General features: G+C 36.4%; 3 protein-coding genes and 2 non-coding genes across 6 annotated transcripts; 1 reads left to right on the top strand and 4 right to left on the bottom strand.

Annotated features, from left to right (window-relative positions):
* Window positions 1-2,625: 2,625 nt before the first annotated feature.
* On the bottom strand, window positions 2,626-4,457 carry LOC145057212 (light-harvesting complex-like protein 3 isotype 2, chloroplastic). The gene is made up of 3 exons (XM_079004992.1): window positions 3,931-4,457; window positions 3,206-3,343; window positions 2,626-3,108 (listed from the first exon to the last, which is right to left on the bottom strand). Exons 1-3 carry the CDS (start codon window positions 4,289-4,291, stop codon window positions 2,873-2,875), a joined length of 735 nt encoding a protein of 244 aa, XP_078861118.1. The 5' UTR covers window positions 4,292-4,457; the 3' UTR covers window positions 2,626-2,872.
* Window positions 4,458-9,786: 5,329 nt separating this feature from the next.
* Window positions 9,787-9,892, bottom strand: LOC145060821 (small nucleolar RNA R71). The gene has a single exon (XR_013687004.1). It is a non-coding gene; the product is annotated as a small nucleolar RNA R71 (small nucleolar RNA).
* Window positions 9,893-25,874: 15,982 nt separating this feature from the next.
* On the bottom strand, window positions 25,875-25,980 carry LOC145060820 (small nucleolar RNA R71). Its single transcript, XR_013687003.1, has one exon. It is a non-coding gene; the product is annotated as a small nucleolar RNA R71 (small nucleolar RNA).
* Window positions 25,981-45,974: 19,994 nt separating this feature from the next.
* Window positions 45,975-48,260, top strand: CLPR4 (CLP protease R subunit 4). The gene is made up of 7 exons (XM_079004991.1): window positions 45,975-46,296; window positions 46,872-47,075; window positions 47,282-47,337; window positions 47,457-47,583; window positions 47,684-47,761; window positions 47,850-47,963; window positions 48,031-48,260. Exons 1-7 carry the CDS (start codon window positions 46,042-46,044, stop codon window positions 48,100-48,102), a joined length of 906 nt encoding a protein of 301 aa, XP_078861117.1. The 5' UTR covers window positions 45,975-46,041; the 3' UTR covers window positions 48,103-48,260.
* Window positions 48,261-48,587: 327 nt separating this feature from the next.
* On the bottom strand, window positions 48,588-52,647 carry LOC145057210 (uncharacterized). Of its 2 annotated transcripts, none has more exons than XM_079004989.1 (2): window positions 52,416-52,647; window positions 48,588-52,107 (listed from the first exon to the last, which is right to left on the bottom strand). In XM_079004989.1, exon 2 carries the CDS (start codon window positions 52,076-52,078, stop codon window positions 48,698-48,700), a length of 3,381 nt encoding a protein of 1,126 aa, XP_078861115.1. In that variant the 5' UTR covers window positions 52,079-52,107; window positions 52,416-52,647; the 3' UTR covers window positions 48,588-48,697. The 2 variants fall into 2 exon arrangements, with proteins under 2 accessions (XP_078861115.1, XP_078861116.1); XM_079004990.1 differs by having other exon boundaries at window positions 52,421-52,647.
* Window positions 52,648-72,089: the final 19,442 nt, after the last annotated feature.

Here is a 72,089-nt window from a genome sequence, read left to right as displayed (position 1 = left end):
CTATGGGGGTTTACGGCCGTAAACTCCTATTTCCTTGGTTTATTTTATGTTTAAAGCATTTACTTCAATGGGGTTGCTTCTAGACATTTTTCCAAGGCCATAGGAGGTGTTCGAGGGCATTTCTAACACTTGAATTTGAGTTTACTCCCCATGAAGGGGAGTTTACGGCCCAAGCATGTTCTTGGGCAGTAAACTCAAGCTTACTCCCCAAAAATTAAGTTCAAGGTGTTCTAAGCTCGAATGTGTAAGTCCACAAGTCATATCTAAGCCTTAGGGGTAATTTGGAGGGGTTTTGGGGCTTAAAAACCCCATTTAAGGGTGTTCACGGTCCAAGAGAGTTCTTGGGCCGTAAACACATGTATTGGCCCCTAATTGATGTTTTAAACACGAATTTGCATGCTAACTAAGCTATACAACAAATTAGGATAGATTTCTTACTCGTTTGGGGCTCGAAACGGGCGTTTTTGGCTCGAAAACAAGCTGTAGAGAGAGAAAGTAGAGAGAGAGTGAAAAAGTCTCAAATGGACTCCACTCACCCTTATATAGGGGCTTGAGTTGAGGCTCAGTGAAAATCTACCCGTTACTGCCGTTAAACGGGGCTTTTGGTCGCACCCGATTTAGTGGTAGTATTTTGACTTGGTTGAAACTAAAATTTTCCAAGGAATTAATGAGGGTGTTTCTAATTTGATTTAACCCTTACCAAGTCATTATAAAAGTCTCAAATTAATTAACCAGTCCAAAAGTTAACGGACAGTTAAATAAAACGAGGCTTATTAACGGAAAAGGGGTTAAAAATGGCGGAATAAATTTCGGGTTGTCACAAATTTCTTTGTTAACAATAAGAGTAATAAATGAAGGTTTTTTTTGCCACATGTCACACTTTCATTGAATTTGCAAAATGTCATTTTATGGTTATTTTGAATTATTTTTTTTTCCACATGTCATTTTATGGTTTTTTCTATTTTATTAAATTCCACATAATATTTTAATATAATAATTGCAATTAAAGCTCGTTAGTTTTTTTTTGTTTATTTATTTAAATTATTTGTTTAAATTTAAAAGATAAAAAACATTTCAATTATAATAATTCATTATTTTTCTTATTTTCTTCAAAATTTAAAGTTTTCAAATATTTTAACTTTTATATTTAATTTTTTTTAAATTAACACATATAATATATGGGTCTCACAACTAGTAACTATTAAAATCATCAACAGCAAAATTAGGTGAAAATTACAACTCTTAGAGTATAAGAGAGTGGAGAGAGAATAAAAATATTTCTTTAGATTAAAGGAAATCTCCATTAAATCTTATGTATCTATAGCTTTTTTATATAAATATCAATATTTGATCATTGTTACACAACAATCAAGATTGGTGAGGGAGTTAAGGAAGAGCATAGCTATGGTTATTCTTTCATTGTTCGTAATTGTAATTAACAAAAATGCTCAAAAATTAAAATATAAAATTACAATAAACAAATAAGCAAAACATTATTTGTATCTTAACACTTCACGATATCTCTTTTATTATGAATTTGACAATTACTTGCCATATATAACAAGCAAATAAACAATACATATCAAGATTTACGTGTAAAGACCAAACTTCCATTAATTTCAAATTTCCTCTTCTGATGTTGATGGATATTCAATGAAGTATTTAAGTAGAACTACCACAGCCAATGACTCCACATCCACATAAATTTTCATGTTACCCATTTCATGCCTAACCAGTACATCTCTACATCTAAAAACTATGCCACCAAATCAAGATTTGATTTTTCTCTCTTATATATTAAATGGTTGTACTTCCTGCTTTCATGCACAATCCATCAACATTAAGTGTCTCAAATAACATGTGATTCTTACAAATAATCCATCAACATTAAGTGTCTCAAATAACATGTGATTCTTACAAATAATCCATCAACATTAAGTGTCTCAAATAACATGTGATTCTTACAAATGGTATGGTTTTGCCCGGTAGATTCAGTAGTCCTTATAAATGGGTTCGACCCGATTAACCATTTGACCCATCCTAGGTTAAACAACAAAACCTAGAAATAAATTTAACCAATCTGCAAAAAGTTATTCTTCTAGCAACGAACATATTATTATTCTATAACATTATTTAAGATGTAAATCAGATACACAACTATATTATTATTCTATAACATTATTTAAGATGTAAATCAGATACACAACTGAACATTAGATTATTATTTTATAACATTATTTAAGATGTAAATCAGATATACAACAGTACATTCGATGATTCACAAAAAAAGCCCAATGTCCAGAAGAAGCTTAGTTCATATTGGAATCAAAACCCACATACAGTGATTGGCCTGCACTTCCCAAATATCATATGAAATATAAATCAGATACATAGTAGTCTGCTGGTGTGGCATAAAAACTTAGGCCTCGTTTGTTTTCCTACAAAAGTATTTTTTGAGCACTTTTCCCTTCTGGCGGGTAGATGTTTTGCAAGTGCCCGTCTTCTTCCGCAAACTTGGAAAAAGACAAAAGACATTTGACCACTTCCAAAACAAACAGCACCTTAGTGTCTAAAGGCAGCTCAATCCACATTGGAATTAAAACTCATATACTGCAACTCAACAACTAAGATTTAAACCGTTGACTATTTATGCAAATATACCACTCAATAGTCAACTTCAATCATGAATGACCTCATAGTACAAATGCGGCTATGATCTTATACCGATCCAAATTCAAGAAAAAGAAAAAAAAACACATTATAATATTAAAGAAACACGATTGAAGAACATAAAACCATAAGCTACAACAAAGATGATCTACAAGAAACATAAAAGATTCAAACTTTATCATTCATCAATCATCATGGATTCTTATTCTTTCTTCTCATCTTGCCAAGTTGCTTGCCATTGCTTGTCATAAAACGTTGTCTCATCAAACAATTTCTTTAAGGTATCTAAGTCCTCATTCTTTCGAATCAAAAGAACACCAGCCACTGCAACAAATAGAAGTGTTTTGCAGAAGAAATTTCCCATTTGGTCAACTAGACCAACCCCGGTCAAACTATCTACAAAGTAAGCCATGAAGAACCCCACCATTGCAGCTCGCCCTACACAACAATGGTTAATGCAGTTTTCAAGATTTTTTTTTTCCCATTCTAATTTTTATAAAAAAATTTCAATCTAAATCGTGTGAGATTAACTAACCATTGAGTAGTTCAGCTTCTGGAAGATGAAACCTCTTCATCCATGCCCACCATGGAATAATGGAAGTGTCAAAAACTACAGGGAAGTCATTGTTGGATGATTCTGGGTTGTCTTCAAGCCACTTTCTCCTTTTAACCTCTGGAATTAGTAAACAAGAAAATCAAGAGGGGCATTTAGGTCATTGTAAAAAGTAGACAAAATGGCTAAAAGAGCTACAATGTGGAAGATAGTGAACAAAGTTTTTTGTTTTCAGAAATTGATAAGATCATCTTCCAGGAGTTTAACAATCAGAAAAAGATATGATGAAACAACTGCCACACGCTTTACAAAATTAGCAATTTTAAGGAAACTGGTGATTTTTTAAGAACAATCAAGAAGAACCATGTTTGGCAAGTCCAGTTTTAGCAGTTGCTTTTTCACTTTTTGTAGTCGATCTAATATTAATTAGCATAAAATCGTAAGGTCAATCATTTTCAGAAAAATGAAAACTGTAAAATTCCACCCTGTTCGTCGATTTTCGGGCTTTGCTGCGCTTGAAATAGTAATTGAAGCTGGGTTTTTTAAACTTTGAAGTAAGATAACTGTTAAAGGAGCATGGAATCGAAGGTTTGAAGTTGCATAGAATTAGAGTTCCCAAATAAACCCTAAATTCGCCTCAATTCCATGTCTAAACCTCAAATACCAAGATCGACTTTTTATCAAACACGTGGTCGACAGAATCTTACCAGCATCGATAACTCCATCCCAGTCAGTAGCTCCACCTTTCTGAAACTGTTTCAAGTCCCAAGTCCCCGAAACCCATTTGGGATCTTCGAACTTCGGCATCGCTTCCTCCTCCTGTTCCGCCATCGGAGCTCCGTTCCCAAGAGACGCCTCCTCCGAAGCCTTCGGCTCAGAAGCTTTCTTCTCCTCCACAGCAATGACAGCTCCGGCCCCATTTTCAGTAGCTCTAACAGACACAAAAAGCAGGTGTCTTTGAGGCTTCAAAGAGAGAAATGGGTTAATTGGGAAGTGGGTTTTGAAGGAAGAGGATAAAGAAGGAAGATGTGGTGTCGTTGAAGAGAACAAGGCCATTGATGAAGACATAGTTTTGATGTTTACAGTTTCTTTTTTCAAAAAAAGGAAGTAAGATCAGAGAGTGGTATGTGATGGAGATAACCTAAGGCTGAGAGCATGTGAGCATGGGGGGAGATTGGGTTAAAGATATTGGGGAAACTTATTTAGAAGCTTGGCATGTTTGGTAAAAGAAGTGAATCAATGCCAACAAGAACTACTGGTGGGTGAAATAGGTTTCATTTCAACTACTTTCCCCAATTTAGTTACTCTATAATAAATACGGCCTTGAGAGCAGCTTCTCCGACAGTATGTTTATTTAACAAAATAATCCTTTTTCTTTTTATTTTATAAGATATTTATCTTTCATGTAATTTGTAGTCTACGAAATATATTAATTGTTTGAGAAATAACTTTTTTCTGTTATGAAAGTATTTCTTAATAGGATTGTACAATATTTTTTGTTGATGATTTTAGTAGTATAACAGACATTTTATGTAATTGGAATTAATATGTGAGGTAAGAGATTATAAGAGGGTCCGCCACTGGGAGTACATGCATATATAAAATCGAATTATCAGTCGGTACGAAAAATGACATATTTGTCAGGATCAAGGTGGCCGCACCACCCCCTTGTAGGGTCCTAGGGGCAACGTCACTAGCGAGGTACAAGGGACAGAGCCCATAACGGTGGCCCTCTCTTGAGTCGTATGACTCCCTTCTCTGCTCTTTCTCTTCTAAAAGATTTCAGAATTCCCGATCAATTTGACTTATGTTTTCACGCCCAAATTCGTAAGTGTTCTTTTGCATTATCCTACACTATATTTCTTGTAATTCGGACATATGGTAAAAATATCAATTTGGAAAGCGACCTTATGCGATCCATTAGTTTTTCGGTTTTCCACCATAACCCTCGTTAGCCTTAACATTTTAGGGTTGTGAATTATCTTTTCTAGACAACAAGCTGAATAATTCGATTAGGTTTTGTAAAAGTATACAAAATATCGAAAATGAGGAATCGTAGACTTTTGTTTGAGGTCATCCGACGGTGAGTGAAGGCTCCTGTAAGGCTAACTTGGCAAGCTCTTGACGCATGAGCACCAACCTAAATGGGCGTACTCATGGTGTGACATGATGCATGCTTGATGGAGGGGTAGAGAAGGGTTCCTTTCTTTCTCTCTTTTTCTTTCCCTCTTACTCTTTCTTTCTCTCTTACTCGCTCTCTTTCTCTCTCCCTCTCTCTATGGAACAAGTTATTCATAAAGACCACCCCAGAATAATGTAGTGTGTTGGTTGAGGGATGTTGTGTTGATATGGCTAACTCATATGTGTATACCTGATAGCCTAAAAATAGAGGTGAAGTTTCATAGCTAATTCATAAAACCTTACATTCCATTAATCTTTTATTTTAAATATCTTTATTTTTCAAACAAGTTATGCTGGTTCCCCCATTAATATCGGTAAAAGGTAAATGAGTTGCATGTTTATCCCATAGGTCCTAAATATCATTATGAAATCGAAAAGCCAGATACTTGGGTTTATAAGGCTATTATGAGTACTCCATATGGTATTTACTATCATCTCAACGCCGCATCAACTTCACTATATCCATACTAACCCTAGGAAATACCCATCACTGCATGTTATCATTTTTATATAAACAAAATCTAAGAGAGATAGAGGAATAAAATAAGGGAAGAGACAGAGAAAGAGAAAGTGAGGGGGAGGGGGGGACAAAAGACAGATTGTGAAGCTCCATGGAGCTCCTCACTTCACTCGACAACCACATTGTGCTTACTCGAGTTGAGGGTGGTTTTTGTCATGAGGTAACATTGCTACCTCATCATTACACCCATGGTCACACAAGCACTCCTGATAGCCTAATGGTATAGGCTTAATCTCAAATCATGCTTTTTTTATATCATGATCTCACTATTTTGATCATAATACATAATTACTATTAATGATAGTTGATTGGATGAAAGATATTACCAAAGGCTTTGTATCAAATAATCGAAGGAACGTCGGACAATACAAGAAGATTATTGTATGCAAGGAGAGTACCCAAAAACTACAATTAAACCCAAAACCCATCAACCCATGTGTAACATCCCAAAATTCAAGGCCAAAAATTTCATTTTTAAATAAGTTATTACATAAAACCATCAGTATAAAAACATTCATTATAATATCTCGCGACAAACCAAAGTGTCGGTAATCAAAACATATTATCGTAAAACCATATCAGAGTGTAATCCCAAAGATCTCATGTGCGGAAAACATAGTGTGATGCGCTGCGATCGAGTCGACTCCTTTTCTTGAAAACAAAATACCTTAAACCAAAACTGAAAACCATAAGCACGAAGCTTAGTGAGTTCCCCAGATACCACATACCATACAAACCAACTGATCCATACATGTCATACATAGTGATATTGCCATATTTATACTTATTTTTAGGCAATATTTAAGTACATTTTTATTAATAAATTGATAATATGTTTAGAATAATGATACTTATGACTTTAAATTGTTATTTTCAGTCAATATAAAGGATTTTCGAAGAGAGGGACCAAAAGTGCCAAAATGTGGAACATCGGAGGCTTGAAAGACAAGAAAATAATAAATTCACGATAAACACTCAATTCACGACGTGGCAATGAAGTTCACGACGTGGCACGGGTGTTCCAGAAGATAAACATCGCGACGCGGAGGATTTTCTTGAAGGATACGGATTGCTTGAAGCCCACGACGTGGCGCATCTGGCCACGACGTAAAAATTGCTTGTGTTTGATTTGTATAACCTAGCATGCTATTACTTGTTTATCTATTTGCTTGATTGCATGTTCTGTGTAGTTTAGTGACCATTAAACTGCATGAACCTGTTTACCTAATGATTTAGTGAACATTGAATTGTTAGAGCTGGGATTGACCAATCTTAGTTAGTAATTAGAATAAATAAAGCTTAGTTGTGCTAGAGAACGTGTATTGTGACCATAATTGCGTTTATACAACAAATCTTACATAGCATATTTACATTCATAATTAGTTCTGTGTTTAATTATGTGTGAACATACATGGTTTGACATGAATTAGTTAATTATTGGTAAGTTAGAACTAAATTACTAATACAACTAAAAACCAATTTATTAATCCGTAATCATTAGCTAGCCATTAGGGAGAAATGGATTCAAACTAAACAAGAGTGTGTTTTTATTTATTGAATTTGATTTAAGTTCATCTAATCTTGTAAAACCAGATAAAACCCCTTTTAAACTTGTTAATAAATTAGGTTAATTTAATAGTAAGTAAATTAATTAGAACACCGTTCCCTATGATCAGGGGCGGAACACAAGCCCTAACGTTAGGGGGGCCGAAATCAAAAACTTCAAAACAGAGTAAAGAAAATCCATTAGTTGATAACCAGTGCATATATATATATATATATATATATATATATATATATATATATATATATATATATATATATATATATATCAAAAACCTGTTAGTTTTTGTTTATGAATAAGTTTTTCTAACAATTTTTAACTAGGTTTATGCATGCTAAATTAACTAACAATTAGCAAGAAGGTTTGATCCAACTTATGTTTTGAACGCTTTCTTGTTGAAAAAACTTTTATTGTTTTTGTATTCCAAAATATGTTTTTAGCAACAAAATTATTTGTCTTTTTAAACCCTCATTTGACAACTAAACAATAAAGCAAGTATAATTACACAAATTAAAAAGAATAAAAAACATTTCTTTAGAACACAGAGATGGTCCAGGAAAAATAGAATAAACAATTTAATAACAAATATAACATTATTTGTTAATATAGGCATCTAGGAAAAAAAGTCAAAAGCTAGTATCTAAGCTTAATAGTGTAGTTTGTCCTTGTAGCCTGTGATTGTGTGCGATAGAAGTCCTTCATAGAAAAGTAAATAAAGACCCACAAGAGATCATAGTTTACTACACCCTTCTTTATTACACCATGTCTATATCATGAAAGATCAAGGCAAAAAAAGAAACAGTAAAATACACTAAAGAAGGAAGAAGATACAAAACAAGATGGATAAGAACAAGTATGGTATGGGATAAGAACAAGTACGATATGGACTTACAAGTAAGCAAGGCTTATGGTGAATCAAAGAAGAAAGGTGAGGACGAATGATTGTTAAGGGTTGAATGTTTCATTTTTATGTTTGAGACATTTTAATATATTTTTCTAATTTTTTTGTCATTAAATTGTTAGAAGTTTGAAAGTTCAAATTTTGGTGGATCTGTTTTCCTTCAAATTAGGAATTTTAGGTATCCTCATAAATACTGTTTGTATTTTCTATTGCTGTGTTTTTTGTTGATATCTAGTCTCTTCAATGGTGTTTTTTAATAACTTATAAATCATTCAATATATAAACAGCTATTACTAGAGTAGAAACCAGGGGAGCCATGGCCTCCCATGGCCCCTTAATGGATCCGCCCCTGCCTGTGATCGACTCCCGACTTACCCAAGCTATACTATAATCTGATTAGGTACGCTGCCTATAAGTGCATAGTTAGTTAAGTTTGTTAGGTTATAAATATTAAAATTAGTGAGTACTTTTGTGCACATCAAGTTTTTGGCGCCGTTGCCGGGGAACGGCTTAGTTTTTAGCTCGTTTATTTGCATTAAATTAATCGATCCTTCTTGTGAAGTAAAAACCCACAAAAAGTTAATTTTTCAGCAAAATAATTTTTCTGTTATTCACAGAGTCCACGACGTGGCACTACTCTGGCCACGACGTGGACAGTTAAAAACTATATTTTTTTTAATTTGAAATTAGTTTTTCTTATTTTAGTTCAGTTTTGCGTTTTTTAGTTTAGCAAGTTGCAGGAGTTCATGACCAGAAGCTCAAACATACATTTAGTGCCACCACTTGAAGACCCCGAGTCTGCACTTCACAAGAAAAAGACGCCCTTGCAAGAATTGAAGTCAGCTTTTTCTAGGAAGTCGGGAAAGAAGACAGGAGAGTCAAGTTCATCAGCAAAGCACAAGAGCAATCTTGAGCATTTGGATCATACACCCGTCCAGACCGAGTCCGAAAGCGATACCGAGCCAGAATTTGAAGAACACACGAGCGAACCCGAGAACGAGCCAAGGAACGAGATGGCAGCGATTGAGGAAATGTCCATGGGAGCTTACAAGAAGCGGATCCGAGAAGATGTGGGTCCCGGTTTAGTCCACCCCGCAATACCTGCCACTGCCACATTCGAGCTAAAGGGAAACATATTGACCGCACTGAAGGACATCCCATTTTTCGGGAATGATCATGAGGATGCTTTTAAGCATCTATATGAAGTCAACAACATTGCAGATTACTTCAATGTCCCAAATGTCAACAGAAACACAGTCTTGCTTAGGATGCTTCCCATCACTTTCAAAGGAGCTGCTAAGGAGTGGTTGAAAGCACTCCCACCGGGTACAATCACCACTTGGGCCCAAATGTGTGAGCAATTCCTGGACCAGTTTTGCCCGCCATCCAAGATAGCCAAACTCAAGAAGGCAATAGCCAACTTTGAGCAACAGCCGGGGGAGTCACTATACGAAGCATGGGAGCGGTACAAGGGCTTGCTCAGAAATTGCCTCAACATGACCTAAATGTGCAGCAAGAGATGTCAATCTTTTATGATGGGGTCAATGTGATGACAAGAAAACTCCTTGATTCTCAAGGACCGTTGACAAAGAAAAATCCAAGGGAGGTCAAGGAGCTAATTGAAGAATTCGCGAAACACTCTCGCAAATACCACAACCCAAGGCAAGATGGAATCAAAGGCGGTAGAGGGGCCCAAACTGAAGAAATCGCAGCCGTCATAGCCATGCTGAATAACATGGATCGCAGGATAACACAAATGGACCAGTCGATACATGCCATAAGAGTGGGGTGCGAGAGATGCAGTGGTCCACACTTGACCAAGGACTGCCATGTAGACGAGTTTGGGAACAGAAAAGCTCAAGTGTGCTACTCTAGTGGGGATAAGTTTGATGAGGACTGGAGGAAACCGAAGAAGGAGTGGCTGCCATATGAAGAGTATAAGAAGCAAAAAGAAGAGAAATATAGGCAGACAGGTCGAGGCCTTTATCAAAATGAGCAGCCACCGACCGAGAAGAAACCCGACCTAGAGACCATTTTGATGAAGTTTATGGAGGCTTCAGAAAAGAGACACGATGCCACTGATTCCGCCATTTTGGAACAACAAACTTTGATAAAGAACCAGAAAGCCTCCATCCATAACCTTGAAGTACAATTTGGTCAACTAGCCACTCTAGTTCATGAAAAAGTGTCCCCGAAGAATCCCGAAGTAAAGACTCAATCTCACGTAATGACCATCGATACTGAAGAAGATGCAATATATGAGTTCCTGGAGGCATTGGAAGAAGAACCGCAGCAACCCAAGAAATCAAGGATCGAAAGTGGAAAAATTGCTGAACCAGGCTCGCCACGACGTGGCACTCCTCTGGCCACGACGTGGCGCATGTCTGATCAAAAATACTTTGAACCAGTTCCAGCTTATCATCCACCTTTGCCATTTCCCACCCGAGCTACACTCAGTCAACTGGAGAAGGAGCATTTAGAGTTTGTAAAGCATGTGAAGGGGATCCCAATTAATACCCCCTTTGTCGAGTCCTTATCCAAAGCTCCCAAGAACCAAAAATTACTGCAAGACTTGATAGACACTCGAAGGCAATTAAAGAAGCAGTCTACATTGATTCTAAGTGAACAAACTTCAAAAGTTGTGTTGGGAGAAACACCAGGAAAGATGGGGGATCCTGGACGCCTCACTCTTCCATGTAAGTTTGGGAATAAAATGAAGGTTAATGCTTTAGCCGATTCTGAGGCTAGCATTAATCTAATGCCTTTTTCATTTTATCAAAAATTAGAGATTCGGAAGATGAAGGCTACAAAAATGAAGATTCACATGGCGAATCGTTCGGTGACACAACCCCGTGGCATCGTGGAGGATATTTTGGTGAAAATTGGAAATTTTGTTTTTCCAATAGACTTTGTAGTCTTAGACATGAAAGAAGATCCGAATGTTCCAATAATCCTTGGTCGGCCATTGTTTAACACTGCTGGAGCCCTTGTTGATATCCGCGAGTCTAAGCTCACTTTAAGGGTTGGAGATGAACAAGAAGTCTTTGGGATAAAAGATGACTTTCAAGAAGATAAAGAAGAGGTGTTCACAATTAATGAAGAGAATGAACTAGAAGAACTGGAAAAGCTTATGGAAGAAGAGATAAAGGCAGTTCATCAAGTCAAGAGGACAAAACCGAGGGCATCTGTTCCGTATTTGATTGAAGTCATAGCTTACAAGAGTCCGCCTTCTTGGGTGAGCGAAGAGGATGAGGAAATGACAAGTGATGAAGAGGAGGTCACTTCAAGAGTAACAAAGCCAGTGGTGAAAGAGGAGGAGAATGCTATGGAGTGCAAGGAACAAACGAAGGGCACAAAACGCAAGCTTGAAGAAGAGGGAAAAGCTAAAAAGGAGAATTCAAAGAAGGCGTATAAAAGGAGAGTTCAAGCTTACAAACAGCGGTTCAAGGAACAAAAGATCCTGGTGGTAGACTCTTCCGAAGATTCAACATAGAAGGCACAGAGTCCAGCTCAAGACTCCAAGAAAAAGAAGCGCTTCTCGGGAGGCAACCCGAGTTTGAAATGGGACCACGACGAGCTGTTCCACAGGAGGAAAACCTGATAGATGTAGCAAGCATACGTCCATTATACCAGTTTCCTCAAAACATTCCCCGACCATTGCTAACTACTTACGAGAATCGGCTTGGATGACTGTATAATAGGGAGTTTGTGATAGCCCCAATTATCGATTGGGGATGGCTTGGTGGAGTGGGAATGGTTGCTGAGTTGACATGCTATTGGTCGAAAACATACGAAGGGGACCAATTTTCGTTCACTTGTCATGGGTGGAGGAATTTATTTGCCATTCAAGAACCCGTTGATGGGTTTCATACAAACAATCCTATGTGTACATGCAACCCTAGCATTGGATCTATGTTTTCACTATTAGATACACAACATTATGAACACATAATAAAACCCTAATCATGATTGCTATTTTCGAAATTAACCAAGAAGGTTAGATTACATACCTCTTGTTGTTATATTGTAATAACAACTTAAATCTTCAAACCTAAAGTCTTGAAAGCAAGCACCACAAGTGTAGTGCCTCTAATGGCTCACAAACACCAAGAGCAAATGGAGAAGGTATAAAGAGAGAGGAGAGGTATAAGAATTCGTCCCTAGATGCTCTAGGGATCAAGTGCACGAAATCCTAAGGCCTTAGGGGTCTTTATATAGGGTTGGGATTAGGGTTTCAGTCCTTATCCTTATCTAGTTACTTGCCCATCAAGCAACCATAAGGTAAGCCTTGAAAATCCCTATCTCTTGGACCTTGGACGATTTTAAGGATATCCTTATCCTTGAATTCGTCCATCCTTTAACAAGGATAACCATTGCCCTATTTTGCAACTATCACATAATTACAATTCAACCCCTCTAGTTTAATTAATTACATTTGATCACAAAATTAATTCTTAATTAATTATTGACCAATATTAATTAAACAAATATGATTTCTCCTTTAATATATTATTCTTATAACATATTAATAAATCATAATAACCTCTCTCTCTAGTTATCTCTCCAATCAAGTTGCTTTGGTGAAGGCAACCCAAAAGGACCATGCACCATCGGGTCAAATACATACCAAAATAGTTATGGACTTAGACACTAATCCAACAGTCTCCCACTTGGATAAGTCTAATAACTATTCTGTGTATGACTTCAGATCCTGATCTGCAATCGTAGCTTTCCAAAACCGCTGTCAACTCTGATCCTATCAGATACGCGTGTCCTTAGATAAGGGATCATATATTCCTCCATTCTAGATATCATATGAGATATGATTTCAAATCATTCTCTTTGTACTATATCTCGATTCCCGATTTATGACGACTGACTAATTGAACAAATCAAATTAGCCCTAGCCCGGCCGAGCATTTACGTTTGTCATCACTAAACCATCGAGGGGCCCAAAGATATCGCTTTTATCCTTCTTTGGATAAAAGGAACGGATAAACTTTGATACAATGCTCGCTTGCACTCACTCACCGAATCACACACAATAATATGTTTTATAACACCAAGTTACTAGTGCGTTTACATATTATCAATGTGTAACCGATTTGCAAGATACAACTCACACATCTCGGTTTCAAGAATATAAGATGTTATCGTCTCACCAATCATTCGTGATACAGTTCATGGAATGATCCAAGTGAGCGTGGGTTTAATCCAATGCTCAAATTCATATTCATAAGCACTCATGAACGTTGCAGCAAACATTTGCTTATGTCTAATACTCTTTTAGACAATCCACACACCAATTCATGACAGTCTTCATTCATACCTAATTCCAACATATGAACGACTGTGGCCCGTTCGAATAATTCGATTATTCTTAATAAACTCAATTATTCTGGAAGTCAAAACATGCAAATGTGAAACACAAGAATAATACTAATCCCATATGGCCTCAAACCTTTGAGTATAAATAAAACGCATTTTATTTATCACCATATTGATTACTCATTATTTGTTGTTTCGGGTAATCAACTTCTTACTTGAATTACAACACTTGTCCCATGCTCCTAGCATGCACACAATGTTTACCTATGGTTCTTACTTTGTGAAATAGATCACATTGAACACATTTCCAATCATTCTCATTTCACAACTCCAAATCCTTTTCATAAGTGAAAGAATATCAAATTCTTGCTACTTATAGAATATGCTAGATTCTAACATTTTATGCAATGATCCTTTTGTGATTTCACTGCACCAAAGTCACAAAGACTATTGCCAATGATATTACAAAGTCCTCTATCGGAGATTGTTACAAGACAATTCCATATATATGATGTCTCTCACTCAAAGTACATTCCTTTGAACATCCTTTTGCATAAAAGTTTCTAATCTAGACATAAATTTTCAATATTCAATTCCCAATGTGGATACATTTCCATATTTTCCATATGACAACTTATTCTTAATAGAATCTTATCTATTCCTAATAATGTCGATATGGTCCATCCAATATGAAAACATTTCCATATCTTCCAATACTATACTTCCAACTACTCGCAAGCAACCAATCCTCGTCGAACTTGGATTGTCCTTTGATAGTTGTTTAATTATTTTAGTCTAAACCGATTCTAGTCCTTTTTCCCTCTAAATGCACTAGACATTTGGAAAATTTTAGAATGGTCAAACATTAAAGCATTTTCAATCGATCCTATACTCGAAGCATATGGGACACGACGCATAATGTTTTATTTGCTATGTTCTCAAAATTCGAATTGTGAAGAGGAATGTCGTAATCATAATCGAAATTTTAAGAACACACTATGTACCCTTGACTAAATTTATTAACATTTCTCAACCTAAACCTTTGGATTTGAAATGAAGCATAATATTCTCTCCCTTAATTATAGCAAAACAACATTACAACCCTTACTACTTTGCAAGGTATAACTCTTGTTTTCTATAATTAATATTGCCAACTTGCAATAGGTGCCTTAATAATCATATAATCATAACTTTTATGCTCCCACTATCATGATGATTATTATAAACATAACACTTATGCTCCCACTAGCTTCGACGTGTGTTCAGAAACAGCTTAACTTTCAGAAAAACAATACTTATTGAATTTATTAAGTTCATGTTTCTAATACTTAGTGCTTTGATAATCTTTTATCAAGGTTTCTTGAACTTATACACCTTTGCCTTCGATAGTTCATATGTGTGTCTAAACACTTAAGACTAATTGCCAAACCTCACAATTCAAATTATGGAAAGGGATACCGTAACCATAATCGAATTCGAGAATGCAATTTTACAATCACTATCTTCTTAAATCTTTCTTAGTGAAAACATTTCCTCACAATCATTTTCATGAAGGAGGAAATCTTATGACACTTAGATTTAAATGGTGTATTTGTTCCTATCCATGTGAATTTGTTAAAACCAAAGTTTACGACAAATTCAAACTCATATGGATCGAACTTTCTTGATCTCGATTTCTTGCCCTTATGGTAGCACAACTGCCCACTATGTCTTCCAAGTAGTTAAGCAGCTCACCTTTTCTTATCAATGTACTTTCCATTGATCAAGGTCCTTGTCTTTTATGCATTCAAAATGAGAACTCATAGAACTCACATGCATAATTAACTTAAGTGGAATGGCACAGAAACAAAATAATGTCAACACGATAGGTTATAAACCTCAACTCGTGTGCTAGTGATGATCGATAAGGTTTATTTGATTTGTTCTTGAAACCTTTCAAGACCATTAAGACTCCCACTGACTCCTTGACATATAAGATTCTCTTGTCAATAACCATTTCTTGACAACCAAACATTCAAGAGTTAGTGTAGCTTTTATCAAAACTCTTCATAAATTGGTCCTAGTTGGTCTTTGTCTTATCCAAGACATCACAACTTTCCACATTTGATGAATGTTATAAACCTTTAATATTTTTCACTCATTGTCACAATCTTAACTCTAAGACTTGTTATTGTAATGAAGTACGATTGACCTTTTGATTTAACCATTTCTTCAATTCTTGATTCCTCTTCTTAGACATACAATTGTGCTAAGACTCACTTAGAGGATCAATTGAGATATGGTTCTTAATCATTAAGACCTATCATAAAGCATAAAAGCTACTCTCCCTTCTTCTTAGAATGGAGAACTTTTATTTTTCTGCCTACATGATTCTTCTTATTCATTTTGCTATTGATTTAAACCTTTTTAATCAATTCCGAATTACACTTAATCTTGTAAGTATAATCATATTTACTAAACCTTTAGTAAATCATGACGAATATCATTGTGATTCTTGTGGTGGACTTGATCAACACGCAACTTTGTGTGCTCTATCTCCTAGTCCTTCACTTGACACTTTGTCAATGAATTAGTCTAATTTCCAAATATGAAATTTCTCATTCATCATGCAACCAAGTTGCGTGATTCCAAATTTCTGTCCAATTGAAACTTGGGCGATGAGAAACTCTCCCTATATGGTAAATTCTCGACTTTCCATAAATAACATAAATAAGAACCAAATCCATTATTGCTAATAACAAAAACATTCAGACATCAATTTTTCATATACGCCATTACAAGGATAAATAAATAATATAAAATCAAAATTTATTTTATTGCGGAAAAATTTGTCCTTGCAATGCAATTCTTTGAAAAACTATGCTAATACATCTTTCTTAGCAATCTTATTCTAACTCTAAGTAGTAGCTTAAGAATCTAATCTTCAAGTAATGCGATCGAAATCAATTCCTTCATGGTTAGATTCTGCTCACTTCTTCCCTTAAGCTTCCTCTCTTTTCTTTGATCCTACAAAACATCAATTGTAATCTTATCACATTATGTATTAAGAATCTAGAATAGAAGCTTAAAAGAGTTAGTTAATGGATTTTGCCTATATTAGAGCCATACGTTTCGACTCTCCCATCTCTTAGATCTCTTAGGTAAATGGGGAAGCTTCGTCTCCAATGCCCTTTTTCTTGGCAATAAAAGCAAATTGACTCTTTTGGAACATGACATGGAACTACTTCAGACATTGCCTTTCTCTTATGATCAAACTTTTCGATCATAACATGTCTTTCGTTGCCATTATCTATATCCATAGAGGTCTTGAAGGCAGATTCACCAATCAACTTTGCTTTTCTATTGCGCCAAACCATTGTTGATTTAGCAGCAATAAGCATATATGTGAGATCTATAAGGGTCACGTCGTGGTTCATCATATATTACTCTCTTACGAACTCACTCTACGGGTTAGGAAGTGATTGAAGAACCCAATCAACAGGCATTTCCTCACAGACAACGGATCCCAACATTCTTAACCTATCAATGTGTGACTTCATCCCTAGGACGTGTGCACACACTGGCTTTCCTTCTTTATGTTTACTTGCCAAAAGGGCTTGAGTGATCTTGAACTTTTCAAGCCTTTGAACTTGTGGGTTAGGGAGAATAATTGGAGGAGGTGGAGGAATTGAAGCATGATTTCTTGTTCCTCGATCGAATCGTGGAATATCATCTTCATGTGGAATGCTTGTTCCACGGGATTTGGGAAGACCATAGTTGTCGAACTTTGACATCTACAAAACAGGAGAAAACGAATTCAAGTTAGTTGATTGATTGAGTCCTTAGTAAATCACCCAAATGAGTTACTAAGGCTAGGACCCAACACAATATTCTATAACTCGGGAGAGGGATGTCGTAACCCTAATTGCAGAATATTTGAAGGTAAGTGAATGACGATTCACTAATTTCCACCAAGAAAAACGAAAAAGAAATTTAAGTTTTAAATCTATGAAAACTCCTAGATCCTTTGAGATTCATTGAACTTTCAATGGCATGTTTAAATCTCGATATGCCCCTCTAGTTTGTGACTGGGATGCCGAGGATCACAAAGCGGGTGTGAATAACCATGCGAACTTACATGGTGCCCTCACATGTTACAGTCACCAATTCGATGTGCCGGTAAACCACACACGCTCCACCAAACTATGACAAACATTGAGTCACCCTTTGCTACCTTTGCTCAGAACCATTTAGTGTGCCGGTAAACCACACACGCTCCACTAACGTCTTTGCAAGGGCACAAAGTGTAATTTCATGGAATTGCATCAATTCACTTTTGCCTAAGTAACTAAGATTGGGAATTTTATGAAAACATTTAGTTACTTTAATAATTCATTATACTTATAATGGAAGGTTTCGTCCTATCCTACCCGTTCGGCTAACGACCCTCCACTAGTCAAGAGTGCGGTGGGTAAGAGTGGATACCCATTCAATCGCCATTTTATATGCAATTTCCGTAAACACCCCTTATAGACCAGCTTCGTGAATGAGGCCTACTAACGGTAAGACTGACTTTTACTCATACATATATATATATATATATATATATATATATATATATATATATATATATATATATATATATATATATATAATGTTAGACTTTTAATGTTATATATAGTATAGGGTGTATTTTACACTTTTAAAATATTAGGTGGTTAAATTTAACAACTATACTTTTAATTCAATTAAATTGTAAACCAAAACTTTTATGGATTTATTAAACTTCTTTTAATTATACACCTTAATTAATTAATAAAACCATAAGGGTGTGATTTGAACTTTTCAAAACAATACTAGGTTTTTAGAATTTAACACTCCTAATTAAACCTTTTTAATCAACTTTTAAATTCCAAAACTTGAGGGAAAGTTTTGAAACATTTCAAAACAATTTAGTTTTAATTTCTCTTAAAAAATTTCGAATTTATGACATGTAAATTAAAATTTTAAATATTAAAACTCTTGATTTAATAATTAACTTGAATTAGACTATTAATTTAATTATTAAATCATAAGGGATTATCTAAATCATGAGGATAATTACCATTTATACATTTAAGATATCCTAATCCCTTAATTATCTCTATAGATTTCGAAAATAAGGATAGGATAATGCAAAATCTATAATTACCATATTTAACAATTAGAGGATAATTACAAGATATGGGATAATCCAAATCCCTAAAATTTAGGATCTTATCTTGGGGAGGAGGCTAATTTCGAAAATCAAGGGATTAAAACAAACCCTAGATTTCGAAATTTAAGGGTTTAAGGAAAGGATTTGAAGATCTTATTCAAACTCTTGCAAATTAGGGTTTGCAAACCCTAATCTCGAAAATCCTAGCCACCTAGGGTTTATTGGCCATAAACCCTAATATGTCAAGTTCATACAATTGAATAAACTAATTGAAAACAAGTTAACTAAAGGCTCTGATACCACTGATGGGTTTTATACAAACAATCCTATGTGTACATGCAACCCTAGCATTGGATCTATATTTTCACTATTAGATACTCAACATTATGAACACATAATAAAACCCTAATCATGATTGCTATTTTCGAAATTAAACAAGAAGGTTAGATTACTTACCTCTTGTTGTTATATTGTAATAACAACTTAAATCTTCAAACCTAAAGTCTTGAAAGCAAGCACCACAAGTGTAGTGCCTCTAATGGCTCACAAACACCAAGAGCAAATGGAGAAGGTATAAAGAGAGAGGAGAGGTATAAGAATTCGTCCCTAGATGCTCTAGGGATCAAGTGCACGAAATCCTAAGGCCTTAGGGGTCTTTATATAGGGTTGGGATTAGGGTTTCAGTCCTTATCCTTATCTAGTTACTTGCCCATCAAGCAACCATAAGATAAGCCTTGAAAATCCCTATCTCTTGGACCTTGGACGATTTTAAGGATATCCTTATCCTTGAATTCGTCCATCCTTTAACAAGGATAACCATTGCCCTATTTTGCAACTATCACATAATTATAATTCAACCCCTCTAGTTTAATTAATTACATTTGATCATAAAATTAATTCTTAATTAATTATTGACCAATATTAATTAAACAAATATGATTTCTCCTTTAATATATTATTCTTATAACATATTAATAAATCATAATAACCTCTCTCTCTAGTTATCTCTCCAATCAAGTTGCTTTGGTGAAGGCAACCCAAAAGGACCATGCACCATCAGGTCAAGTACATACCAAAATAGTTATGGACTTAGACACTAATCCAACACCCGTGTACCCAGAATTATCGGTGGAGGTTTTCTCTACCGTATGCTTCGAGGAACGCACCCTTGATTTCACCTACAACCGGGCACTTGTGTTTCGTTTGGGTGGTGTATATCGAGAGTGTAGTCTTCGGGAATTTGCTTGGCGTATGGGGCTCTATACAGAAGTGGAGACGCAATCTCCGTTTTTCATTCCGTTCTTGCTTGGATGTGTTCGAGATTTTGCTCCCGGTACTTTGGATGTGCAGTTCTGACAGGGCATTTCTAACCATGAGTACAACACTCGTGACTCGAGTGAGTCACAAATTCGGAATCCTGTTTTCCGATTTTTGCACCGCCTTATCACTTTTTCAATAAATCACAAGCATCATGGTGATAAAGTCCCCATTCAGAATCTATTTTGTTTATGGACTCTTATTACCCCGGGAGTTTGTTGTGATTTACCTTATATGTTGGCGAGGTTCATGGGGAAGAAAGCGGCCAATTCTAGGTCTGGGAGCCCGATTACTGGGGGGCATTTGGTTACTCGCCTGGCTAGGTCATATCATATTTTGACCCATGACTTTGTGAGGAATCTTACTCGATTCCCGGACACAGACTTGACCATTCAAGTCTTGGGTGTTATGCGAGCGGTGGTGAATATCGGGGGTCGTTTTGTTATACCGCCGATAGATGACGAGCAAGAGGAGGTGCAGCCAGGACAACAACCACCAGCCAGACCGCGGCGTCGGAATGTGCGGGCTAGAGGTGAAGTCGAGAGAGAACGTGATGCTTCGCAGTATGTGTAGGGAGTGCCCATCGACCCTTTTCAGAGTCGGGTGGGAACGTATTTGGATAATCTGCGGGGGCATGCTATTTACCATACCCAACTTACTGAGGGTATTTATTCGCATTTGGGTGTGACCCGACCACCTTTTATGCCACCACAGTATCCCTATTTTCCGACATGGGAGGAGCTATGGCGTCCGCAGAATGATGGGGCAGGGCCAAGTGGAGCACAAGATCAAGATGATGATTGATTTTATTTCTTTTTCTTTTGTTTTGTTTTTGAGTAGTTTTTTTTATGTTGAATTTGGTGTGTAATGTAAAACATTCTTAAACTATGATGTTACTCTTTATTTCTTTTGGGTTGTTCCATTTTTCAGATTAGCATGGGAATTCTAAGGAGCATAACAGGTTAACTTTCGAGTCGTGTTTGTCTAGTCAAGGAAGCTTAGAGTCGTGAGTTGGAACCCACAATTCAAGATAAGTGTGGGGTATATTAGGAGAGAGGTTATAGTTGGGAAATATATTTGCATAGAAGCGTCTGAAATCAGTTAGCCATTGGTCAAAGTTGCTAGAGTAAATAAAACAAATAATCCATTTTCTGCTGATGCCCAGTTTCCACGACGTGGAAACCTTAACGCCACGTCGTGGCGTTATTGCAGTTTGTAGAAATTCAGCATTTTGGTGTTCGCGCTTTCAACCCATATCAAAACGTGGCCAGTCACCTGCCACGATGTGACCCAGTTTATCAAGTCATGTTCGTGGTTTATTTACATATTCAACCAGTTCTACAATGAGTTTCTATTTTTGGAAATCCAATTGCACGTTTTCCACACTTTTGGAGATGCTCACGCCACTATCCCAGGGGAGTCTGTTCCTTTTTCTCCCTTTTCTTTAATTTTGATTTATTTTTATGAATACAATGAGGGCATTGTATGAAATAAGTGTGGGGTAGGGGTAGAAAAAGTAAGTTGCTAGAAAATCATAGAATTTGATAGTATAAATTGAAAATTTTGAATAATTGAATCTAGTAATAATAATTTGAGCTATAATTGCTAGTATTATGTGGGATGATCCGATGAAAGTTCAAATGTTTAGTTGAGCCAATATACGTTATAGTGCATTTGTGGCCTCCCTTATTTTAGTGAAATCATGGAACAAAAACACAATCCCGCTTGGTTTGAGGGATGAAATATGTTTAGCAGCCTAAACCTGAAATGTATCCAGGAAAATTATTATCATTAACCGATAAAGGTTGAGATTGAGCGCCTCTGCTTAAGCATGTAGGTTTGAGTGAAAAAAAAAGTGAGGTACATGTAAAGAAAAAAAAGAAAAGAGAGAATGACGAGAAAAATGTTAAGAATTTTGGAGCAAGTAAAGTGAAGATCAAAAGATCAAAATTCCAAGAAATTCAAAAGTTGAAGATACCAGAAATCAAATCCAATAAGGTGGTGAATTCAAAGAGATCAAATGCCAAAGAAATGAAGAATTCCAAAAGAGCTCCATAGTGGTATCGAAAAATTGTAATTCTAGATTATGTATACTTAGGTTGCTCAACTAAAAATACCTTGAGGATAAGGAGGTTTTCTGAGGATGGATTCGGAGGGTTGCATAAAATGAGCACTGTTCGGAAAAAGTGGGCGAGTGTTTATGAAGATTGTGAGTATTTAAAGTATGGGGGTACTTTAGGAAAATTTTAGACACAAAAGCATGCGTTGAGGTCTTGGCATAATGGCTGAACTAGAGTCGGATTGTTCTGTGTGGTGTTAGTAATTAAGAATTAAGTTTAAATTTGCTTGAGGGCAAGCAAAGCATAAGTGTGGGGTATTTTGATATTGCCATATTTATACTTATTTTTAGGCAATATTTAAGTACATTTTTATTAATAAATTGATAATATGTTTAGAATAATGATACTTATGACTTTAAATTGTTATTTTCAGTCAATATAAAGGATTTTTGAAGAGAGGGACCAAAAGTGCCAAAATATGGAACATGGGAGGCTTGAAAGACAAGAAAATAATAAATTCACGATAAAGACTCAATTCATGACGTGGCGATGAAGTTCACGACGTGGCACGGGTGTTCCAGAAGATAAACATCGCGACGCGGAGGATTTCCTTGAAGGATACAGATTGCTTGAAGCCCACGACGTGGCGCGGGTTTTTGAGGATTATATAAGTCCTCCTAATTATTACGAAAAAAAAGCTTTTGGCATAAGAAAAGAGTTCCAGGAGACGATTAAGAGCGAAAGATAGGTTCTGGAAGAGGGTTTTCAACACCAAAAGAAGTAAAGGTTTATATTTTAGTTAAATAAGAACATGTCTTTCATTATTTTTAGCTAGATGAAACTTTGAACTTATGAATAGTTATATGCTTATGGATTAAGTTTAGTTGGTAAAAATTGCTTGTGTTTGATTTGTATAACCTAGCATGCTATTACTTGTTTATCTATTTGCTTGATTGCATGTTCTGTGTAGCTTAGTGACCATTAAACTGCATGAACCTGTTTACCTAATGATTTAGTGAACATTGAATTGTTAGAGCTGGGATTGACCAATCTTAGTTAGTAATTAGAATAAATAAAGCTTAGTTGTGCTAGAGAACGTGTATTGTGACCATAATTGCGTTTATACAACAAATCTTACATAGCATATTTACATTCATAATTAGTTCTGTGTTTAATTATGTGTGAACATACATGGTTTGACATGAATTAGTTAATTATTGGTAAGTTAGAACTAAATTACTAATACAACTAAAAACCAATTTATTAATCCGTAATCATTAGCTAGCCATTAGGGAGAAGTGGATTCAAACTAAACAAGAGTGTGTTTTTATTTATTGAATTTGATTTAAGTTCATCTGATCTTGTAAAACCAGATAAAACCCCTTTTAAACTTGTTAATAAATTAGGTTAATTTAATAGTAAGTAAATTAATTAGAACACCGTTCCCTGTGATCAGGGGCGGAACACAAGCCCTAACGTTAGGGGGGCCGAAATCAAAAACTTCAAAATAGAGTAAAGAAAATCCATTAGTTGATAACCAGTGCATATATATATATATATATATATATATATATCAAAAACCTGTTAGTTTTTGTTTATAAATAAGTTTTTCTAACAATTTTTAACTAGGTTTATGCATGCTAAATTAACTAACAATTAGCAAGAAGGTTTGATCCAACTTATGTTTTGAACGCTTTCTTGTTGAAAAAACTTTTATTGTTTTTGTATTCCAAAATATGTTTTTAGCAACAAATTTATTTGTCTTTTTAAACCCTCATTTGACAACTAAACAATAAAGCAAGTATAATTACACAAATTAAAAAGAATAAAAAACATTTCTTTAGAACACAGAGATGGTCTAGGAAAAATAGAATAAACAATTTAATAACAAATATAACATTATTTGTTAATATAGGCATCTAGGAAAAAAAGTCAAAAGCTAGTATCTAAGCTTAATAGTGTAGTTTGTCCTTGTAGCCTGTGATTGTGTGCGATAGAAGTCCTTCATAGAAAAGTAAATAAAGACCCACAAGAGATCATAGTTTACTACACCCTTCTTTATTACACCATGTCTATATCATGAAAGATCAAGGCAAAAAAAGAAACAGTAAAATACACTAAAGAAGGAAGAAGATACAAAACAAGATGGATAAGAACAAGTATGGTATGGGATAAGAACAAGTACGATATGGACTTACAAGTAAGCAAGGCTTATGGTGAATCGAAGAAGAAAGGTGAGGACGAATGATTGTTAAGGGTTGAATGTTTCATTTTTATGTTTGAGACATTTTAATATATTTTTCTAATTTTTTTGTCATTAAATTGTTAGAAGTTTGAAAGTTCAAATTTTGGTGGATCTGTTTTCCTTCAAATTAGGAATTTTAGGTATCCTCATAAATACTGTTTGTATTTTCTATTGCTGTGTTTTTTGTTGATATCTAGTCTCTTCAATGGTGTTTTTTAATAACTTATAAATCATTCAATATATAAACAGCTATTACTAGAGTAGAAACCAGGGGAGCCATGGCCTCCCCTGGCCCCTTAATGGATCCGCCCCTGCCTGTGATCGACTCCCGACTTACCCAAGCTATACTATAATCTGATTAGGTACGCTGCCTATAAGTGCATAGTTAGTTAAGTTTGTTAGGTTATAAATATTAAAATTAGTGAGTACTTTTGTGCACATCAAGTTTTTGGCGCCGTTGCCGGGGAACGGCTTAGTTTTTAGCTCGTTTATTTGCATTAAATTAATCGATCCTTCTTGTGAAGTAAAAACCCACAAAAAGTTAATTTTTCAGCAAAATAATTTTTCTGTTATTCACAGAGTCCACGACGTGGCACTACTCTGGCCACGACGTGGACAGTTAAAAACTATATTTTTTTTAATTTGAAATTAGTTTTTCTTATTTTAGTTCAGTTTTGCGTTTTTTAGTTTAGCAAGTTGCAGGAGTTCATGACCAGAAGCTCAAACATACACTTAGTGCCACCACTTGAAGACCCCGAGTCTGCACTTCACAAGAAAAAGACGCCCTTGCAAGAATTGAAGTCAGCTTTTTCTAGGAAGTCGGGAAAGAAGACAGGAGAGTCAAGTTCATCAGCAAAGCACAAGAGCAATCTTGAGCATTTGGATCATACACCCGTCCAGACCGAGTCCGAAAGCGATACCGAGCCAGAATTTGAAGAACACACGAGCGAACCCGAGAACGAGCCAAGGAACGAGATGGCAGCGATTGAGGAAATGTCCATGGGAGCTTACAAGAAGCGGATCCGAGAAGATGTGGGTCCCGGTTTAGTCCACCCCGCAATACCTGCCACTGCCACATTCGAGCTAAAGGGAAACATATTGACCGCACTGAAGGACATCCCATTTTTCGGGAATGATCATGAGGATGCTTTTAAGCATCTATATGAAGTCAACAACATTGCAGATTACTTCAATGTCCCAAATGTCAACAGAAACACAGTCTTGCTTAGGATGCTTCCCATCACTTTCAAAGGAGCTGCTAAGGAGTGGTTGAAAGCACTCCCACCGGGTACAATCACCACTTGGGCCCAAATGTGTGAGCAATTCCTGGACCAGTTTTGCCCGCCATCCAAGATAGCCAAACTCAAGAAGGCAATAGCCAACTTTGAGCAACAGCCGGGGGAGTCACTATACGAAGCATGGGAGCGGTACAAGGGCTTGCTCAGAAATTGCCTCAACATGACCTAAATGTGCAGCAAGAGATGTCAATCTTTTATGATGGGGTCAATGTGATGACAAGAAAACTCCTTGATTCTCAAGGACCGTTGACAAAGAAAAATCCAAGGGAGGTCAAGGAGCTAATTGAAGAATTCGCGAAACACTCTCGCAAATACCACAACCCAAGGCAAGATGGAATCAAAGGCGGTGGAGGGGCCCAAACTGAAGAAATCGCAGCCGTCATAGCCATGCTGAATAACATGGATCGCAGGATAACACAAATGGACCAGTCGATACATGCCATAAGAGTGGGGTGCGAGAGATGCAGTGGTCCACACTTGACCAAGGACTGCCATGTAGACGAGTTTGGGAACAGAAAAGCTCAAGTGTGCTACTCTAGTGGGGATAAGTTTGATGAGGACTGGAGGAAACCGAAGAAGGAGTGGCTGCCATATGAAGAGTATAAGAAGCAAAAAGAAGAGAAATATAGGCAGACAGGTCGAGGCCTTTATCAAAATGAGCAGCCACCGACCGAGAAGAAACCCGACCTAGAGACCATTTTGATGAAGTTTATGGAGGCTTCAGAAAAGAGACACGATGCCACTGATTCCGCCATTTTGGAACAACAAACTTTGATAAAGAACCAGAAAGCCTCCATCCATAACCTTGAAGTACAATTTGGTCAACTAGCCACTCTAGTTCATGAAAAAGTGTCCCCGAAGAATCCCGAAGTAAAGACTCAATCTCACGTAATGACCATCGATACTGAAGAAGATGCAATATATGAGTTCCTGGAGGCATTGGAAGAAGAACCGCAGCAACCCAAGAAATCAAGGATCGAAAGTGGAAAAATTGCTGAACCAGGCTCGCCACGACGTGGCACTCCTCTGGCCACGACGTGGCGCATGTCTGATCAAAAATACTTTGAACCAGTTCCAGCTTATCATCCACCTTTGCCATTTCCCACCCGAGCTACACTCAGTCAACTGGAGAAGGAGCATTTAGAGTTTGTAAAGCATGTGAAGGGGATCCCAATTAATACCCCCTTTGTCGAGTCCTTATCCAAAGCTCCCAAGAACCAAAAATTACTGCAAGACTTGATAGACACTCGAAGGCAATTAAAGAAGCAGTCTACATTGATTCTAAGTGAACAAACTTCAAAAGTTGTGTTGGGAGAAACACCAGGAAAGATGGGGGATCCTGGACGCCTCACTCTTCCATGTAAGTTTGGGAATAAAATGAAGGTTAATGCTTTAGCCGATTCTGAGGCTAGCATTAATCTAATGCCTTTTTCATTTTATCAAAAATTAGAGATTCGGAAGATGAAGGCTACAAAAATGAAGATTCACATGGCGAATCGTTCGGTGACACAACCCCGTGGCATCGTGGAGGATATTTTGGTGAAAATTGGAAATTTTGTTTTTCCAATAGACTTTGTAGTCTTAGACATGAAAGAAGATCCGAATGTTCCAATAATCCTTGGTCGGCCATTGTTTAACACTGCTGGAGCCCTTGTTGATATCCGCGAGTCTAAGCTCACTTTAAGGGTTGGAGATGAACAAGAAGTCTTTGGGATAAAAGATGACTTTCAAGAAGATAAAGAAGAGGTGTTCACAATTAATGAAGAGAATGAACTAGAAGAACTGGAAAAGCTTATGGAAGAAGAGATAAAGGCAGTTCATCAAGTCAAGAGGACAAAACCGAGGGCATCTGTTCCGTATTTGATTGAAGTCATAGCTTACAAGAGTCCGCCTTCTTGGGTGAGCGAAGAGGATGAGGAAATGACAAGTGATGAAGAGGAGGTCACTTCAAGAGTAACAAAGCCAGTGGTGAAAGAGGAGGAGAATGCTATGGAGTGCAAGGAACAAACGAAGGGCACAAAACGCAAGCTTGAAGAAGAGGGAAAAGCTAAAAAGGAGAATTCAAAGAAGGCGTATAAAAGGAGAGTTCAAGCTTACAAACAGCGGTTCAAGGAACAAAAGATCCTGGTGGTAGACTCTTCCGAAGATTCAACATAGAAGGCACAGAGTCCAGCTCAAGACTCCAAGAAAAAGAAGCGCTTCTCGGGAGGCAACCCGAGTTTGAAATGGGACCACGACGAGCTGTTCCACAGGAGGAAAACCTGATAGATGTAGCAAGCATACGTCCATTATACCAGTTTCCTCAAAACATTCCCCGACCATTGCTAACTACTTACGAGAATCGGCTTGGATGACTGTATAATAGGGAGTTTGCGATAGCCCCAATTATCGATTGGGGATGGCTTGGTGGAGTAGGAATGGTTGCTGAGTTGACATGCTATTGGTCGAAAACATACGAAGGAGACCAATTTTCGTTCACTTGTCATGGGTGGAGGAATTTATTTGCCATTCAAGAACCCGTTGATGGGTTTCATACAAACAATCCTATGTGTACATGCAACCCTAGCATTGGATCTATGTTTTCACTATTAGATACACAACATTATGAACACATAATAAAACCCTAATCATGATTGCTATTTTCGAAATTAACCAAGAAGGTTAGATTACATACCTCTTGTTGTTATATTGTAATAACAACTTAAATCTTCAAACCTAAAGTCTTGAAAGCAAGCACCACAAGTGTAGTGCCTCTAATGGCTCACAAACACCAAGAGCAAATGGAGAAGGTATAAAGAGAGAGGAGAGGTATAAGAATTCGTCCCTAGATGCTCTAGGGATCAAGTGCACGAAATCCTAAGGCCTTAGGGGTCTTTATATAGGGTTGGGATTAGGGTTTCAGTCCTTATCCTTATCTAGTTACTTGCCCATCAAGCAACCATAAGATAAGCCTTGAAAATCCCTATCTCTTGGACCTTGGACGATTTTAAGGATATCCTTATCCTTGAATTCGTCCATCCTTTAACAAGGATAACCATTGCCCTATTTTGCAACTATCACATAATTACAATTCAACCCCTCTAGTTTAATTAATTACATTTGATCACAAAATTAATTCTTAATTAATTATTGACCAATATTAATTAAACAAATATGATTTCTCCTTTAATATATTATTCTTATAACATATTAATAAATCATAATAACCTCTCTCTCTAGTTATCTCTCCAATCAAGTTGCTTTGGTGAAGGCAACCCAAAAGGACCATGCACCATCGGGTCAAATACATACCAAAATAGTTATGGACTTAGACACTAATCCAACAGTCTCCCACTTGGATAAGTCTAATAACTATTCTGTGTATGACTTCAGATCCTGATCTGCAATCGTAGCTTTCCAAAACCGCTGTCAACTCTGATCCTATCAGATACGCGTGTCCTTAGATAAGGGATCATATATTCCTCCATTCTAGATATCATATGAGATATGATTTCAAATCATTCTCTTTGTACTATATCTCGATTCCCGATTTATGACGACTGACTAATTGAACAAATCAAATTAGCCCTAGCCCGGCCGAGCATTTACGTTTGTCATCACTAAACCATCGAGGGGCCCAAAGATATCGCTTTTATCCTTCTTTGGATAAAAGGAACGGATAAACTTTGATACAATGCTCGCTTGCACTCACTCACCGAATCACACACAATAATATGTTTTATAACACCAAGTTACTAGTGCGTTTACATATTATCAATGTGTAACCGATTTGCAAGATACAACTCACACATCTCGGTTTCAAGAATATAAGATGTTATCGTCTCACCAATCATTCGTGATACAGTTCATGGAATGATCCAAGTGAGCGTGGGTTTAATCCAATGCTCAAATTCATATTCATAAGCACTCATGAACGTTGCAGCAAACATTTGCTTATGTCTAATACTCTTTTAGACAATCCACACACCAATTCATGACAGTCTTCATTCATACCTAATTCCAACATATGAACGACTGTGGCCCGTTCGAATAATTCGATTATTCTTAATAAACTCAATTATTCTGGAAGTCAAAACATGCAAATGTGAAACACAAGAATAATACTAATCCCATATGGCCTCAAACCTTTGAGTATAAATAAAACGCATTTTATTTATCACCATATTGATTACTCATTATTTGTTGTTTCGGGTAATCAACTTCTTACTTGAATTACAACACTTGTCCCATGCTCCTAGCATGCACACAATGTTTACCTATGGTTCTTACTTTGTGAAATAGATCACATTGAACACATTTCCAATCATTCTCATTTCACAACTCCAAATCCTTTTCATAAGTGAAAGAATATCAAATTCTTGCTACTTATAGAATATGCTAGATTCTAACATTTTATGCAATGATCCTTTTGTGATTTCACTGCACCAAAGTCACAAAGACTATTGCCAATGATATTACAAAGTCCTCTATCGGAGATTGTTACAAGACAATTCCATATATATGATGTCTCTCACTCAAAGTACATTCCTTTGAACATCCTTTTGCATAAAAGTTTCTAATCTAGACATAAATTTTCAATATTCAATTCCCAATGTGGATACATTTCCATATTTTCCATATGACAACTTATTCTTAATAGAATCTTATCTATTCCTAATAATGTCGATATGGTCCATCCAATATGAAAACATTTCCATATCTTCCAATACTATACTTCCAACTACTCGCAAGCAACCAATCCTCGTCGAACTTGGATTGTCCTTTGATAGTTGTTTAATTATTTTAGTCTAAACCGATTCTAGTCCTTTTTCCCTCTAAATGCACTAGACATTTGGAAAATTTTAGAATGGTCAAACATTAAAGCATTTTCAATCGATCCTATACTCGAAGCATATGGGACACGACGCATAATGTTTTATTTGCTATGTTCTCAAAATTCGAATTGTGAAGAGGAATGTCGTAATCATAATCGAAATTTTAAGAACACACTATGTACCCTTGACTAAATTTATTAACATTTCTCAACCTAAACCTTTGGATTTGAAATGAAGCATAATATTCTCTCCCTTAATTATAGCAAAACAACATTACAACCCTTACTACTTTGCAAGGTATAACTCTTGTTTTCTATAATTAATATTGCCAACTTGCAATAGGTGCCTTAATAATCATATAATCATAACTTTTATGCTCCCACTATCATGATGATTATTATAAACATAACACTTATGCTCCCACTAGCTTCGACGTGTGTTCAGAAACAGCTTAACTTTCAGAAAAACAATACTTATTGAATTTATTAAGTTCATGTTTCTAATACTTAGTGCTTTGATAATCTTTTATCAAGGTTTCTTGAACTTATACACCTTTGCCTTCGATAGTTCATATGTGTGTCTAAACACTTAAGACTAATTGCCAAACCTCACAATTCAAATTATGGAAAGGGATACCGTAACCATAATCGAATTCGAGAATGCAATTTTACAATCACTATCTTCTTAAATCTTTCTTAGTGAAAACATTTCCTCACAATCATTTTCATGAAGGAGGAAATCTTATGACACTTAGATTTAAATGGTGTATTTGTTCCTATCCATGTGAATTTGTTAAAACCAAAGTTTACGACAAATTCAAACTCATATGGATCGAACTTTCTTGATCTCGATTTCTTGCCCTTATGGTAGCACAACTGCCCACTATGTCTTCCAAGTAGTTAAGCAGCTCACCTTTTCTTATCAATGTACTTTCCATTGATCAAGGTCCTTGTCTTTTATGCATTCAAAATGAGAACTCATAGAACTCACATGCATAATTAACTTAAGTGGAATGGCACAGAAACAAAATAATGTCAACACGATAGGTTATAAACCTCAACTCGTGTGCTAGTGATGATCGATAAGGTTTATTTGATTTGTTCTTGAAACCTTTCAAGACCATTAAGACTCCCACTGACTCCTTGACATATAAGATTCTCTTGTCAATAACCATTTCTTGACAACCAAACATTCAAGAGTTAGTGTAGCTTTTATCAAAACTCTTCATAAATTGGTCCTAGTTGGTCTTTGTCTTATCCAAGACATCACAACTTTCCACATTTGATGAATGTTATAAACCTTTAATATTTTTCACTCATTGTCACAATCTTAACTCTAAGACTTGTTATTGTAATGAAGTACGATTGACCTTTTGATTTAACCATTTCTTCAATTCTTGATTCCTCTTCTTAGACATACAATTGTGCTAAGACTCACTTAGAGGATCAATTGAGATATGGTTCTTAATCATTAAGACCTATCATAAAGCATAAAAGCTACTCTCCCTTCTTCTTAGAATGGAGAACTTTTATTTTTCTGCCTACATGATTCTTCTTATTCATTTTGCTATTGATTTAAACCTTTTTAATCAATTCCGAATTACACTTAATCTTGTAAGTATAATCATATTTACTAAACCTTTAGTAAATCATGACGAATATCATTGTGATTCTTGTGGTGGACTTGATCAACACGCAACTTTGTGTGCTCTATCTCCTAGTCCTTCACTTGACACTTTGTCAATGAATTAGTCTAATTTCCAAATATGAAATTTCTCATTCATCATGCAACCAAGTTGCGTGATTCCAAATTTCTGTCCAATTGAAACTTGGGCGATGAGAAACTCTCCCTATATGGTAAATTCTCGACTTTCCATAAATAACATAAATAAGAACCAAATCCATTATTGCTAATAACAAAAACATTCAGACATCAATTTTTCATATACGCCATTACAAGGATAAATAAATAATATAAAATCAAAATTTATTTTATTGCGGAAAAATTTGTCCTTGCAATGCAATTCTTTGAAAAACTATGCTAATACATCTTTCTTAGCAATCTTATTCTAACTCTAAGTAGTAGCTTAAGAATCTAATCTTCAAGTAATGCGATCGAAATCAATTCCTTCATGGTTAGATTCTGCTCACTTCTTCCCTTAAGCTTCCTCTCTTTTCTTTGATCCTACAAAACATCAATTGTAATCTTATCACATTATGTATTAAGAATCTAGAATAGAAGCTTAAAAGAGTTAGTTAATGGATTTTGCCTATATTAGAGCCATACGTTTCGACTCTCCCATCTCTTAGATCTCTTAGGTAAATGGGGAAGCTTCGTCTCCAATGCCCTTTTTCTTGGCAATAAAAGCAAATTGACTCTTTTGGAACATGACATGGAACTACTTCAGACATTGCCTTTCTCTTATGATCAAACTTTTCGATCATAACATGTCTTTCGTTGCCATTATCTATATCCATAGAGGTCTTGAAGGCAGATTCACCAATCAACTTTGCTTTTCTATTGCGCCAAACCATTGTTGATTTAGCAGCAATAAGCATATATGTGAGATCTATAAGGGTCACGTCGTGGTTCATCATATATTACTCTCTTACGAACTCACTCTACGGGTTAGGAAGTGATTGAAGAACCCAATCAACAGGCATTTCCTCACAGACAACGGATCCCAACATTCTTAACCTATCAATGTGTGACTTCATCCCTAGGACGTGTGCACACACTGGCTTTCCTTCTTTATGTTTACTTGCCAAAAGGGCTTGAGTGATCTTGAACTTTTCAAGCCTTTGAACTTGTGGGTTAGGGAGAATAATTGGAGGAGGTGGAGGAATTGAAGCATGATTTCTTGTTCCTCGATCGAATCGTGGAATATCATCTTCATGTGGAATGCTTGTTCCACGGGATTTGGGAAGACCATAGTTGTCGAACTTTGACATCTACAAAACAGGAGAAAACGAATTCAAGTTAGTTGATTGATTGAGTCCTTAGTAAATCACCCAAATGAGTTACTAAGGCTAGGACCCAACACAATATTCTATAACTCGGGAGAGGGATGTCGTAACCCTAATTGCAGAATATTTGAAGGTAAGTGAATGACGATTCACTAATTTCCACCAAGAAAAACGAAAAAGAAATTTAAGTTTTAAATCTATGAAAACTCCTAGATCCTTTGAGATTCATTGAACTTTCAATGGCATGTTTAAATCTCGATATGCCCCTCTAGTTTGTGACTGGGATGCCGAGGATCACAAAGCGGGTGTGAATAACCATGCGAACTTACATGGTGCCCTCACATGTTACAGTCACCAATTCGATGTGCCGGTAAACCACACACGCTCCACCAAACTATGACAAACATTGAGTCACCCTTTGCTACCTTTGCTCAGAACCATTTAGTGTGCCGGTAAACCACACACGCTCCACTAACGTCTTTGCAAGGGCACAAAGTGTAATTTCATGGAATTGCATCAATTCACTTTTGCCTAAGTAACTAAGATTGGGAATTTTATGAAAACATTTAGTTACTTTAATAATTCATTATACTTATAATGGAAGGTTTCGTCCTATCCTACCCGTTCGGCTAACGACCCTCCACTAGTCAAGAGTGCGGTGGGTAAGAGTGGATACCCATTCAATCGCCATTTTATATGCAATTTCCGTAAACACCCCTTATAGACCAGCTTCGTGAATGAGGCCTACTAACGGTAAGACTGACTTTTACTCATACATATATATATATATATATATATATATATATATATATATATATATATATATATATATATATATATATATATATATATATATATATAATGTTAGACTTTTAATGTTATATATAGTATAGGGTGTATTTTACACTTTTAAAATATTAGGTGGTTAAATTTAACAACTATACTTTTAATTCAATTAAATTGTAAACCAAAACTTTTATGGATTTATTAAACTTCTTTTAATTATACACCTTAATTAATTAATAAAACCATAAGGGTGTGATTTGAACTTTTCAAAACAATACTAGGTTTTTAGAATTTAACACTCCTAATTAAACCTTTTTAATCAACTTTTAAATTCCAAAACTTGAGGGAAAGTTTTGAAACATTTCAAAACAATTTAGTTTTAATTTCTCTTAAAAAATTTCGAATTTATGACATGTAAATTAAAATTTTAAATATTAAAACTCTTGATTTAATAATTAACTTGAATTAGACTATTAATTTAATTATTAAATCATAAGGGATTATCTAAATCATGAGGATAATTACCATTTATACATTTAAGATATCCTAATCCCTTAATTATCTCTATAGATTTCGAAAATAAGGATAGGATAATGCAAAATCTATAATTACCATATTTAACAATTAGAGGATAATTACAAGATATGGGATAATCCAAATCCCTAAAATTTAGGATCTTATCTTGGGGAGGAGGCTAATTTCGAAAATCAAGGGATTAAAACAAACCCTAGATTTCGAAATTTAAGGGTTTAAGGAAAGGATTTGAAGATCTTATTCAAACTCTTGCAAATTAGGGTTTGCAAACCCTAATCTCGAAAATCCTAGCCACCTAGGGTTTATTGGCCATAAACCCTAATATGTCAAGTTCATACAATTGAATAAACTAATTGAAAACAAGTTAACTAAAGGCTCTGATACCACTGATGGGTTTTATACAAACAATCCTATGTATACATGCAACCCTAGCATTGGATCTATATTTTCACTATTAGATACTCAACATTATGAACACATAATAAAACCCTAATCATGATTGCTATTTTCGAAATTAAACAAGAAGGTTAGATTACTTACCTCTTGTTGTTATATTGTAATAACAACTTAAATCTTCAAACCTAAAGTCTTGAAAGCAAGCACCACAAGTGTAGTGCCTCTAATGGCTCACAAACACCAAGAGCAAATGGAGAAGGTATAAAGAGAGAGGAGAGGTATAAGAATTCGTCCCTAGATGCTCTAGGGATCAAGTGCACGAAATCCTAAGGCCTTAGGGGTCTTTATATAGGGTTGGGATTAGGGTTTCAGTCCTTATCCTTATCTAGTTACTTGCCCATCAAGCAACCATAAGATAAGCCTTGAAAATCCCTATCTCTTGGACCTTGGACGATTTTAAGGATATCCTTATCCTTGAATTCGTCCATCCTTTAACAAGGATAACCATTGCCCTATTTTGCAACTATCACATAATTATAATTCAACCCCTCTAGTTTAATTAATTACATTTGATCATAAAATTAATTCTTAATTAATTATTGACCAATATTAATTAAACAAATATGATTTCTCCTTTAATATATTATTCTTATAACATATTAATAAATCATAATAACCTCTCTCTCTAGTTATCTCTCCAATCAAGTTGCTTTGGTGAAGGCAACCCAAAAGGACCATGCACCATCAGGTCAAGTACATACCAAAATAGTTATGGACTTAGACACTAATCCAACACCCGTGTACCCAGAATTATCGGTGGAGGTTTTCTCTACCGTATGCTTCGAGGAACGCACCCTTGATTTCACCTACAACCGGGCACTTGTGTTTCGTTTGGGTGGTGTATATCGAGAGTGTAGTCTTCGGGAATTTGCTTGGCGTATGGGGCTCTATACAGAAGTGGAGACGCAATCTCCGTTTTTCATTCCGTTCTTGCTTGGATGTGTTCGAGATTTTGCTCCCGGTACTTTGGATGTGCAGTTCTGACAGGGCATTTCTAACCATGAGTACAACACTCGTGACTCGAGTGAGTCACAAATTCGGAATCCTGTTTTCCGATTTTTGCACCGCCTTATCACTTTTTCAATAAATCACAAGCATCATGGTGATAAAGTCCCCATTCAGAATCTATTTTGTTTATGGACTCTTATTACCCCGGGAGTTTGTTGTGATTTACCTTATATGTTGGCGAGGTTCATGGGGAAGAAAGCGGCCAATTCTAGGTCTGGGAGCCCGATTACTGGGGGGCATTTGGTTACTCGCCTGGCTAGGTCATATCATATTTTGACCCATGACTTTGTGAGGAATCTTACTCGATTCCCGGACACAGACTTGACCATTCAAGTCTTGGGTGTTATGCGAGCGGTGGTGAATATCGGGGGTCGTTTTGTTATACCGCCGATAGATGACGAGCAAGAGGAGGTGCAGCCAGGACAACAACCACCAGCCAGACCGCGGCGTCGGAATGTGCGGGCTAGAGGTGAAGTCGAGAGAGAACGTGCTGCTTCGCAGTATGTGTAGGGAGTGCCCATCGACCCTTTTCAGAGTCGGGTGGGAACGTATTTGGATAATCTGTGGGGGCATGCCATTTACCATACCCAACTTACTGAGGGTATTTATTCGCATTTGGGTGTGACCCGACCACCTTTTATGCCACCACAGTATCCCTATTTTCCGACATGGGAGGAGCTATGGCGTCCGCAGAATGATGGGGCAGGGCCAAGTGGAGCACAAGATCAAGATGATGATTGATTTTATTTCTTTTTCTTTTGTTTTGTTTTTGAGTAGTTTTTTTTATGTTGAATTTGGTGTGTAATGTAAAACATTCTTAAACTATGATGTTACTCTTTATTTCTTTTGGGTTGTTCCATTTTTCAGATTAGCATGGGAATTCTAAGGAGCATAACAGGTTAACTTTCGAGTCGTGTTTGTCTAGTCAAGGAAGCTTAGAGTCGTGAGTTGGAACCCACAATTCAAGATAAGTGTGGGGTATATTAGGAGAGAGGTTATAGTTGGGAAATATATTTGCATAGAAGCGTCTGAAATCAGTTAGCCATTGGTCAAAGTTGCTAGAGTAAATAAAACAAATAATCCATTTTCTGCTGATGCCCAGTTTCCACGACGTGGAAACCTTAACGCCACGTCGTGGCGTTATTGCAGTTTGTAGAAATTCAGCATTTTGGTGTTCGCGCTTTCAACCCATATCAAAACGTGGCCAGTCACCTGCCACGACGTGACCCAGTTTATCATTGCCCACATTTTTCCTTACAAACATCCACTTTGAAGAATTGAAGTTTCAAGTCATGTTCGTGGTTTATTTACATATTCAACCAGTTCTACAATGAGTTTCTATTTTTGGAAATCCAATTGCACGTTTTCCACACTTTTGGAGATGCTCACGCCACTATCCCAGGGGAGTCTGTTCCTTTTTCTCCCTTTTCTTTAATTTTGATTTATTTTTATGAATACAATGAGGGCATTGTATGAAATAAGTGTGGGGTAGGGGTAGAAAAAGTAAGTTGCTAGAAAATCATAGAATTTGATAGTATAAATTGAAAATTTTGAATAATTGAATCTAGTAATAATAATTTGAGCTATAATTGCTAGTATTATGTGGGATGATCCGATGAAAGTTCAAATGTTTAGTTGAGCCAATATACGTTATAGTGCATTTGTGGCCTCCCTTATTTTAGTGAAATCATGGAACAAAAACACAACCCCGCTTGGTTTGAGGGATGAAATATGTTTAGCAGCCTAAACCTGAAATGTATCCAGGAAAATTATTATCATTAACCGATAAAGGTTGAGATTGAGCGCCTCTGCTTAAGCATGTAGGTTTGAGTGAAAAAAAAAGTGAGGTACATGTAAAGAAAAAAAAGAAAAGAGAGAATGACGAGAAAAATGTTAAGAATTTTGGAGCAAGTAAAGTGAAGATCAAAAGATCAAAATTCCAAGAAATTCAAAAGTTGAAGATACCAGAAATCAAATCCAATAAGGTGGTGAATTCAAAGAGATCAAATGCCAAAGAAATGAAGAATTCCAAAAGAGCTCCATAGTGGTATCGAAAAATTGTAATTCTAGATTATGTATACTTAGGTTTCTCAACTAAAAATACCTTGAGGATAAGGAGGTTTTCTGAGGATGGATTCGGAGGGTTGCATAAAATGAGCACTGTTCGGAAAAAGTGGGCGAGTGTTTATGAAGATTGTGAGTATTTAAAGTATGGGGGTACTTTAGGAAAATTTTAGACACAAAAGCATGCGTTGAGGTCTTGGCATAATGGCTGAACTAGAGTCGGATTGTTCTGTGTGGTGTTAGTAATTAAGAATTAAGTTTAAATTTGCTTGAGGGCAAGCAAAGCATAAGTGTGGGGTATTTTGATATTGCCATATTTATACTTATTTTTAGGCAATATTTAAGTACATTTTTATTAATAAATTGATAATATGTTTAGAATAATGATACTTATGACTTTAAATTGTTATTTTCAGTCAATATAAAGGATTTTTGAAGAGAGGGACCAAAAGTGCCAAAATATGGAACATGGGAGGCTTGAAAGACAAGAAAATAATAAATTCACGATAAAGACTCAATTCATGACGTGGCGATGAAGTTCACGACGTGGCACGGGTGTTCCAGAAGATAAACATCGCGACGCGGAGGATTTCCTTGAAGGATACAGATTGCTTGAAGCCCACGACGTGGCGCGGGTTTTTGAGGATTATATAAGTCCTCCTAATTATTACAAAAAAAAAGCTTTTGGCATAAGAAAAGAGTTCCAGGAGACGATTAAGAGCGAAAGATAGGTTCTGGAAGAGGGTTTTCAACACCAAAAGAAGTAAAGGTTTATATTTTAGTTAAATAAGAACATGTCTTTCATTATTTTTAGCTAGATGAAACTTTGAACTTATGAATAGTTATATGCTTATGGATTAAGTTTAGTTGGTAAAAATTGCTTGTGTTTGATTTGTATAACCTAGCATGCTATTACTTGTTTATCTATTTGCTTGATTGCATGTTCTGTGTAGCTTAGTGACCATTAAACTGCATGAACCTGTTTACCTAATGATTTAGTGAACATTGAATTGTTAGAGCTGGGATTGACCAATCTTAGTTAGTAATTAGAATAAATAAAGCTTAGTTGTGCTAGAGAACGTGTATTGTGACCATAATTGCGTTTATACAACAAATCTTACATAGCATATTTACATTCATAATTAGTTCTGTGTTTAATTATGTGTGAACATACATGGTTTGACATGAATTAGTTAATTATTGGTAAGTTAGAACTAAATTACTAATACAACTAAAAACCAATTTATTAATCCGTAATCATTAGCTAGCCATTAGGGAGAAGTGGATTCAAACTAAACAAGAGTGTGTTTTTATTTATTGAATTTGATTTAAGTTCATCTGATCTTGTAAAACCAGATAAAACCCCTTTTAAACTTGTTAATAAATTAGGTTAATTTAATAGTAAGTAAATTAATTAGAACACCGTTCCCTGTGATCAGGGGCGGAACACAAGCCCTAACGTTAGGGGGGCCGAAATCAAAAACTTCAAAACAGAGTAAAGAAAATCCATTAGTTGATAACCAGTGCATATATATATATATATATATATATATATATATATATATATATATATATATATATATATATATATATATATATATATCAAAAACCTGTTAGTTTTTGTTTATAAATAAGTTTTTCTAACAATTTTTAACTAGGTTTATGCATGCTAAATTAACTAACAATTAGCAAGAAGGTTTGATCCAACTTATGTTTTGAACGCTTTCTTGTTGAAAAAACTTTTATTGTTTTTGTATTCCAAAATATGTTTTTAGCAACAAATTTATTTGTCTTTTTAAACCCTCATTTGACAACTAAACAATAAAGCAAGTATAATTACACAAATTAAAAAGAATAAAAAACATTTCTTTAGAACACAGAGATGGTCTAGGAAAAATAGAATAAACAATTTAATAACAAATATAACATTATTTGTTAATATAGGCATCTAGGAAAAAAAAGTCAAAAGCTAGTATCTAAGCTTAATAGTGTAGTTTGTCCTTGTAGCCTGTGATTGTGTGCGATAGAAGTCCTTCATAGAAAAGGAAATAAAGACCCACAAGAGATCACAGTTTACTACACCCTTTTTTATTACACCATGTCTATATCATGAAAGATCAAGGCAAAAAAAGAAACAGTAAAACAGACTCAGAGTCCGAGTACAGAGGTTGAGATAGCTGAAATGAGTCAGATACCATATGCTTCCGCTGTGGGCTCGATCATGTATGCTATGACTTGTACTCGCCCTGATGTGGCCTTTGCTTTGAGCATGGTCAGTAGATATCAAGGGAACCCTGGCAAGGCACACTGGACAGCGGTAAAGAACATTCTCAAGTATTTGCGGAGGACTAAGGACTGGGTCCTTACCCTCGGAGGCAGTGATGACTTGAGAGTGGAAGGATATAGTGATGCTAGCTTTCAAATTGATAGGGATAATTTCCGCTCTCAGTCAGGCTGGGTCTTTATCCTGAATGGAGGAGCAATTACTTGGAAAGTTCCAAGCAGGAGACAGTAGCTGATTCAACTTGTGAATCAGAGTACATAGCAGCAAACGAGGCAGCAAAAGAGGCGATATGGCTAAAGAACTTCATCGGAGACCTTGGAGTTGTACCAGCTATAAAGGAGCCAATGGAAATTTTCTGTGACAGTGAAAGTGCGGTTGCTTTGGCGAAAGAACCAAGAGATCACGGTAGATCTAGGCACATTGACAGAAAATACCATTTCATCAGACATCGAATAGAAGAAGGACTCCTCGTGGCAAAGAGGGTATCATCAGATGAGAACCCGGCAGATCCCCTCACGAAGGGACTGAGCAGGGTTAAGCATTTACAGCATGCAAGGCGCATTGGGCTGAAGGATGATATTAGTTTCAATAATTAGATTCCTGAAACTTGTAAAATGTAATTGACATTTGATGATAAATAAAAGTTGTTATTTATTTATGAGTAAGGTGTTACTATCTTGTGTTGATTGTTTATTATGTTTCAATTTTGCATGTTTTTACTTCCAGAATAATTATGTTATGGTATATATCATATTATTCAAACCATCCACAGTCAGTCAAACTTTGGAAGTAAGTATTGATTTAAGATTGTCATGAATTTGGCTTGTATGATTTGTCTAAAGTGCTTTGGATAATGCAATGGTTGCTACAACATTCATGAGTACTCATAAGGGCTGAGTATTGGATTCAACCCACGCTCACTTGCATCACTTCATGGAATTTATCTCGAGTGATCGTGAGGCGGTAATATCATATAAATCTTCAAACCTAGAGATATGAGTTGTTGACTATGAGTTGGTTATTCATTGATTGTACGAAAACGCATTGGTAACTCGATGTTATAAAACGTGCCTTTGTGAGTAATTCAACAAGTAGTTAGTACAAACATATCAGTCGAAGTTTGTCTGTTCCTTCTAGAAATAGAAGCGATATCTGGGCCCCTCAATGATTTGGTTTTGACCTATGTACCGGGCCCGGTCAGAACCTAATTGATGTGTTCAATTTAGTTCTATGTCGAAACAAATCGGAGATTGAGAAACAAATGCTGGACAATAAGTAAGACCATGTTCCATGTGTTTGTCCGGCTGATATCATGAGAGCAGAGGATTATATGATCACTTATCTTAAATGGCATATCATCATCATCTCAGTTCCGAGAGACTTTGAAAGAGCTACGATTGCTAGTCGGATTCTGAAGTCATATTTGCAAATATAGTTATTAGACTTATCTAAGTGGGAGACTGTTGGATATAGTGTCTAAGTCCATAACTTTATTTGGTATGTACTTGATCCGACCCGGCATGGTCCATTTGGGTTGCATGGCATTGCAATACTTGGATAGACTAAATGAGAGAATATGGCACTTATGATTATTAATATATTATAAGTTCTAATATATTAATAATAGTATTATTTAATTAGTATTTGATCAAGTATTAATCTAGTATTAATTTGGTGATCAAAGTGAGACTAATTAAATATATAAGGGTTGATTATGACAATCATCAATTCTTTTATGGTGGATTAATGATCCATGGTTTATGGGTTATGGATGTAACCATTTGGAGCTCCATGGATAGTCCATGGGAGTTACAAACCCATGGGTCATGAGAAATGAAGAGTCATGACAATTAAGAGTATTCATGTGAAAACCCTAATTGTGACACCACTATAAAATGAACCCTTTGGCTAGTAAAACCGGACCTAGTAAGGTTACTAGAGAGGGCATAACCGATTTTGAGTGCTAGAAGTATTCTCTCAAGTTATTCCAAGTTTTGTGGTGTTGTGTGAAGCATTTGAGGCACAACATTTGGGGTGCTAGGCTCACAAAGTCTTGAAGGAATCCAAGCAACAACAAGGTATGTATTTCTACTAGTTTTATGTTTTATGTTATCCCCATGCCATGCTAGTTAGGATATAACCTTGAAAAAGAAATTTGCATGTATATAGAGAAAACATAGATTCAAGGTTATTAGGGTTGCATGTACACTTAGGAAGTGTTAGAATGCTCAAAACCCATCATTTTCATGTATAATAGCATACAGTGCGCCAAGAGCCACCTCTTGGTCTTTCATACATATTGCCTAGGGCTAACCCCCGGGTCTTCCCACCACATATAATAACATACCGTGTGCCAGGAGCCGCCTCCTGGTCTTTCATGCATAATGCCTAGGGCTAACCCCTGGGTCTTCTTATCATACATAAACTAAATGGGCCGGCATTGGTGCCTTAGACCCATACAAACAGTGAGGAGACTCACCTGCACTGCAGAACTTGCTGATAACCCTCTTGCTGTTGACCGACAATTCTATGAACCGCTGCTCCAGTAGCTCCTCGAGCTACCAATATCAATACATATAACACTTAGATCCAAACAGAACTCTAGAAGCCAACTAAGTCCATTCTTGACAAAGTCAAAGTCCTGGTCAAAGTCAACCTTCCTGACTTACCCTACTCGCCGAGTCAGATCGACGACTCGTCGAGTTCATACGCTCAGAATCCTTTCATTCGCGACTCGACTCACCGAGTCTACTGATTTCCGAGTCCTGTCCTGACCAACTCACTGAGTCCCCACTCAACTCACTGATCCGAGTCTTAACTCGAAGGGTTTGGGGTTTCGCGACTTGACTCGCCGAGTCCAAGAACAGACTCGCCGAGTCCAAGGTAATCTTCAAACAGACTCGCCGAGTTGTTCATCCAACTCGTCGAGTTCATCTCCATCTTCATACTACTCGCCGAGTCCACTCGAAGGACTCGTCGAGTCTATTCAGTCCTTCATATATGCAGAGGATTTTGAGTCATGCATGGACTCCAAACTGTAGATCCACTCTTCTAAAGCCTATTCCTCACGTAAAGTTGCAAACTTTACGTGAAACCAAAGAGTTATGGCCTTAAAACACTCTAGGGCTAGGGTTTGTTACAAAGGGGCTTCACCAATAACTTATTGACTTCAGCTTTAAGACACATTCTGGACCATCACAACCCTAGATCTGAAGTATTAACCTCATATCTAAGTCCCAAACCCGAAATAGATCTCAATCTTACCAAAATAGCCCCAAAATCTCATTCAAGAATAGATCTAATTGAAATAAAGCCAAAGCAACAACTTATTACCTCAAGGATGACCTCCCACTGAAGTATAATCCAACTCTCTACAAAGCCCTTTGCTCCAAGCTTCTTGATCTTCAATATCTCTTCACAAAACTCCCTTATCTAAGCTCTAAATTGCTCCCAAGGACTCTCACTCACGATTTAGGGTTTATGGATCTCAAAAGGGAAGTAGAGAGGCTAGGGAAGGGATGTGATGTTCTTTAAATAGGGCATAACCCCCGGGATTAGGGTTTTCCTCATCCAGACCAGACTCGCCGAGTCGGTCACTTACTTTATGCCCCGAATCCCGCTCCGACTCGTCGAGTTCCTCCCTGGACTCGACGAGTTGACTAATGACTTAGAGCCTTTCTTTTCTTTTCTTGGTCATTCTGTTTCTGGGTGTTACACCATGGGTTAAACCCTAAAACTAAAGAAACAACTCATGAACCCTAAAACCGAACCCAGTAGATTTCAAAACCCAAAATCTGAAATTATCGTGCTAGGTTCGGTTTCCCCCAAAAACCAACTCATGCACGCCCCTAACTAAAAGACATTGTGCCAACATTTAGAATGAAATTGATCATGGAAATGACATGCACAATCAACATTTTAAAAACCGATTCGAATCGGCCAATTGAACCGGTTTGACTGGAACTAGAGACGAAAGTGGCTCAATAACAATCAATTTTATGCCAATATCTACACCGGATCAAACCGAATGGTTTCTTCAAGAACCGGGTTAAACCAACGTGGTAGAATCGACAGAAAATCATTTGAACCTATTTATTGGAATTGAATAGTTATATTTCATTCAACCCGTTAAAAAAACAAATTCATTTTTAAAACCAATTAAAATGTTCGATCAATCATGGTAAAAGAAGTGTACACAACTCGAAGGTCGACGCACACTACTGTCAGATGTAGGAAAATTCTTGCTTATATATATGTATGTATGTAAAGAAAAAGAAAATATATAAAAATTATGGAAGTCAGGTTGACCGACGATCAAACCGGGAACTGACCACCAGACCGGCTCAACTAACAAACAAGTTTTTAAAACATTATGCACAATAATATAGAAATATTTTTTTATATACTTTCAAAAATAATATATTATAGTCATGATAATTATTGTAGAAATTACAAGTAAATTGCTTTTTAAACGAGATATGTGATATTTTTTCTACAAAATATGATTGATGTACTAATCATGGTATATAGTTTTACTAGGTGTAAGACCCATGTATTACATGGGTTCATTTTTAAAGAAAAAAAATACGAAATTCTAAACATTTGAGAAATTTGAATTTATAAGAAAAAAAATCGAAAAATATTGAATTGTTAAAATTTTAATTAAACAAATAATGTAGATAAATAAACAAAGGAAACTAATAAAACTTTAATTTAGAAAATTTGAAATTAAAAGGAAGTCAATTAATGAAACTGATATGTATTTATTATTATGTTTATTGCAATTATTATATTTAAATATTATGTGAAAATTAATAAAATAAAAAAAAACCACAAAATGACATGTGAAATAAAAATTAATTGAAAATAACCATAAAATTACATGTGGCAAAATAAATGAGAATGTGACATGTGACAAAATAATATTTATTTAGTAGGGAGGATGATTTATTAGATATTTTATTTTTACTTGTATTAAATGTGATCTAATTTGATATTGTTATGGATTTGATGGATACATCATACATACATACATACATACACATTTTTAAAATTAAAATATATGATTTATATATATATATATATATATATATATATATATATATATATATATATATATATATATATATATATATATATATATATATATATATATATAGTTCTTATCCAAACAATTTATTTGACCCGCAATTTAGAATTCAGTCCAGATGGATCGGGTCAAATTGCTCCAAATAATTTAGCCTATTCCCCCAAAACTCTTCCCTCATCTCCAAACCATTTTTCTGCTCCTTTCTCAACTGAGCTGCAAAAGCGGTTATGGAGGTAGCGACAATGGCTTCCCACTTCTTCCCCAGCGCACGCATAGTTTCAAAAACCAATTCACGAATTAATCGAACTGTAACCGCTTCTTTATCATCTTCTAATTCGTCTATTAAAGCTTCCTTATCCACCAATTTTACCTCCCCGTTCGTCGGCAGCAGTATTTCCAGCGACTTCTCCGGTCACAAGATCCGACCTGCATCCCTCAACCCGTCTTCAAGCTCTCATGGAAAACGACTCGGTGTTACCATGGTATTTTCCCTGTTTCCGTCTCTCCTATAAATTTCAATCTAATGTTTTAATTAGCTTAAATATCTGATGAATATAAGATACCCTTTCAAAGTTTCATGGTAACAGATTAGTACCGAATGAAATAAATCAACCGAAGAGAACCAAAATTGATTTTCCCCTTTCAAATTTTTTCTCGCAAGCTATGAGCTCGATTCCAGCATAAAGAGTTATGGCCTGACACACTGTTTGTTGGATTCAAGATCGATGCGACCATAATTACTTTACAACACCCCCAAACACTATATTAGTACTTTTAACATTCCTAGGGTTTGGAAGGCCATGTACATTCTATTCCTATCTTTCCGAGAACAATGAAACAAAAGCAGTTTTTAAACCTAACATTGCATGTGTTATTGATTCTTGGATGTATTAGAGCATAGTGAATAAGGATTCACAAATAGATTACTTGAATAGCCTATTCAGTTGCTTCTTCTTGTTAGAAAAGATGGGATATCTTGCTTATGGTGCTTGATACTGATTCATTATATGTATTCATGTATGTATATAAATATTTCATTTGATTTGTATCTTGATAGGTGATTCCTTTTTCAAGGGGAAGTGCTTGGGAACAACCACCTCCAGATTTAGCATCTTATTTATATAAGAACAGAATTGTGTATTTGGGTATGTCTCTAGTCCCCTCTGTAACTGAACTCATATTGGCAGAATTTCTCTACCTTCAATACGAGGATGACAAAAAGCCCATATACCTTTACATAAACTCTACTGGAACTACCAAGGTATTATTATTCACTTTATTATCCAAGATTATTTATATATTTGATTCTAATTATACACAACAAACAACACTGCAATTAAACACGATAATGGAATGTAATGATCCATTCCATTCCTTCGTGATTCCATTCCATCATACAAAACAGACACTAAGAATGAATAAATGTTTAATACAATCTCACTTTTGATTCTCTTTTACATTTTCCAGGGTGGTGAAAAGTTGGGGTATGAAACAGAAGCTTTTGCAATATATGATGTTATGAGGTACCAAGTCTTTATAAATTTATGTTATTACACTTACAAATATCATTACAGTAGTTCTTTATTACATCATTAACATTTAAGTGCAATAAAGATTAATTTTTTTAAATACCCTTTTGCAGATATGTGAAGCCACCTATTTTTACACTATGTGTTGGGAATGCATGGGGAGAAGCTGCATTACTATTGGCTGCTGGAGCAAAGGGAAATCGGTCAGCATTGCCCTCATCAACCATTATGATAAAGCAGGTGGGTTTTTTTTTTTTTTTTTTTTTTTTATAATTTAACATTTATTGAAATTCTTGCTATTAAGTTAAAAAATATTGATGTTAGTTAATTGTTTTGTTAGCCAATTGCAAGATTTCAAGGTCAAGCAACTGATGTTGAGATTATGAGAAAGGAAATAAAGAATGTGAAGACTGAATTGGTATTTTGGTTTGACTTTTGTCCAATTAGTCAACGCCTAAATGTGTCTATTTTTTAAATGTGTGTGTGTTTTGATGGTGTGATTGAAGGTGAAACTGTATGCAAAGCATATAGGGAAGACAACAGAGCAGATTGAAGAGGATATAAGGCGTCCGAAATATTTTAGTCCTAGTGAGGCTGTTGAATATGGAATCATTGATAAGGTATTAGAATTTTTTTACATAAAAATAAATTATAAATTGTTTTATTTACTTTTTGTTGTTTTTGTAGGTTATTTATAATGAAAGGGGGAGTGAAGATCGAGGAGTGCTTTCGGATTTGAGGAAAGCACAACTACTTTGAGAGCATCATTGTTTTAAAAAAAAAATTAAATATTGGTCATATGGATTTGTAATAGGGAAGGTAGTTTAAAAGTCCAAAATATTTTTGATAGTTCAACTATGTGTTTCTTGAAATTCTTTTCATGATAAAGTTGTTTTGTTATGCAAGTGATTTTGATATACCTTTATCCCTACAAAAATGAATGATGATCACACTGGATAAAACTACACATTATTGTATGTTTATCCATGCATATGCATACATATGTAATCGTATGTAGATGTGCATATGCATACGTAAACATGCTATTCATACTCATAAAGCTACACATTTTTTCATCATATACCCTCAACTAGACTATTTCCAACACACCTGATACTACTAGGCTACATATCCATTGATATATGCATACACACATACACAAACACAACCTGATACTACTAGGCTACATATCCATTGATATATGCATACACACATACACAAACACAACATGTACATATCACATATATACTAATAAGATCTAGCATTGCAAAAGCTAGTAAAAGCCCATACAGTAGCAACACACATCAAAAGTACAATACCTAAATAACAGAAAAAAAAACCTACCACTTTCACCTCAGTACAACCTCCCCGTACACTCAGACGACCCACAAAAACACTTCTTAACCTTTATATTCCCATCCGAATCATGAACCGTATCCACCGCATAATTATAATGATAAGTCAACTCCTGCAAGGGTGGAATATTCTCCGCAGCAAAAAGCATAATATGTGGCATCCTTTTATCCTCTTGATCATACAACACATTTTGCGCATACAAATTCGGCGAACAACTATGATTTATAAACCTACCCACATTCCCATAATTCGCTGCATCAATCGTAAACCCATCCGTACCCGTATCCACACCCATACCCATACTCACACCCGTACCCATATCACTATAATTCTGCCCGATATCAAACAAATACTCATCATTACCCGTTCGTTTTTCCGCTTCCGTATCTTCTAGAAGCTCCCCTACATACTCGCAAATAAAACTTCCGGAAGAAATCGAATTCAACGACCTAACCCCCCACCCGCGAGTTTCCGTTTTAAAAATCTCCAACTGGATTTTCATCCCGTGTTGTGTCACCCTATTGTAACAGCTAGGCGGGCACTTACACGCGGGCCCACATTCGTAAACCAACGGTTTTGCTTCCACGATCGCGCCGTTGTGATTATACGGAATCTCACCGCCGTTCTTGGTGGCACATTTGCACCGTTTGTCGGAGCACCGCCCGACACAGTCGCATCCCGTGGGCGGCACCGGGCGGCGGTCGCGGTACCAATCCGGGTACATGATTTTCATAATGTAGTTGAAAGACGGCGGTTTTTCATCGTTGATTGTGTTAACGGCTGCAATGCGGATCTTTTCTTTTCCGTTTGTGATGTCATCAACACAAAGGCCTTCGCGGGTTTTGAATTTTTTGGATTTTACTTCGCGGATCGCGAGTTCGGGTTGACCCGGGATCCGTTTTAATTCGAATTTGAATACTAGGTTCCCGTGTGGGCCCTTTTCTTGCCAGTATTTTTCAACGGTGTATAAACCGTCGTATATGTAAGTGGTTGTTAGAGATTTTGATGAGGGTTCGGTGGATTTACCTTTATACCCTCGGATGACACGAACGGGGATTTTGAGGTTGATGTTGTTTTTCAACGCGATGTTGCCTCTTTCGAGCTTTTGGTCTAAGATTTGTTTGTCTTTTCCGATTCCGCCGGAACCGGAATAGATTAAGCATTCGGGTTTGTTGAGTTCGTTGTCGTAACCACCGGAAGCAACAACGGAAACCGCCACGGGGGTTTTGGTGTTTCCGTGTCGGATGTAATCTATGCCGCCTTGAAGAAGCCAATGGAGGCCAACTAAGGCGAGTTCAACTCGGTATTGGAATTCGTCTCCGACTTCTATCCCCGGAATGGAACCGTATGTTTTTTTGCCTCGGTCCGGTATTTTGCCTTGTTTTTCGAGGATTGATTTTGCTGTGAGGTCAACTCGTTTTCCGGTCAACACGTGTTTTGATTCGTCGTCTTCACTTATTTTTGCTTCTTCGCCTTGTAGAAGTTTGCGACATAAAACTTGGAAGCGTCGAAGGGTTTCCCTGATTCTATTCCGGGCGGAATTGGAACTCCGAGGACCAAAAGGTGGGACTGCAACTTCAACTTCATGGGAATTGGGAAACTCGTCTCCTTGCTCTTCGGTTTCTTGAGCAATTGGTTCTTCGGTTCTCACAACAATATCAAGTGTACCGGTGTAAGTAGTTGACTCTTTGGAAACTTTGACTTTTTTTGATTTTGACTTCTTCGGTGATGTGGAGGTGGTATGAGCACTTGACTCCTCAACAACTTTGACTTTTTTTGATTTTGACTTCTTCGGTGTTACGGAGGTGGTATGAGCACTGGACTCCTCAACAACTTTGACTTTTTCTGATTCTGATTTCATTGTATCAGTACTTGACTCCTCAACAACTTTGACTTTTTCCGATTTTGACTTCTTGGGTGTTATGGAGGTGGTATGAGCACTTGATTCCTCAACAACTTTGACTTTTTCCAATTCTAACTTCTTGGGTGTTATGGAGGTGGTAAAAGTACTGGACTCCTCAACGACTTTGACTTTTTCCAATTTAGACTTTTTGGGTTTTATGGAGGTGGTATGAGCACTTGACTCCTCAACAACTTTGACTTTTTCCGATTTTGACTTGTTGGGTGTTATGGAAGTGGTATGAGTACTTGCCTCCTCAACAACTTCGACTTTTTCCGATTCTGACTTGATGGGTGTTATGGAGGTGGTAAAAGCACTTGACTCCTCAACAACTTTGACTTTTTCTGATTTTGACTTCTTGGGTGTTATGAAGGGCACAACTGATGGAGCCATTAGGCCTATAACAACTCTCCTGTCCCCTCTTATAAATACCGGAGTATTGGTGTCATCTTTAAGGTGTTTCTTACGGCTGACTCTCTTACTTTCACCTTTGACTTTCTTGACGTTTTCTTGAATTGGTGCAAGTGATCTGATTGGCATCACTACTTGTGGTTCAGAATTGCGAAAGCCCTCATCTCCAAGATTTTCTTCTGAATCTTCATCAGATACATCAATTACAGATCTTTTGTTCAGATTGTTGTCACATGTGTACACCACAAGATCCTGGCATACTTTCTTTATGATTTGAGATGCGATTTGTGATTTGTTGTCTAAATCATCTTTAAGCTTCGGGGCTTTCCCTTTTTGAACATTTATGTTTGATTCCTCATCAACCACTATCATTTTCTCCATTGATGCTTTATCACTTTTATCTCCCTTTGGATCTTGATTTTCCATTAGAGACTCATTGCTTTCTTTTGATTGAGTTTTATGGAGAGAATCATCTTTGACATTGCCATTGGAATTTTCACCACCAACCACTACAGAATCTGTCAATCTTTCATTTCTTTTATTGCCCTTATCCTCGATTCCAAATCTTCTCTTTCCATTGATTCTTATGCGTTCTTCTTTTGTAGGTTCAGTTGCATTCAAGCCACAATAAGGAGGGAACTCACGAACTGCTGAAACTCTTCTTTGAGGAAATTTCAACTTCCGTGTGGATTCTTTGATAGCATTAATACTACCACCATTATCATCCACTTCAATCACTCCAGTAACAGGGCTACTGATTTCATCCTTCAACATGACTAGATTGTCTCCTTTCTCCTTGTGACACTCCACAATCAACTCCATCTTTCCATCTTCTGCAGATTTTGTGATGTCATGGGTTACAGATTCAACCTGTGTTTCTGCTGTCTCAGTATTAACTGGATGCACAATAGATCCACACCCTCGCGGAAAATCCCTAACAGCAGATACACTGCGAGGCTTCCATTTGAGGGGACGAGAAGAAGCCCCATTCGAGGAACAGCTACCATTCTGATTCGGAGTTCTTATCACAGTCGCATCAGATAAAAGGTCTTGCGACTTGAGCACCATTATCAACTGAGAAATTCGCCCTTTGATTCCTGAGCAACTAACAGTTAATCATCACAGATATTTAAAAAAAAAACATAAGATCTAGGGTTATAAAGAAAATTTCCATTGTTTCGTGGCATATATAACACGAATTACCGATGAATATACAGAAATTTTGTAACTAGCAGATACAATAAACCAAAAAAAAAACCGAAACGATATAGAACTGAATTGACTGATGCAATTAGGGCACTGGAAAAAAAATCACAACGAATTACATAAAATGAAAAAAGGTAGGCGCTAATCAAACAATGAAGCCTAAAAGCATGGCTAATAACTAAAATAGAGAAGAAATTACCTTACGATTAGGATTAAGACGGCATCCCGCATCCGAGAGAAATGAATGAAGCCTGTGTAGTGGTGCGAGGAGAAGGAGAATTCGGGATCGATGTCTCTAAGCAACGATCGACAATCCCTTTCTATTACTTTCTTACACGCCGCAAAGTTTGTAAATGGTGAAGTGATACGTTGTAGCAGAAAACGGACCGAAAACCAGCCACGATCACTACGAGTGTGTACGTATAGATGCAATGTTTTGAGAAGGATAAAAGTTAGGTTTTATAATATTTGAGTAAACTTTCTTAAATAATATTAATTACAATTTATATTTTTTAAGGGTTAATGTCATAAACCATCAATTTTTTAAGGTTTTATCGGGTTTACCTAAAGTTGGATTTTATGTCCGTTTTTACCCTCATATTTTCCAAAAACTATTCCGTTTTACATTTTTACCGGTGATAACAGGTTTTCTCGGTTACCATTATATTAACTTCGCAAAAAAAACCCTTAAAATTACCATTTTTTCCGTTTTTACCCTTGATTTTATAATTTTTTTATATTTTTACCCTAAGTATTATTTTTCACAATATACGTATTCATGCAAAAAAATCATGTTTATATACGAAAAAAATGTTTAATTAAATGTTGTATTTACATTTTCTTAATGAACAAGTTTTGATATTGATATGTATATTTTTAAATACATAAAAATATGTATTTGTAGTTCTAAAAACAAGTTAATTTGTTTTCTATTACATTTTAAACGATTTATCTAAGGAAAAAAAACCATATATATATATATATATATATATATATATATATATATATATATATATATATATATATATATATATATATATATAACATTAAAAAATGTAAATACAATATTTAATTAAAAAAATTCATATATAAATACGATTTTTCTATATGAATACGTATAATATGAAAATATATACTTAGGGTAAAAGTATAAATTAACCCCCAAGCTAGCAAAACCAGTTTTGAAAGAGTATAAGTCAATCCCACCATTCCTATCGGGACTGAAAAGCTCGAAGCGTGAGCAAAAGGATGAGGAAATCATGGACACCTTTCGTAAGGTGTGGGTAAATATCCCTTTACTAGATATTATTCAACAAATACCTGGTTATGCCACATTTTTTAAAAAAATATGTGTTTTAAAGAAAAGGCTGAAAAATCAATGGAATACTAAATGATGGCGAAAATATATGTGTTATTTTGCAAAAAAACTTACCTCTAAAGTGCAAGGATTCGGGAATATTCTCGATTCCTTGTAAATTGGGAACTATAATTTTTCCAAAATCCATGTTTTATTTAGGTGTCCGAGTCAATATCCTCCCATTATCTATTTTGCAAAAATGAAATTGGGATCTTTACAAAAGACTTGGACCATCATTCATTTGACATATCACTCGACAGTACACCCAAAAGGTGTATTGGAGGATGTTCTGGTCCAAGGGAATGAGTTAATTTTTCCTGCTAATTTTTACATCTTGGAGATGGGTAATGTGTATGTATCAAACAAAAACTCAATCATTTTAGGAATACCTTTTATGAAAACGGCTAAAACAAAAATTAATGTTTTTACTGGTACTCTTTCTATGGAGTTTGATGGTGATATTTTGAACTTTAATATTAATGATGTTGATATTTTTTTGATAAATTTTCTATTAATTATATGAATACTAGCAGTCCTTTTTTTATAAGGACTACTATGAGTTTTCTAATGATTTGATGCAAGAAATATTTTTAGACAGAAAAATTTATGGCTACACATCAGAAGATCTGAATAAGGGCAAGCTTGGGGAAGAATAATAGAAGGTGGCTAGTGAGAAGAAGCTAAAAAGAAATCAGTTTGGGGAGGGGAAAAAGTTGGTTGTTGTCAAGAAAATCAGAAAGAAAAAAAAGATTCAAGAAACTGACAGAAAAAGCCAAGCTTATGGAAAATGAGGTGATTGTTGGGAAGATCAGAAAAAAGGAAAAGATTCAAAAATCTAAAAAACAATTGTATCGAGAAAAATCTGAAAACTTTTCAGCATCGTGTAAAACCAGCAGATCCCATAGTTATGCCACATCTGAAGGGATCAGGAGTGAAGAAAAAAAAAAGTTAAGCTAACGATGAGCCCCACATTCACCAATTGACAATCTGGTTGGACACAGTCAAGCCAAATACCTTAAAAAGGGCAGCTTTTCAGGAGGCAACTCGATTCTTAGTTTTTAGTTTTTGTGTCACAGTTCCAAGCAAGCTTGGGGAAATCAGAGGATCTTCTAGGTTGCTGAAAATCAAAATTTTCAACGACTTCGTCAAAATTAGAATTTTCTGCAACATATTAGGTACATTCTTTCATAGTTGCAGCCTTTTGTTTTATATAATTTATTAACATGTTTATTCATCTCTAAGCATTGAGTACAATACATCATTTTAAGCTTGTGAGGGGGTTACTGTCAAAATTTCCATTTTTGTTAAAAAAAATTAATTTTTCAGTTCTTTTATTAAAATTTTCAAATTTTTACTTTTTCTTTTATGCATTTTATTTTCTGTATTGCATTTGCATAAAAAATCTAAGAAAAAAGTCCAAAATTTTTTATTTTCTATTTTCAATATTAAAAAAACCTAAAAAGATTTTACTTTTAGTTATTTTAGTGTTTATTTTATGCATAAAAATTCTAAATTTTTTAAAAAATTAAAAAATTATGTAAACGTTACATGAGATGAGGAAACTCTTTGCATTCGATAGCTCTGTGAAGGTAGAAAATGAAATTCCAAAGCGACATGATTGATATTGGAAGTGTAGAAGCAACTTTCATAACTAGGGGACGCAAAACACTGTGATTGGAGACATTAGTTGTAGAAAACAAAAAGAATGACATACCGAAACACTGCATGGGCGGTAATAACAGTTTCAAAATTATTTGCTTTGGAATGTTTAAAAAGAACCTTGATCGATAAGTATGGACCCATAAAACATAACCGTATTTATTGACACGCATTACCCTCGCGATAACAGAGAACCTTATATCAGATCCACACAGTCAACAAAAAAATGAAGAAGCGAGCAAAACCGTCATATCCGAGCTCATCATGGGTACAAACTGTCAAATCCGATACCTGAGAAATTTTCTAGCACAAAACAATATGCAAAAGTTGGTTAAAGAACTCGACAGAGATATACAAACTCAAGTTAAATCAAATCAGAAGCCATCTCAAAGACAAATCTGACAAATGAAGAGTTATGTGATATGATATTTGTTATTCTTAGAAAAAGTGAAAGCATAGAGCTCTGACCCCTACGAGAGGGTTGTCTGCTTCAACGAAAATTGATTTGGCCATGACAAGTTCTTAAGGATAAGTCGAAACTTATTTTTGACTATCTAGTCTTGAGGACATGAAATTCTAAAATATGTTATTTTCGTTTCCAAGGCTAATTAAGGTATGAAGTTTAAATAAAAGCTAATAGATACCATTTTATGCATATTTAGGGTTGTTTTTACCAATATTTTACATCATATTTTACGCATTTGAATGTACATTAGTTTAAATAATGTTCAGCTTGTGTTTATTGTCATAATTCTCGTACTGTTCATGTTTTTATGTTTTTTTTCATATATTTCAAGTGGAGAAGAGATTTAGAAGCAACTTGGTTGCATTATAGGAGCTTAATGGAGCTAAAACACCCGAGGAAGCTGGAAGCTAGGTCAAATTTGCTAAAGCTGAAGAGTTTGCGTCCAAAATGTTTGTTTTGAGTTTATACGATCTTTTTTTTTTCACCATGTGATCGTGCTTTTGATCATGTTTCATCTTTGTAACTTTTCCGAGCCAAAAATCAAGTTTCAAGACCTCGAAGCATCAAAACGGTCGTGTTTTGCCCATAAACACGATCGTGCTTTTGAGAAAGTATTAAAAATAGCAACATACTTCATTAAACGGGATTTCGGGGAATTATAGGAAAAAAACGATTGTGTGCTACCCATAAACACGATCATGTTTTCATGATTTCTCTTCCGGACGTTGTTGGCTTGCGTATAAATATTGTCTCTCTGATCACTTTGAACCCTAGACATTCCTAGACGACGAAAACAACTTCTGAAGGCGACTTCTGCACGTTTTTATCAATTTCCGAAGATTGGAAGGCTTAGTAAGATTTAGTACTTTAATGTCTACTTTTATTAGTTTTGATCAAATTTTAGTCATGTTTGGCTAAACCTTAGATTTTAGTTTTGCATAGATCAGTACTTTTCATGTAATCAATCATTAGATATGGTTTTTGATTTGTGATTCTATCTAGATATTTCATTTTTGTGCTTAATGAATGTTTAATTTTAGTTTTTTTTAGCCTGATCACCTAATTTACGATTAAGTCGCTCTAGTTAATCAGTTAATGGAATCCGTAATTGTTCTAATCAACTGGTAATAAGTAAAAAATATCAAATTGGTTCTGTGTTGGGATTTAATTATGATATAAACTGAAATTTTATATTGTTACGCTTTCGAGCTTGTGAAAAGAATTGAATATTGCTGGAAATTTTATAAATATCATAATGTTGTTGTTATAATTTGATTAAGAGCTTGTTTAATTAAGTTAATAAAAAGTTAGGATTAAATGAAAAACTTGTTTTGGTTAATTAATTAGGTAGACGAGAATATACTAGAGTTTGTTAGTTGTTCTCAGTACCAGCTTAGATAGAACATATTTTAAATAACGAGATTTGTGTTGATTGAATGATTAGGAAAATCACAACAGAACTGAATTCGTTTTATTACTAAATTGCATTTAGTTATTTTCATTGTTATTTTAGTGTTAATTAATAATCAAAATCCCCCTTTTTATATTTTTATTTTTTGAATAGTATATGCCTTACCTAAAGAAGCATTGACCATTAGGTTATGTCCCTAAGAATTCGACCGTGCTTCTTTGTGCTATTTTTTAGTGCGTTTGAGCGGTGAAATTTTATTTGCTTAAGAAGTCCTCAACAATGTTTTAACAGTGATCCTTTCACGCCTATCACTATTTTTTTCTTCAATAATCTAACTTTGGCCCTTAACTTTGACTCAAGGTTAAATAATTACCTAGCCTTGGTAGTTTATTAAATATTAATGACACAATAATAATAATAATAATATTAGCAATGTACAATAAAGTTTTATTGATCTAACTTATGTACATCTTCAAAATTATAGTACTACTTTACTCATAATACTTATAGCTTACACCTGCATACCATATTTTTACCACGTTAAATAATAATCTGAATATGTGATAAATTACATACATGTCTAAATATCTAACCTAATTTGGTGGATGTTATATAAGTACATGGTCAGCCTCATGAAGATTAAGCTAGGGATATGTTGCATACCTTACTAAGCCAAATAGGAATATACTATAAGGTGAGGGATATACATCTTAAGTGCATCACATTGGTTTTTCAACTTCCCAAGACATAATATGATATAATAGAGCTACTTCATATCCTTGATGATATTTTTCATATGTTGATCTATCACGATTATACTATTCCTATGTTCTGCCAACTTCCCAATGTTGGTGTAGGGTAGCATTGGTGGTAGTCATTTCGGTGGTCATATTGGCAACCATGGTCCTACTGGAGATTGTGTTTGTAATGGTTATGATGGCCGTATTGGTGGAAGTGGTTTGGATTTTGATATTGGTTGTGGTGGAATCAAATCTTACATCTTATTTATGTTGGTGATTATTATATTCAAAAAACAGTTTAAGAATCAGCATATAGGAAAATTAATATCTTAAAAATTACATTAATTAGCAAGAGTCGAATCTAGTTAGAGTAACTATAATCAACCTTCAAATAACCCATAGGATGTTTAGAATTGGTAATGTAAGGATCCTTTGATGTAGTTGGTATTGTCAAAATATATCACCACCTCTGGTATCCATACAAGCCGATATGAACCGTTGCTAGACACCAATCCATAAAGCACACTATCAAACCTTTATTCCTTGTGCTCTTGGTGGTTGAAGGGCCCCAACAAGAGGGGATGTAACCCGAACTCATTTAATTAATCACATATAATTAATTAATTAGCTTTATTAAATAAAGAATTTTATTTAATGAATACATAATTATAGGATCTAGTGTGTAAAAAATCATACATGAACATATAGGGTCATATACAAAGAACACTAAAAATAAAAAGATAAATAATATATGTAAATTTATTATTTCAATTTATTTGCCAAACAGATCAAATAAATAAATGATTGATTATTTATTATTTATATATCAAATGAAGAAAATAAATAAAAGAGTTATTTATTAATTGAGTAATTTGTTTTATTTAATATACCTAATAAACTAATTATGGGTTTGGGTTACTTAATCAGTTGATATGAAAAGGTTTTTCTAAAGTCCACTAAATAGTTCAGATATAAAAGAAATGCATGTTATATATTATGCAAACAATTAATACTAGGAATCATAATCTTGCCTCCCTCATAATCCTGTCTCCCTCGAAATCCTTGAAATTATTACCCTTCTTTCATATATTCCCTTGGGTTCGACGATCACAAGCAAGGAAGAATAACAAGAAGGAATTTGGGTGTTTTTTTTTTTTTTTTTTTTTTTTTTTTATTTATGTATAGTGGCAGTTAATATCGCTTGTGTGGATAATGATAGTTGTGATCTATTTCGATCACCATCTCCTACATCAAAGGATCCCTATACCAAGGCAATGGAATTCTAACATAATATGGTTGTGTTCTTAATAATCAAGTTAACCCAACTAGATCCGAGCTATCAGGAATAAATTTAATATGTAAATTCTATTGCATTATTGATTTATATAAAATTGTTTTTAGTAAAGGACCCTAATATCCCCTAATAGTTGTATCAAATCCTCTTGTTGGATCTTTGATTACCCGGTAAGTTTTTTATCATTATTATTATTATTATTTTTTGGTGGTGTTCATCGATTTCATGAACGCGAAACCAACAAAAATGAGAATTTTAACCTTTTAAATAAGGTTGTGTGGGACAAACTAGTAATGCATCGCCATGATATCCTAAGTCACGCTTTTATGATGTGGTTAGTAATTATCAAGAAAATTAAAATCCAAGACAAATTCCAAAGATGGGAACAAAAAGATAATATTTACTATGCTTTTTGTAACTCTGAAATGGACACCCATAAACACTTATTCTTTGCCTGCACATTTTCAAACTCCGTATGTTCAACGTTAAACACTTATCTTTACTTGATAACTTCCCACTTGATTGGAAACCACTTCTTGCTCTATTATGGCCATTACTAAGGGTAAAAAGATATTGAATTTAATATGAAGACGTGTACTTGGAACTATTTATCATATTTGGCAAGAAAGGAAGCAACAAATGTTTTTAAAAAGGATCGATCCGTTGACATAGTCCCTAAAGTTATCAAGTCTGATATTCGGTTAAAGGTTCGTGGCATGCACATGATTCTCTTGTGTAAATTTTGTGGTATCTCTTTGACATTTGGTTATATTTTTTAGGATTGCCTCACTTTCGTTTCTTAGTGGTTAGGTTTGTGGAGGTTGTGTTTTGGCTTTTGGGATATGATGCTCATAACAAAACAATCTCAAACATAAACAACATCATAAGCATAACATAATCAAGGTTTATTAACTTTAAGTAAAAAAAATTAATTTTTTAGGTGGCGTTTTTTGAATAACGACAAATTGCTTTGGGTGAAAGTGATTAAAAGTTGTTAGGGTAATGATGGTGGTTTTCCTATGGCTAACCCAAAGAAGGTGAAATCAGGAGTTTGGATGAGTATTCTTAAGTTGGTGTGGGATTTGCATGATAAAGGTCTACTTCCTTTTGATACCATGTCTAAAAAAGTGGGAAATGGTGCTAATGCAATGGATTGATGACCTTTAGTTAGATCGGTTTCATAGGGTGATTATGGAATTGGTTTGTGTTACCTTGATTTGGGTTCTTTGGACATATCAAAATGCTTTAGTTTTCGGTTCTACGAAGTACAAGAAAGAGTACATGTTTATTCGATAAAGGTCTACTTCCTTTTGATACCATGTCTAAAAAAGTGGGAAATGGTGCTAATGCAATGGATTGATGGCCTTTAGTTAGATCGGTTTCATAGGGTGATTATGGAATCGGTTTGTGTTACCTTGATTTGGGTTCTTTGGACATATCAAAATGCTTTAGTTTTCGGTTCTACGCAGTACAAGAAAGAGTACATGTTTATTCGATTTTTTCTTTTTTGTTTAATTTGTTTTGTAATAGGAATCGTAAGTCTAGAAAGAATTGGAATGAGTGGATGCAAAAACCCCTCATGAACCTCATGAACTAATTGTATTATGTTGCTAGTTTTTTTCTAGCTTTTTCAATACATATAGCCATTCAAAAAAAAAAACTTTAAGCAATAAGAGCTACCCTACAAGAAAGATAAACAGTTTACCTTTTGTTTTAGTCGAGAAGAATGAAAATAACTTAAAGGAGAATTCATTTATCATAATCACATTCGTTACTTCAAACAAGAAGATTTTGAAGTTATCTTTTGTGTGCTCTAAGAAAAATCGGATTCTCCTTATAAGAGAATATTTACACACACAGAGGAAGGGAGGGAGGGAGAGAGAGAGAGAGGGGGGGGGGGGAGAGATGTGACGTCCCAAACATACTAGTAAAATTTTCATTTTTCAAAATACCCAAAAGTGATACAACCAATTGTTTTTAAAACCAAACAATGTAAAAAGTATTCTCAAACATGAGAGTGAATCAAATCAAAAGTGCGGAACAATCTGCATGGGTTGTTGTGCGATCATGTTGGACCATTCCTTTTGGAACTAGAAGTACCTAAAACTTTTAAACCACAAAACTGTCAACACGAAGCTTAGTGAATTCCTCAAATACCACATACCATACATAACATAACGGGTCTAACTTAACCCCAAGTGCATGTCATGGGCTATATCATAGTCTTATCATCACTTTCTGCCATGGGCCAAATCAGGGTTTTTACTTGTACAAATGTCAGGGGCCGGATCCTAGTCTTCCATACAACTGCCAGGGGAGAAATCCTGATCTTCATGCAATTTCCAGGGGCAAACCCTGGTTTTTCATACAAATGTTAGGGGCCAAACCCTAGTGTTCCATGTAAGAGTCACAAAGACAATTAACATTCTACATAGTATAGTGAGAAGACTAACCTCACCATCGAAGTCAACAGTTAACAAGCTCACACAGCTGAAAAACGAGTGCTACATACCTCCTACGGAATCATACAAGGTGTAACACCCTGTTCTGAATCGATTCCTAGCCTAAGGGTGTGGGCCGAATATTAGAAGTGATTTGGGTGTTCGGTGCGTGTTTTGGAACCTAGGGGTATTTCTGTAAAGTGGTAGTTCGGGCTTTTGGTGGAAAATGGATTTTTGTTCAGAAGATCTTAAGAAAGGTTTGATTTTTTAGAAGTGTAGAGCTTCTTGTCACCTTTCCGTGGATATAAGGATCATCAGAATCGGACTTGTAACGAAGAAGTTATGACCTTCGGAAGTTTCATGGTTTTCAGGCTTAGCCGAGTACGCAGGGCGTACTATGGAAAAAGGGATTACGCTGGGCGTACCTAGGATTACGCTGGGCGTAATGACCAGGAGTGGTCGCGAAGGTTCTCTAGAGTACGTTGGGCGTATCAGAATTACACTGGGTGTAATTCCGTCAGATCAGAACCCTATTTTAGGGTCTTGGACCCTATTTAAACTCCTTATATCATAACCAAACCCTAATATCTTCAGCCTCCACCCCTCTAACCACTATAAATCGTCATATAGCAACCATGGTGGCATTTTGGAGCTTATGGAGTCCATTTTTGGGATATTTGGCCCATTTTCAAGAAGATGGAACTTGTTGCAAGGAAAGGAATCAAGGAAGAGCTTATGGATCTGGCTTTTAGGACTCATTTTCAGCTTGATGAAGGTATAAAGCTTTGAACTTGATCATTCATCTCTTAGATCTACCATTTTTGGGTTTTGGTTTCTTTTTGGTCCTAAGGTTGAAGCTTTATGGTTCCAAATCTGTTTTTAGGCTTGGGGTTGCCACCCTTGATACTATTTGAGTCCCTAAGGCAGAAGTTGCCATCTTGATGGTCTTAATGGGTTCATGCTTCAGTTAGGGTCACTTTTATGGAAGTAGAATGCCATTTTTGGAGTTTGGGTTTGTTTGGGGCATGCAAAGTCACCAAGTCAGTGACTTTATGGGTTTAGACGTTAAGTATAGCTCAGATCTGTGATTTGGACTTATTGGATCAAGTATTAAGCACTTAATGGATGTTGTGCATGAGTTGTTTGTACGCTGGGCATACTATGTAGTACGCGACGCGTACAGTCCATTTGCTCAGTACGCTAACCGTACAGAAGAGGTACGTTGGGCATACGCTCTCAGGAGGACTTGGGCCTTTGTGGACTTAGGACCTTAGGCCCTAATGGTTTTGGGCCTGGATTTGCTGATAGTTGGGCCTGAATGCATCTTTGGGCCAATAATGGAATAGTTAGGCCTATTGGGCCTTGTGGCCCAATATAGAAATGAACTTCGCATTATATGCCTCGGGTTGGGCCAATTCTTGGACTGGGTTGTTGTGGGCCTTCGTAGACCAATTGGGTCGGGATTATTGACTAAGGAGAATATTGGGCTTTAGTATAAGGTCTATTAGAAAGGTCTGGGCCCAATTTGGAAAATTGGGCCATTCATGGATTTATGGACAGTATAGTGTTGGGCTTTTGGTTTGGGTTTGGGCCTTAGTTTGAATCATACAAAGCCAGGGTAGAATGGTTATTTCACCTAATGCATGGATTAAGGATTATGCTATAGACCAAATTGCTAATTGGGTATATTGATTGGTAGTGACAGCTCGGGAAGCTGGCGAGGCAGCAACTAATGATTTCATGCGGGAAGCTTTTGCAATGCGAGGTGAGTCTCCTCACCATACCAATGGGTCTAAGGCACCAAGGCCGGCCCATTATGTGTTACGATATATATGTTAGCCATTCTGTGAATTTATATGCTTGGTGATTGTGCTTGCATGAAAGACCTCGGGGGGGGGGGGGGGGGGTGGGGGAGGGGGGTTCCCGGGGCACTTAGGTGTAAGACCTTGGAGGGTTTCCTTGGCATCCTAGGTCAAAGACCTTGGGGGGTTCCCGATGCACTTAGGTATAAGACCTTGGAGGGTTTCCTTGGCATCCTAGGTCGAAGACCTCGGGGGGTTCCCGAGGCATTGGGCTAAGACCATGTAGGGGTTCCCATGGCACCCGGAGTAAGACCGTGGAGGGTTTCTAGGGCTTCCCTATGTGTTGGCTTGCATGGTTTATGCGTTCTGTATAGCTGTATAGCTGTTTAGCTAGTATGATATGTTATACATGATTGTGTGTGGGTATGCTCTGGGGAACTCACTAAGCTTCGTGCTTACAGTTTTGTTTATTGTTTTAGGATTCATCGATTTGGAAAAGAAAGGGCTCGGATTGATCGCAACTCACACACCCATGATTTCCGCAATGATAGATTTTGGGATGAACTCTGATAAATGTTTTTAATTAACGATGTTTTGGAATGATTGAAATAAATGATATAAATGTTTGGCTATAATAAAAATAAAATTTTTACCTTTGATTTTTGGGTTGTTACAAGTTGGTATCAGAGCCTCAGTTTGAGGGATTCAAACATACTTTCGGGTGTGTCTGAACTCAAACTGAGGATCTGTCAATTTTTCAAAAAGGAAAATGTTTTAAGTAAAGAATTTCTAAGACAAGAAAGGGTGTGGTGCATGCAATCAGCCGAGCTCAAGTAAGTTTCCCAGGATACTCACAGTTGTTATCTGTTATGATTTGATTTATGAATCTGAGTATCGCATGCTAGTTAGGGCTAGGGGAGATGCTTTTATATGTTGTATGAGCTGGTAGACCTGCATGCTAGTGCTGAGAAGTCAGCGATAAATTGGCCTGATATGTGATGCTTGTAGCTTTGGAGATACTGGATGCCATGCTAGAATGAGAATGATTATTCATATTGGTAACTGCTAAGTGTATGTTTTAAAAATTGTATACGGTTAGGACTCGTTTCCTGTTCTGTGTACAATTTGAATGCATAAAGGCAGTCGACAGCGAGGGTGGATGTGGACAGCATGGGTTGCGGAATGTGGGCCGAATGTTCTATGATAGCTTGTGGGTCGGAGATTACCCTAGGGTGAGCCTAGGATGAGATTCGTTACAGGAGTCACCCGATTGAGAATTATATGTATAACTAGAATTGTCTAGTTGGAATATGTTGGTTAGTTTTCCTGTTGTCCGAATGCTGCTTGCTTTGTGTTTTGTGGGACTTTTAGCAATGTGAGCTAGCTACTAAGTGAATATGCTAGGTCACATGTGTGCAGGCCGGATAATCTCAGAGTGATGGATTTGGCCCTATTGCGCAACTCTTGTTTGAGTCCAACCGTTCTAGGGATGAGTTTTTTACTTGAAGGATTGTCTTATCTCTGCTGCATGTGGCTATATTCATAAGGTAGGTAGTTGACATTATTGGGAATCTTTCATCTGCTGAGGACTTGGTGGGTTGGGAACCTAGGAGAGCCTAGGAGGCGCTTCGGTGGATATTGTGTTGCTGTTTAGCAAACATTTAGTAAATAGTTGGTGTTAGGTCCAGCTTAGTGTTGCGTCTATTGGGCTCGTTAGCTAGTCCATGTTTTGTCTCCGGTATGGGCCTGTCCATCCGTGAGTTTTATGTAGGGTTTTTTTATAAATAGATGCTTGCATGCATCCTAGAACGTAATGATTAGATAAGTATTTTCAAGCGTATTCATCGTTCTTGTTTTGTAACCCTAGAATCCTCTACAGTGGAAGTTCTTAATCGAGCTCTGCTGAGGATTGAGTTAATCTAATCATTCGACTCATTCAGATCCATATTTGTGTTTTGTCTCACTATTTTTTACGTTCTTTATTTACCTGTTACGAAGATCTAATCGATCAAAGAGTTTTTATAACTCATCAATTGGTATCAGAGTAGGAGGCTGTGTAATTCATACACATCTTTTCTGTGAAAGAAGCGGTTAAGGTTATTCCGCATTAACTGATATTTATTGAGCCGTCATTCCATAATTGACGTAACTCAACATTTATTTGTTTTGCCCTAATATTACATATTACAAGTCTGATCTTTCAAACAGGTTAAACGATCAAGCATGGATGAGTCTCAATCTAATCCTATCAACATCTCAAACAACATTGGATCAACGAAAAAGATTCCTATTCATTACACCCAGGATTATGAAGTTTGGGCACATCATTTTGAAGACTATGTCATCGGATCTGAAGATAATGGGTATCTTATTTGGGAAGCAATTGTGTCTGGACCATTTTCTCACTCAGGAACATCAAAGATCATTAAAACTCAGAAAGAATATAATGATCTGTTAAAAGATGTAAAAGACGTTGCTCAAGACGAAAAGGAGAAGTTTCAGTGCAATATCAAAGCATTGAGACTGATCCGATTCGCTCTTCAATCTGATACATTTAGGTTGGTGAGTTCCTGTAGTACCGCCAAAGAAATCTGGGATAGGTTGCGAGAGCTATATTTCACAAATGAAGATTTGGAGCATTCCATTCAGACGTTGCTTTTGTCTGAGTTTGGTGAATTTAAGCAGAATTATGATGAAACTGTCACTCAGACGTTCGATCGCTTCAATCATCTTCTTAGCAAGATGATCAAACATGATATAGAAAGGAAGCTGATTGAACAGAAGGTCACCTTTTTGAATGGCCTAAGATCTGAATGGAGAGTTGTTGTGTCTATAGTCAAAGCTCATGAGCAGTTCAAGTCTTATTCGCTGGCAAAGCTGGTGGGAATTTTGAAATCTCAAGAAAAGATTGTCATGCAAGAGAAGAATGTGGTCTCAAGTTTGGGGTCCTTGGCCCTCCTGTCTAAAAGCAAAAATGTGGTAGAAGATGAAGATCTGAACCTAGATGACTATGATCTTACTTCTGAAGATTATGCAATGATGGTGTCTAATCCAAAAAGGTTTATCAAGAAAAGGTTCCCTACCAATAAGAACCGAAATTGGCAGGGAAGCTATAGTTCTGAAAAGGTTAGGGAGGAGCCGAAGACTGAGGAACCAAAGAAAGAGGCGAAGGTTGATGGAGATTCTGGTGTGAACTGCCACTACTGTGGAGGAAAGAACCATTATGCCAAAGATTGTGTTCTGAAGAAAATGGCAGAGAAGGATGAGGAGAAAGACGAAGAGGCTGTCTTGATGAAAAAGTTGGAAGAGATCAGTAGGAAGAAAGTTGCTACTAACCCTTCTATGAATGCTCTTATTGTACAAGGTTCGGCAGAGGATGACGAGTTCGGTGGCGTGCAGGTATGGTCAACCGACTCAGAGGATGATGAGGTGAGAAAGCCTTCACATGGAAAGGCATATGTTGCAAGAGGTGACGAAAGCAGCGGGAAGTGTTTGATGGTGACTGATGTATCTCACATGAGGGGATACAATACTGATGGTGGAAAAGAGGATACCAAGGAGCGAGAGGACTTATGCTTCACAACAAAATCTCTCAGTGTGCAGATCAATGAGCTTGACGAATTGATCAAGAAGTTACAATCTCTTTTTATTTCACTCAAAGTCCCACATAAATCATATGAAAAAGAATTAAATAGCTTAAATTCAAGAATCTCAAATCTGGATAGTTGTTTAACTCAAACACAGGTCACCAATTCTAACCTAACTGACCAAATAAGCAGGGTGTCATCCAAGAGTGAGGAGCGAAGGATGTGGATAGAGCAAAAAGAGTCGGAGCTGATAAAATCTAAGGATGAAAACATTTATTTACAAAGAGACAATTTAAAACTTTTAAAACAGAGAAATGTTTTCTGTTTGATTGCTAAACGTCTCTATGCTAACATCACTCAACTGCATCTGAATTGTGAAATATGACAGAAAATTCATCGCATGATTTTGCCCTTCCTTGAGTTTAAGGAGGATGAAATCGATGCTGAAGCATATAACTGCGAAAGTGTTGTTTCGTCTGATGATGTGAATCCCACTTACATGTATGGTCTGGACAAAATAGAATCTTTCATAAAGTCCAAAGACCATAAGGACATGCTGAAAAACCTTTTGGATGAAAACGATAAGCTGAAACTAAGGACCGAAACCATACAAAAATTTGACTCATTGAATGCCAATTTAAGTTCAGAATATAAAATTAATGTTGAAAACGCGTCTGAACTAAATGAGGACGATGATATGAGTGTAATTTCTGTAGAGGATGAAGTCGATTGTTCTGAGTTTGTCAAAAGCGAAACCGAAAACCACAAAAATCTTATTTCTGAAAATTCTGTGGAGTTTGCTCGATTGTCCCAAAATAAGTCCCCGATTCTAGAAGAAAAGGCTGTTGTGTACCAAAAGGTGAGAACAACACCAAATCAAGTGTATAAGGTCACAGGAGTAACCGAACATCAAACAGCCGAACTCACTGCCATAGTGAATGAAGATAACGCAGATGGCTGTGATGAGTTTTTCTGGTCTGCTCCTATAGATAATGCCGATGAAACTGTTGGTCTGTCAGAGCGGACGTCCTGGAAAACCAAAGGCAGATATGTTCCAGAGCCACTGAACAAGCCTGACAACTTCGACGTGCCAAGCACTAGTGGTACAAAAGAAGTCCCTGTAGAAGAAGTCACTTCCACAAGCGAAACGACATCTGTGAAAAGTGAACCGACTGACAAGAAGAAGAAGCAAAAGGCTAACATCCACAAACAGCCGAAACAAGTGAAGGATCAAAAGCAGCAAAGGAATCAACGATACAAAAAGAATCTCTCTGAGCGAAAGCAGTTTTGGCGCTCTCAAAGCAATCATTTCTCTTATCACGATAAGAATTCAAAGCAAGAGAAAAAGGATTTCAGGCCACATGAGGAACGGAACCGAAATGACAGGTTCGGTTCAGAGAGCATAAGCAACCGAAAGGACAGATTCGGTCCCGAAAGCAATAGCTACCGAACATCCAGGTTCGGTCCTCCCAATGACCAAAAACAAAAGGGTCATAACGAACCGCAAGTCAGAAGAAATTCCCATTCTAATTCTTCTCATTCTCGATCCTCTTTTAAATCTAATTATGTTCCTGCTCAAAGTTCAAAATCATCAAAGGATTTGAAAGGAAAAGCGAAGCTTTCCTCTGTCAAGGATGACCGAAAGCAGTCTAAGGCCCAAACGTCAAAACCTGAAACCAAAATGACTGTAGCTAATTCTAACAAAATCAAAGTATACACCATTAAGAAGAAAGATCAAACAACATTAATAAAAAGAACATATCTCGTTGATGTTTCTCTTACTATTCCTGTTCCTGTGAAAGGCTCACGTGGACCCAAGAAACTTTGGGTTCCTAAATCTGCTTAATTTTTGCAGGTTATTAGTGACGAGCAGTTCGACGAAGAATGGTACATTGACAGTGGCTGCTCACGTCACATGACAGGGAGGAAGGAGGAGCTGAGGGAGTTTCGATCTCTTCAGAATGGTGGGAATGTCAAGTTCGGGAACAACTCATATGGAACGATAAAGGGTTATGGGATGATAACCAATGGAGACTTCACAATAAGAAAGGTGGCATACGTTGAAGGGCTACAACATAATCTCATCAGTGTATCTCAACTGGTAGGAGGTACCGGTCTCAAAGTTTCATTTGACGATGAGGGTTCAGAAATCATAGAAAAGCAAACAAAAAGAGTGATTCTCAAATCAGAACGTAAAGGCGAAATGTTTCCTCTCAATCTCAAACCTATCAAAGGAAACCCAACTATATGTCTTTTATCCAAAGCACATTCTGATGAAAGCTGGTTGTGGCACCGAAGGCTCTCACACCTTAACTTCAAAAACATCAACAAGCTTGTCACAGAAGGTCATGTTAGGGGTCTCCCATTGCTCAAGTTTGATCGCGAACATTTGTGTGTTGCGTGTGAAATGGGGAAGCAGATTCGTCAAAGTCACCCATCCATTATAAACACTAAAGTTGTTGAACCACTTGAGTTACTTCACATTGATTTATGTGGTCTATCATCTATCGAAAGCATTGGCGGTAGCAGGTATATTCTTGTTATTGTTGATGACTTTTCACGTTTTACATGGGTGTTCTTTCTGAAGCACAAATCTGAGGCTACTCCTAAGCTAAAGATGTTTATTAAACAAGTTGAAGTGCAACTGAGAAAAGTCGTTCGCAACATCAGGAGCGTTAATGGACTGGAGTTCAAGAACAAAGAATTTGAAGACTTTTTGGCAGAAAAAGGAACCAGTCACAACTTCTCAGCCCCCTACACCCCTCAACAGAACGGTATTGTCGAAAGACGAAACCGGTCCTTGTGTGAGGCGGCCCGAACAATGCTAAGTTTCGCTTCTCTACCTTTATATTTATGGGCTGATGCTATTGCTGCAACATGTTTTACGCAGAACAGGTCCTATCTCAACAAGCGTTTTTCTCTTACTCCTTATGAAATCATCAACAACAGGAAGCCGAACATAAAATTCTTTCATGTATTTGGCTCACGATGCTTCATCTTCAACTCCAAATAACATCGTAATAAGTTCGATGTTAGAGTTGATGAAGGAATTTTTCTGGGATACTCACTTACTTCAAAAGCGTACCGGGTCTTAAATAAGCGTTCGAGGAAGATCGAAGAAACGTATTATGTGACTTTCGATGATAGCTACGTCAAGAAGCTAAAGGCCACTGAAGAAGCAATTGGATAGATTTTCACTCAAACAGGTCAAGTCACGGCCTCAATTGCTAATTTGTTTGAGCAGTTTGTAGAACTATTCGATGAACCGGAGAAAGCTACTCTCTCGGAAGCCAAGGCAGCAGACAACAAAGTCGACCATCTGAAGCAAATCGTCGAAGATGCCGCCAAATGAATGGGTGAAGGAGAATATGTTCCAAACAAACCTCTAAAGCATGGTGCTTCAGTTGAGGGGGAGAATCCACCTCCTTCAAAATAACCGAGCTCACAAGTTGAGGGGGAGAATTCTATTCCAGTTCCACCCGAAAGCTCAACTGCACTCGAAAGCCCTTCAGCACCCGAAAGCTCATCAATACCAGAAAGTCCTATAGCACCAGAAAGTCTAGCTACACCTGAAAGCTCATCAGTCGAGGGGGAGAATGCCGATATGTTCTACGACGACGATAGTCAATCTGAATTAGAAGAAATGGTGAATGCTAAATTGGATCCATCCTATGATCCAAATTACCCTCCTCTTGTTAAGTGGACCAGAGATCATCTTGTATCCCAGGTAGTGGGTAATGTCTCTGAAAAGGTCCTGACCCGATCTCAACTGAAGGCAAAGCAAACATCTCTATTCTCTAAAGTAGAGTTCTGCATGTATAATTCTTTCGTATCAAAAGTTGAACCGAAGACAGTAAATACTGCTCTTGATCACTCTGACTGGGTTCAAGCTATGCAAGATGAACTCAACGAGTTTGAAAGAAATAAGGTTTGGCGCCTCATTCCAACTCCTAAAGACGCCTCAGTTGTTGGTCTCAAATGGGTATTCAGAAATAAAATGGACAAGGAAGGCAATGTGATTCGAAACAAAGCTCGTCTCGTGGTGAAAGGATACTGCCAGGAGGAAGGAATTGACTATGAGGAAACTTTTGCTCCGGTAGCGAGGCTAGAATCTGTTCGAATATTTCTGGCCTATGTTGCACACAAGAACTTTGAGGTCTACCAAATGGACGTGAAATGCGCCTTTCTGAATGGAGAACTTGAAGAAACCGTTTACGTGGAGCAACCTCCTGGATTTGTTAATGAAAAGTACCTCAATCACTGTTATATTCCGGACAAGGTGGTTTACGGTCTGAAACAAGCACCTAGGGCATGGTATGAAATGCTAACCATGTTTTTAAAGATGTCAAAAATTCAAACAAGGTTCGGTTGACCCAACCTTCTTTCGTAAGAAGGAAGGTAACCACCTTATGATTGTTCAAATCTATGTCGATGATATCATCTTTGGCTCAACAAATCCTAGCTTAACAGCTGAATTCAGAAAGTTGATGGAGACTAAATTTAAAATGAGCTCAATGGGTCCGATTAACTTTTTCCTTGGTTTAAATATTAGACAGGGACCCGAAGGCATCTTTATCAACCAGGAAGCTTACACCAAGACTCTTCTTGCTAAATTTGGCATGATGGGAGACTCAAAGGTTAAAGTTCCAATGGCATTCGACACCAAGCTCACACCATCCTTGGAAAAACCGGCAGTCGACTTACGTTATATCGCCATATGATTGGTTCTTTAATGTACCTTACTGCTAGCAGGCCTGATATAATGTTTTATGTTTGTTACTGTGCTAGATTTCAAGCGAATCCTCATGAACCCCATATGCTTGCTGTGAAAAACATACTCCGATATCTGAAATGAACCACCTCTCTCGGTTTATGGTATTCATCAAACTCAGGTTTCTTCGTTCAAGCCTACTCAGATGCAGACCTTGGAGGTTGTGGTTTAGATAGGAAAAGCACCAATGGAGGCTGCCAATTCCTAGACGGGAAGTTGGTTAGCTGGCAATCAAAGAAACAAACATGTGTATCTCTGTCTACAGCCGAAGCAGAGTACATCGCAGTCGCCTCCTGTACATCTCAAGTGATTTGGATCCAAAGCCAGCTCCGGGACTATGGACTC

Source organism: Lactuca serriola, chromosome 6, assembly GCF_051521515.1.
Source record: "Lactuca serriola cultivar US96UC23 chromosome 6, Lser_US96UC23_V15, whole genome shotgun sequence".
NCBI classification, from domain to species: domain Eukaryota; kingdom Viridiplantae; phylum Streptophyta; class Magnoliopsida; order Asterales; family Asteraceae; genus Lactuca; species Lactuca serriola.
Note: the sequence above shows the minus strand (reverse complement) of the source record. Positions and strands in the feature narration are given on the sequence as shown.

Bases quoted from the DNA above. Each gene is read 5' to 3' on its own strand.
- LOC145057212 (XM_079004992.1), bottom strand. From the start codon at position 4,291: ATGTCTTCATCAATGGCCTTGTTCTCTTCAACGACACCACATCTTCCT. The intron at 3,344-3,930 runs GTAAGATTCTGT...TACTAATTCCAG, and splicing joins GGATGGAGTTATCGATGCTG to AGGTTAAAAGGAGAAAGTGG. The intron at 3,109-3,205 runs GTTAGTTAATCT...ATTGTTGTGTAG, and splicing joins AGAAGCTGAACTACTCAATG to GGCGAGCTGCAATGGTGGGG.
- CLPR4 (XM_079004991.1), top strand. From the start codon at position 46,042: ATGGAGGTAGCGACAATGGCTTCCCACTTCTTCCCCAGCGCACGCATA. The intron at 47,076-47,281 runs GTATTATTATTC...TACATTTTCCAG, and splicing joins ACTCTACTGGAACTACCAAG to GGTGGTGAAAAGTTGGGGTA. The intron at 47,964-48,030 runs GTATTAGAATTT...TTGTTTTTGTAG, and splicing joins AATATGGAATCATTGATAAG to GTTATTTATAATGAAAGGGG.
- LOC145057210 (XM_079004989.1), bottom strand. From the start codon at position 52,078: ATGGTGCTCAAGTCGCAAGACCTTTTATCTGATGCGACTGTGATAAGA.